This window comes from Heptranchias perlo, chromosome 33 (assembly GCF_035084215.1).
Source record: "Heptranchias perlo isolate sHepPer1 chromosome 33, sHepPer1.hap1, whole genome shotgun sequence".
In the NCBI taxonomy this organism is placed as follows: domain Eukaryota; kingdom Metazoa; phylum Chordata; class Chondrichthyes; order Hexanchiformes; family Hexanchidae; genus Heptranchias; species Heptranchias perlo.
Window position 1 is genome coordinate 24,846,218 of NC_090357.1, and position 61,703 is coordinate 24,907,920.

The 61,703-nt window shown below is 45.7% G+C and overlaps 1 long non-coding RNA gene across 1 annotated transcript; it reads right to left on the reverse strand.

Annotated features, from left to right (window-relative positions):
• Nucleotides 1-35,210: 35,210 nt before the first annotated feature.
• Nucleotides 35,211-51,473, reverse strand: LOC137301533 (uncharacterized). The gene is made up of 3 exons (XR_010958307.1): nucleotides 51,196-51,473; nucleotides 41,413-41,595; nucleotides 35,211-36,017 (listed from the first exon to the last, which is right to left on the reverse strand). It is a non-coding gene; the product is annotated as an uncharacterized lncRNA (long non-coding RNA).
• Between the last annotated feature and the right edge of the window lie 10,230 nt (nucleotides 51,474-61,703).

The following is a 61,703-nucleotide window of genomic DNA, read 5'->3' on the forward strand; positions in this document are numbered from 1 at the left end:
AGGTGGCATGTGGCGCACATCACGCTAGAAATGTGCGTGCGCAGCCAAGACTTCGAGAGGCCACATAGCGCCGAAACAACGGGTACTAGACGGCCCAATTTCTAGCCCTATAACTACTGTTAGGGGACCTGTAAACTACTCCCACCAGTGTTTTCTGCCCCTTGTTATTTCTTAGCTTCACCCATAATGATTCTACTTCCTGATTTTCTGAGCTAAGATCCTTTCTCACCACTGTCTTTACTTCATCATTTATTATCAGGGCTACCCCAGCCCGCCCCGAATCAGAGGGGCCAAGGGAGGCCCGGCATCAAAACCGGAGAGATCTGAAACAGGTGAGTTCCAACCTTTGGCCTAATTACCTACTGAATCTGTGGGCCTTAGTGTCTGCTGGCTGCTGCGCTGCACTTCCCTCCTTCCCTTATTTTCATTCTCGGGATGTGGGCGTCGCAGGCAAGGCCGGCATTTATTGCCCATCCCTAGTCGCCCTGAGAAGGTGGTGGTGGGCCTTCTCCTTGACACAACTGAGTGGCTTGCTGGGCCCACTTCAGAGGGCAGTTCAGAGTCAACCATGTTGGTGTGGGACTGGAGTCACAGATAGACCAGACCAGGTATGGAGGTCAAGTTTTCTTCCCTAAATAACATTAGTGACCTCCTTGGGTTTTTACGACAATCTGACAGCTTCATGGTCACATTTACGGTAACTATTTTTTTTATTTCCAGATTTTCTAAATTGAATTCAAATTCTAAATCATCGAGGTACATCGAGTCTACAGCAAAGAAACAGGTCATTTGGCCCAACTTATCTATGCCAGCGTTTAAGTTCCACACGAGCCTCCTCTCCCTACTTCATCTAACCCTATCAGCATACCCTTCTATTCATTTCTCCCTTTATCTATGCATCTATGCTATTTGCTTCAACTACTCCTTGTGGTAGCGAGTTCCACATTCTTACCACTCTTTAGGTAAAGAAGTTTCTCCTGAATTCCCCATTGAGTTTACTAGTGACTATCTTACATTCATGACATCTAGTTTTGGACTCCCCCACAAGTGGAAACATCTTCTCTATGTCTACCCTATCAAACCCTTTCATTATCTTAAAAACCTGTATCAGACCTTTTTTGGTGTCAGCTGTGGCTCAATGGTAGCACTCTCGCCTCTGAATCAGCACATTATGGGTTCAAGTCCCATTCTAGAGACTTGAGCACAAAATCCGGGCTGACACTCCACTCCAGTACTGAGGGACTGCTACACTGTCGGAGGTGCTGTCTTTTGGATGAGGAGTTAAACCAAGGCCTCGTCTGCTCTCTCAAGTGGATGTAAAAGATCCCATGGCATTATTTCGAAGAAGAGCAGGGGAGTTCTCCCCCGAGTCTTGGCCAACATTTATCCCTCAACCAACATGACTAAAACAGATTATCTGGTCATTATCTCATTGCTGTTTATGGGACCTTGCTGTGCACAAATTGGCTGCTGCGTTTCCCTGCATTACAACAATGACAACACTTCAGAAGTACCCACTAAAAGCAGTATATAAATGCAAGCTCTTTCTTTCTTTCTAAATATTGGTTGAAAGGCTGTTTTTTAGACCAGTCCTCAGCAAATCAAAATCTAAATTTATTTGGTGTTGATTCCTCCTCCCCATCCCCAATACCCCAAGGATGCTTCAGTTCAGGAAAAGAGCAATGTAAGAGAGAAACATACAACAGCCACGGTAAAATCAGCGGACAGTTCTGTTCATAGGACATTTCTCTGCCTGCTGTTTTAATACAAGCCTGCCCTACACCCATGATGTATGGAGCATCACGGCTGGACACTTCCTACCCCCAGCAGCCATGTAATCTCCTGGCAAACAAACAGAAAAAAGAACCCAGGGCCAAAGAGGGGGAAAAAATCTTCAAAATTCCTCTCCAAGCCCTTCAGGGGATCAAAAAGGCATGAAAGTAAGCAGTGAGGAGGACACAAAGAGTCTGCAAAGGGAAATAGAAAGGTTAAGTGAGTGGGCAAGAAGGTGGCAGATGGAGTATAATGTGGGGAAATGTGAGGTTATTCACTTTGGTAGGAAGAATAGAAAAACAGAATATTTTTTAAATGGTGAGAAACTATTAAATGTTGGTGTCGAGAGAGACTTGGGTGTCCTGGTACAAGAAACACAAAAAGTTAGCATGCAGGTACAGCAGGCAATTAGGAAGGCAAATGGCATGTTGGCCTTTATTGCAAGGGGGTTGGAATACAAGAGTAAGGAAGTCTTACTACAATTGTACAGGGCTTTGGTGAGACCTCACCTGGAATACTGCGTACAGTTTTGGTCTCCTTATCTAAGGAAAGATATATTTACCTTAGAGGCGGTGCAACGGAGGTTCACTAGATTAATTCCTGGGATGAGAGGGTTGTCCTATGAGGAGAGGTTGAGCAGAATGGGCCTATACCCTCTGGAGTTTAGAAGAATGAGAAGTGATCTCATGAAACATATAAGATTCTGAGGGGGCTTGACAGGGTTGATGCTGAGAGGTTGTTTCACCTGGCTAGAGAGTCTAGAACTGGAGGGTATAGTCTCAGGATAAGGGGTCGGCCATTTAAGACTGAAATGAGGAGGAATTTTTTCACTCAAAGGGTTGTGAATCTTTGGCATTCTCTACTCCAGTGGGCTGTGGATGCTGAGTCATTGAGTATATTCAAGGCTGAGAGAGAAGATTTTTGGACTCTAGGGGAATCAAGGGATATGGGGATCGGATCGGAAAGTGGAGTTGAGGTCGAAGATCAGCCATGATCTGATTGAATGGCGGAGCAGACTCGCATATGGCCTACTCTGCTCCTATTTCTTATGTTCTTATGAATCAGTCCAGGAGACCACATTGATGTTGCTTATGTCAACTGTTAAATCATTTCCCTTTTATAAGATGCAATCTCTGCCCCAGCCAAGAATCAACCCAGGAAGGCATGCAGTGAATCAGCACTCAGAGCACCATCTGACAATTTATTCCAGAGGCTCACTACTCTCTAGGAGAAGAAGAACCATCTAACATCCAGTCTATACCTACTCTTCCATAGTTTGAACTCATGTCCCCTGGTCCTCACCAACCTGTTAAACTAAAATAATCTATCAATAGGGACACTATCCAGCCTTTTCATCATTGTATATACCTCTCTCAGGTCATCTCTAAGTCCACGTTGCTCTAAAGTAAATAGACCCAGCTCTTTAAGCCTATCTGAGTAACGAAGGTTCTTTAAGCTAGGAATCATTCTCGTAGCTTTCCTCTGAAACATTTCCAAGGCCATTATATCATCCAGCATGTGAGGGGACCAAAACTGGATGCAGTAATCTAGATGCAGTCTAACCAAGGTCACTGCAGACCGTGCACCACACAGACTGCAGTGGTTCAAGAAGGCGGCTCAGCACCACCTTCTCAAGGGCAATTAGGGATGGGCAATAAATGCCGGCCTTGCCAGTGACGCCCACATCCCATAAACGAATCAAAAAAAACAAGGACCTGTATAAGGACAGAATGGTGACCTTTGACTTGTATTGAAAACATTACACGAGGGCACTAAGATCACCTCGAATATTGCAAAAGCCAGTTTCTAGGCTGATGTGGTGGAGGAGCTCATTCAGCGCTCGAAGCTGGAGTTGGAGTTACTGACTGAAGTGAAGTCCAGCAACATCCAGAAGGCCTTCTCTGAATTGGGGACAAATGAATGTGAGGTTGCAGTAGGAAAAATTTTAAAGTGATTGGGTGAGCATGTGAGTATCTGGCTGGCAGTGGGAGGTAAAAGAGATCAGAATATAATTAAAATTCCTTTACCATTGAAACCCAACAGCATAGAAATTCGGGGGTGACCATTTTTTGGGCGCACGGGGCGATAGCTCCCTGTGCCTGAAAGGTGAGGCACGAGGCACTCCCGATATTGGGCCTCGGGCCTCATTACCATCGAGCCGGCCAGCCGCGGACAGTAACAGGCAGCTCGCCGGTGCAGCAAGATTGACGATCTGGCAGCTGCGACGCCATCAGATCGACATCCCGCCCCCCGTGGATTCCATGCATCCTGGGCCTGCCAATGGCGGATTTAGTCTGGCCCAGGAGCAGAGACATAAGGAGGATTCCAAACTGCTCGCCCCCTTACATACTGAGTGACCAAAGATAAGGAACGCTGTTCAGTGAGTCCGGATTCAACACAGTGTGGATGCAGGGTGAGGGAACGGAGAATTTTACTTCTTTGCTATGCCTGGGCAACGCTCTGTAACTTACAGCATCGGGAAGCATTGACCTCATTAACTCTTTAACAATATCAAAAATCACAACACATAAAAAGGCTTTCGTTAATATGCAGTTCTCAAATAATAATCCTCTCACTGGGAATCCTTGTGTTTTGTACATGATGGACTAATTATGAATGTGGGTATTAGTGAGCGTAATTCTGAATTATTTGCAAGTTTATTGGCTAATCTTCTGCCTTTTTTGCCTGGAAGTGGTGATTCATGTAGAGCTGTAAAAAAACAAAGGGTCAGAGCAGGGTTGAGAGGCTTTAGTTAGGGGGAGGCTTTTTCCACTAGAACAGAGAAGGTTAAGTGGAGATCTGATAAACGTGGAAAATTATGAAAGGTTTTGATAAGATGATAGGATATAGCTGGTCAGTGAGTTGGTAACTAAAGGGCATACGTTTAAAATCATCTCCAAAAGAACAAAGGGAAAGGTCAGGAGAATTTTTTTTTGTGAAGAAGACAGTTAGGATAAGGAATACTGTACCACAAACAGTTACTGACAGCTGAACTTTCAAACTTGATATGCCTTTAGCCCTCTATACTAGAAATCTTTTATTAGGAATGGAATGACTGAGAACTTGGACAAATGTGAGCTGATCAGACAGAGCCAGCATAGATTTGAAAAGGGCAAGTTATATCTAATGAACCTAGTTGAATTTTTTGAGCAGTTTACCAATGAGGTAGAAAAGGGAGTGGTCTATGGATGTTATTTATATGGACTTCCAGAAGGCATTTGACAAGGTCCCCCATAACAGACTGTTAACAAAAATGAGAGCACGTGGAATTGGAGGCAACCTATTGGCTTGGATAGGGAATTGGTTTGGAGGTAGGAGACAGGGAGTAGGGATAATATGTATGTACTCAAATTGGCAGGATGTGACTAGTGGTGTCTCCCAGAGATCTGTAGGCGTGCCTCAGCTTTTCACTACATTTATAAATGACTTGGATGAAGGAATAGAGGGCCATATATCTAAGTTTGTTGACGACACTAAGTCCGGTGTAGGTGGGAGCAGAAAGTTGAAAAGGGACATTGATAGATTCAGTGAGTGGGTAAAACTGTGGCAGATGGAGTTCAATGTGGGGAAAGTGTGAGGTCATCCACTTTGGACCTAAGAAAAGTAGATCAGAGTATTTTCCAAATGGTGAGAAGCTCGGAACCGTGGATGAGCAGAGAGAGTTAGGGGCCCGTGTAGAGAAATCAATAAAAGCGGGTGGACAGGTACAAAAAATAATTTAAAAGGCTAATGGAATGTTGGCCTTTATCTCAAGGGGGCTGGAACACAAAAGGGTGGAAGTTACGTTGCAGTTGTACAGAGCTCTGGTTACAGGCCTCGTCCAGGTCCTGACTCGACGCCGTAAATATTACGATGGCCAGGAATGGGCTCGAGCCCGATATTTTAACTCCCCGCTCCCCCGACCCGCTCCTGCCCGTCGGGGAGTGAGGGGTTAAAATTTAGGACATGCAGTTTCCAGGAAAAATAACTGGATTCTGATCAGGAGTAGGAACTCTGACTCATTTTATTTTCCTCTCCTAATCTGGAGATGCTGAAACCAACCTCAGCTCCCTTTTTTTAAATTCGTTCATGGGATGTGGGCGTCGCTGGCGAGGCCGGCATTTATTGCCCATCCCTAATTGCCCTTGAGAAGGTGGTGGTGAGCCTCCTTCTTGAACCGCTGCAGTCCGTTTGGCAAAGGTTCTCCCACAGTGCTGTTAGGAAGGGAGTTCCAGGATTTTGACCCAGCGACGATGAAGGAACTGTGGATGAGCAGAGAGAGTTAGGGGTCCATGTAGAGAAATCAATAAAAGCGAGTGGACAGGTACGGGGAGGTGGTTAGACCCTCTCTTGTTGGAGATGGTCATTGCCTGGCACTTGTCTGGCGCGAATGTTACTTGCCACTTATGAGCCCAAGCCTGGATGTTGTCCAGGTCTTGCTGCATGCGAGCACGGACTGCTTCATTATTTGAGGGGTTGCGAATGGAACTGAACACTGTGCAATCATCAGCGAACATCCCCATTTCTCACCTTATGATGGAGGGAAGGTCGTTGATGAAGCAGCTGAAGATGGTTGGGTCTAGGACACTGCCTTGAGGAACTCCTGCAGCAATGCCCTGGGGCTGAGATGATTGGCCTCCAACAACCACTACCATCTTCCTTTGTGCTAGGTATGACTCAAGCCACTGGAGAGTTTTCCCCCTGATTCCCATTGACTTCAATTTTACTAGGGCTCCTTGGTGCCACACTCGGTCAAATGCTGCCTTGATGTCAAGGGCAGTCACTCTCACCTCACCTCTGGAATTCAGCTCTTTTGTCTATGTTTGGACCAAGGCTGTAATGAGGTCTGGAGCCGAGTGGTCCTGGCGGAACCCAAACTGAGCATCGGTGAGCAGGTTATTGGTGAGTAAGTGCCGCTTGATAGCACTGTTGACAACACCTTCCATCACTTTGCTGATGATTGAGAGTAGACTGATGGGGCGGTAATTGGCCGGATTGGATTTGTCCTGCTTTTTGTGGACAGGACATACCTGGGCAATTTTCCACATTGTCGGGTAGATGCCAGTGTTGTACCTGTACTGGAACAGCTTGGCTAGAGGCGCAGCTAGTTCTGGAGCACAATTCTTCAGCACTACAGCTGGGAATTTGTCGGAGCCCATAGCCTTTGCTGTATCCAATGCACTCAGCCGTTTCTTGATATCACGTGGAGTGAATCGAATTGGCTGAAGACTGGCTTCTGTGATGGTGGGGATATCGGGAGGAGGCCAAGATGGATCATCCACTCGGCACTTCTGGCTGAAGATGGTTGCAAACGCTTCAGCCTTGTCTTTTGCACTCACGTGCTGGATTCCGCCATCATTGAGGATGGGGATGTTTACAGAGCCTCCTCCTCCCGTTAGTTGTTTAATTGTCCACCACCATTCACGACTGGATGTAGCAGGACTGCAGAGCTTTGATCTGATCCGTTGGTTGTGGAATCGCTTAGCTCTGTCTATAGCATGTTGCTTCCGCTGTTTAGCACGCATGTAGTCCTGAGTTGTAGCTTCACCAGGTTGGCACCTCATTTTTAGGTACGCCTGGTGCTGCTCCTGGCATGCTCTTCTACACTCCTCATTGAACCAGGGTTGATCTCCTGGCTTGTTGGTAATGGTAGAGTGAGGAATAAGCCAGGCCATGAGGTTACAGATTGTGCTGGAATACAATTCTGCTGCTGCTGATGGCCCACAATACCTCATGGATGCCCAGTTTTGAGCTGCTAGATCTGTTCTGAATCTATCCCATTTAGCACAGTGGTAATGCCACACAACACGTTGGATGGTGTCCTTAGTGCGAAGACGGGACTTCATCTCCACGAGGACTGTGCGGTGGTCACTCCTACCAATACTGTCATGGACAGATGCATTTGCGACAGGTAGATTGGTGAGGACGAGGTCAAGTAAGTTTTTCCCTTGTGTTGGTTCCCTGTCTGAGACCACTGGACTTGGAGTTTCCTGGTGTAAATAGTTCAGTAACATAACATATGATGCAATAACCAACACAGCCATCATGTGAGTATCTTGTTTTGATAACCTTTCTCCTATTTGGCTCACAGGAGTGAAAGATGAAAGATAAATAAATCAAGGGACGCATAAAAGACAATAGATTCCTTCATAAACAATATTGGCCCAGAAATTACTCATGTCTTTTGATCTCTTCCCCCTTCCACTCAACCATTGACTTTCCAAGCAACCACCTGCAGTTGAACAAAGCCAGTAATTACTCTGACTAATAGACTGGAGGACATTTCTGACATCACAGGCAGATGCTCATTGTTGCCCACTGATGTAAGAACCTCTAATTGATTCAACATACATGTGGCTTCACTAAGGAAGCCCCTCCTATAAAGTTCAAGATAAATTGGAAATGTTAAATGAACAAGCTTAAGAAAGACATCAACACAATTTTCTGTGAGAATTTATTTTTTGAGTGTCTGACATTGCTGTGTTTAAGAGTCTCCCAATAACTTCCTGAGAAGTGCACACAGAGCCCGAAACTGAACTTAATATGAATGTGTTCAGACAATAATATTGCATGGTTCATTTCTGGGCTGCAACCTCTTTTGTACGTGATATAGTTTACAATACAAAACTTCTTCAAATTTATTTAAAATTAAAATAAAACCATATACAATCTTAATTCAAAGTTGCCAAATTAACTGATAATTCACTTTTTTCAGCAGTAAATTCACATTGTGTCGTTTTATTTACATTGCTTCATTCAAATTACTGAATGATCCGTTTTTTTAGCACGAAAACAAACTTTGAATTATCCAGAGCAGACTTCAACCGAAATAAAATGTAAATTTATTTTAGGTGAACAGTTTTTAAAAATTCCCGAATGGTGGATTGGGGATTCCAGCCCTGTTGGGAGCAAGGGCTTTGCTTTAGTTCAGGATAATTTTGGAGACCACCTAGACTCAACAGAGAGCCGAGACATAAGGAGATTGAGGAGATAGAGGGGACGGGGATGTTCAGGAGAAACCAGGGGAAATAGGAACATAGAGGGAAAAAGGAGGAGTGTGCAGGGACAGACCAGGAATTCTTGTAGAAGGATACAGAACAGGGGGAAGTAAAGTGTCAGCTGTGGTTCAGCGGTAACACTCTCGCCTCTGAGTCAGAAGGTCGTGGGTTCAAGCTCCACTCCAGTGACTTGAGCACATAATCCAGGCTGGCACTTCAGTGCAGTACTGAGGGAGTGCTGCACTGTCAGAGATGCCGCCTTTTGGATGAGATGTTAAACCGATGCCCCGTCTGTCTTCGCAGGTGGATTAAAAGATCCCATGACACTATTTCTTATGTTCTTATGTTCTTATTTTGAAGAAGAGCAGGGGAGCTCCCCCCCGTGTTCGGGCCAATATTTATCCCTCAACCAAGATCACTAAAACAGATTATCTGGTCATTATATCATTGTTGTTTGTAGGACCTTGCTGTGCGCAAATTTGCTGTCGTGTTTCCCTACATTACTACAGTGACTACGCTTCAAAAATACTTTATTGGCTGTAAAGCGCTTTGGGACATCCTGAGGTTGTGAAAGGCGCTATATAAATGCATGTCTTTCTTTTCCTGGAAAACAAAAAAAGCACCATTGGGGATTTGAGTGCTGCACAGAACAATGCCAGCCAATAGGTTTTTAAGTCACTTCACGGACTCCCGGGCCGCCTATGATTTTTGCAGCCTGGATAAGTCTGCGTTTCTTATCTACATGGTGTGGGAGAGGTTACAGCCCTCTTGCACTATTGGAAGGGGCTGCTTCTCAACTTCTGGCTGCGTGCTCCTGATCTTTGGCCGCCCGGTGAGGAGGGAGGCGGGCAAGCCGGAGGACCTTCTCGTAGGTCTGCTCCTGGACCTGGCCAAGGTGGCCATACACAGGTCCAGGTTGGACGTGGCCGGTGGGGGTGGTCGCTCTGGCTGTCTGCCTCTCTTCCACGGCCTTGTCGGTGCCCGGGTGGCCCTGGAGAAGGAGCACACGGTGTCCACCTATAAGCTTTAAGGCCTTCCACCACCGGTGGGCACCACGTGGATTGGAGTTCATAGTGGACAATAGCAACAACATTATTGCTTAATTTTGACCTTTTTCATGATTTGGGTTTTATTAGTTGCAAAAACAAAGAAAGGAAAATGCTGAGTATCACACCAGACTGTGTAAAGCTAAAGAGGGCATCAAACAGTCCAACAATACAAATAAAAAGGAAATGCTGGAATTACAACAGAGGAGAAACACGGCAGTCACCACCACCCCCCCTCCCAACAACCGAAGATGTTGAGGAACGACTCACCGACCCGGCAAGCTCTCCCGGGTTAACGGCCGGAGGCCCCCACCCCCCACAGAGCCCACCCACCCCCCACCCCGCAACAAAACCCACCCCCCGAATCAGACGTAGGCCCGTTTAAAATGCAAATAGGGGTCCAATGACGTACATAGAACCGTCTTTGGAGCGTACTGGGCGCAGCGTTTGCTGCTGCGTGCTCCGCCCAGTGTCAGTCCGTGTTAATCTCCGTGGGGCTGGGAGAAGTGGGAGTGAATCTCCCTCCGCGCCCCACAGAAAATACCGCCAGCCGCTGCCCGCCTGGGATCGCGCACCTCGACCCCAAAATACGCGGCCCTTCGTCACCGGAACGGGCGGGCGGCCCAAAGGTGAAAGTCGCCAGTTATGGCTAACTCCAGCCACACACGCCATGGGAGCAGCCGCTGGAGACTCGGGCTCCTGGGGTAAGGGCTGCAGGAGACAGGCGGCGAGCAGCAGTAGAGGGAACGCTTACCCCATGGCGGTCCGTGTGCGCCAGTTCCTCTCACTCACTGACTGTGAAGCTTCCTCCCGCCCACCCGGGTATTTCAGAGCGGGGCACGAGCTGCCGGTGCTGTGATTTCCAAAACCCCGCCCCTTTTTAAAGGGGCCGGCCCGGCCTGCTACTGCGAATGATTTAGTAACTAAGACTAGGGCTCCCGGGGAAAGGGTTGCGAGTGGCGCACTCTGCCTTTCCGTGTCGGTCGGTCGACTGCGGGCGGTGTGCGAAGCAATGGCGGCATTACCCAACGCCGAGGCCGAGGCCCGGCTTGGACTCCATCACGTGCGGTGAGTGCGCCTTGACTTTTTTTACTGCGTTGCGGGGGTGGGCAGGAGCGCGGGGGTGGGCAGGAGCACGGGCTCGGGCCTCACACGGAAGTGATGTCACCCTCTCTCTCTTCTCGGTAGCACAAAGCCCTTTTATGAGTGTGTGGGGGTGTCAGTTTTGCCCTGTTTTTTGCAGGTCGTGGTGCGTATAGTTTTGTCTCTGAGTAAACCAAGCACATCCAAGATATTAAGGGGAACGGATAGGGTGGATAGAGAGAAACTATTTCCGCAGGTTGGGGATTCTAGGAGTAGGGGGCTCAGTCTAAAAATTAAAGCCAGACCTTTCAGGAGTGAGATTAGAAAACATTTCTACACACAAAGGGTGGTAGAAGTTTGGAACTCTCTTCCACAAACTGCAATTGATACTAGCTCAATTGCTAAATTTAAATCTGAGATAGATAGCTTTTTGGCAACCAAAGGTATTAAGGGATATGGGCCAAAGGCAGGTATATGGAGTTAGATCACAGATCAGCCATGATCTTATCAAATGGCGGAGCAGGCACGAGGTGCTGAATGGCCTACTCCTGTTCTTATGTTCCTATAAACCAAAGTATGAAGACGGCATAGCTATGAGAGAGTTTAATCCTGCTTGGGAAGAACAATTTTTGTTCTCACTTACTGCAGGTAAAATGTCGAGGCCAATTTGTTTGATTTGTGATGCCACTGTGGCTGTCCCAAAAAAAATTAATGTGGAAAGGCATTTTGAACAGAAGCATGGAGAATTCAAGTTAAAATATCCAGTTGGTTCAACTGTACGCGCAGATTTTAGTTCCAAGAAAAAGGCATGTCTCGCAGAGCAACTGGGGTTCTTTGTTAGAAAAAGAGAGGAATTGGTGTCTATGGTGAGAGTATCGGATGAGATTTCTCTCCTGCTATGCAGGAAGAAGTGACGTAACATTGAAGGAGAACAGGTTGTTAAAGGGTGTGTGCAAATTTTTGCTGCACGTGCTGGTGATCCCAAAATAAAATCGATGGTAAATTAAATTGCACATTCCTGGAACACCATCATGAGAAGAATTGGTGAAATGTCTGCTGACGTCACAGAACAAATTAAGTTTCATGTTTCTGCTTGTAAATATTTTTCGCGAGCAATGGATGAAAGCTGTGATTCTACTGATGAGTACAGTTTAGTATTTTGGTCAGGTGTATAAATGAGAACTTCGATGTGATTGAAGACCTTCTATCTTTGCGTCCTCTTATTTCCACCACGGGAGAGGACACATTTACAAAACTGAAGAAATGTGGTATAGGAACATAGGAACAGGAGTAGGCCATTCAGCCCCTCGAGCCTGCTCCGCCATTTGGTGATCTGTGATCTAACTCCATATACCTGCCTTTCGCCCATATCCCTTAATACAAAAAGCTATCTATCTCAGATTTAAAATTAGCAATTGAGCTAACATCAATTACCATTTGCGGAAGAGAGTTCCAAACTTCTACCACCAGCATCGACCAAGCTTCCCCTGGTACCACGGTTGCAACCACAGGGAAGTCTATCGTCAATTTGTCCAACCACACCCTTCAACCAGACGAAATCGAAGTTCTCAGTCGAGGGCTCAATTTCTGCCCCACTACCAAAATGGACCCCACTAGTCTCGCGGCGGACACAGAGGAATTCATCAGGAGAATGAGGCTCCGGGAATTCTACCACAAACCCCAAGATTTCAGCAGCGAACCCAATGAGACAATCAACGATCCGGAACAGCAGACAGAGGGATCCGCGGTACAGCAACCGAAGAGGAAAGAGTCTCACTGGACTCCTCCGGAGGGTCGCTGCCCTCAGCTTGACATGTATGCTCAAGCTGTCAGGAAATGCGTCTATGCCAGATTCATCAGCTGCACTCGGAAGACAGTCCAGAATGTCACCCGAGCACAACGCAACGCCATCAAAGCTCTCAAGACCAACCGCAACATCGTCATCAAACCAGCGGACAAAGGAGGAGCCATAGTCATACAGAACAGAACAGACTATTGCAAAGAAGCATACCGACAACTGGACAACCAGGAACACGACAGACGGTTACCCACAGACCCGACCAAAGAACACACCCATCAGCTCAACAAACTGATCAAGACCTTCGATCCAGACCTTCAAAACATCCTATGCACTCTCATCCCACGTACTCCCCGCGTGGGAGACTTCTACTGCCTCCCAAAGATACACAAAGCCAACACACCCGGACGTCCTATCGTATCAGGCAAAGGAACCCTGTGTGAGAACCTCTCTGGATACATCGAGGGCATCCTGAAACCCATCGTACAGGGAACCCCCAGCTTCTGTCGCGACACTACAGATTTTCTACAAAAACTCAGTACCCACGGACCTGTTGAACCAGGAACACTTCTCACCACGATGGACGTCTCGGCACTATACACCAGTATCCCCCACGATGACGGCATCGCTGCGACAGCATCAATACTCAACACCAACAACAGCCAATCTCCAGACGCCATCCTACAACTCATCCGCTTCATCCTGGATCACAATGTCTTCACCTTCAATAACCAGTTCTTTACCCAAACACACGGAACAGCCATAGGGACCAAATTCGCACCCCAATACGCCAACATTTTCATGCACAAGTTCGAGCACGACTTCTTCACTGCACAGGACCTCCAACCAACACTATACACCAGATACATCGACAACATTTTCTTTCTATGGACCCACGGTGAGGAATCACTAAAGGGACTACACGATAACATCAACAAGTTCCATCCCACCATCAAGCTCACCATGGACTACTCCTCAGAATCAGTTTCTTTCTTGGACACACGAATCTCCATCAAAGACGGGCACCTCAGCACCTCACTCTACCGCAAGCCCACGGACAACCTCACGATGCTCCACTTTTCCAGCTTCCACCCTAACCACGTCAAAGAGGCCATCCCCTATGGACAGGCCCTGCGAATACACAGGGTCTGCTCAGACGAGGAGGAACGCGATGGACACCTACAGACGCTGAAAGACGCCCTAGTAAGAACGGGATATGATGCTCGACTCATCGATCGACAGTTCCGACGGGCCACAGCGAAAAATCGCGTAGACCTCCTCAGAAGACAAACACGGGACGCAACCAACAGAGTACCCTTCGTCGTCCAGTACTTCCCCGGAGCGGAGAAACTACGCCATGTTCTCCGCAGCCTTCAACATGTCATCAATGATGACGAACACCTCGCTATGGCCATCCCCACACCTCCACTACTCGCCTTTAAACAGCCACCCAACCTCAAACAAACCATCGTTCGCAGCAAATTACCCAGCTTTCAGGAGAACAGCATCCACGACACCACACAACCCTGCCACGGTAACCTCTGCAAGACATGCCAGATCATCGACACAGATACCACCATCACACGAGAGGACACCACCCACCAGGTGCACGGTTCATACTCCTGTGATTCGGCCAACGTTGTCTACCTCATACGTTGCAGGAAAGGATGCCCCAGAGCATGGTACATTGGCGAGACCATGCAGACGCTGCGACAACGGATGAACGGACACCGCGCAACAATCGCCAAACAGGAGGCTTCTCTCCCTGTCGGGGAACACTTCAGCAGTCATGGACATTCAGCCACCGACCTTCGGGTAAGCGTACTCCAAGGCGGCCTTCGAGACACACGACAACGCAAAATCGTCGAGCAGAAATTGATAGCCAAGTTCCGCACCCATGAGGACGGCCTCAACCGGGATCTTGGGTTCATGTCACACTACACGTAACCCCACCAGCGAATAAATGTTATCTGTTTTTAATATAATGGGTCATTGACTGTCTTCCTTCTCTCTCTCTCTCTTTTTTTTTGGGGGTTTGTATATTCGGTGGCCTTTTAGGTGACACCTTTCTGTCTGCTCACTGTGATTGCCTTGGCAACGGGCAGTAATCACCAGGCATTGTTCTGTGATTTTCAAATGCGAAGGATTCGAAAATTTCATTTCCACACCATTCACCTGAGGAAGGAGGAAGCCTCCGAAAGCTTGTGGAATTTAAAATAAATTTGTTGGACTATAACTTGGTGTTGTAAAATTGTTTACAATTAACATAACTCATCAGCGTGTTAACATAGGGATGGCATCTGCATCTGTGCTTTACTTGTGCGATGTCTGATGTCTCTTCAGGCTCCATGCAGACAGTAGACCGTCATTTTCAGCAAGTAACAGGTACAGGCTACCTTTAAGAGATTTCAAAGAAACTTCTCCCCTTTAAGAGACTGAGCTCCCTCTGGTGGTGGAAAGTGCGAATTGCGTTGATTCCATGTGCAAGACCGATTGCAGGTAAATGCTCCCTTGAGACCAAACTTGCGTATTGCCCGCCCAGGGTCCGTTAGCACATCGCCCAGAACGGACCCTTATTCAATTTTTCCCTCCTCTGTTCCTTCATCCAAGTGATTGATATATAATGTAAATAGTTGAGGCCCCAGCACTGATCCCTGCGGCACCCCACTAGTTACAGATTGCCATTTTGAAAATGACCCTTTTATCCCGACTCTTTGTTTTCTGTTAGTTAGCCAATCCTCTATCCATACCAGTATATTACCCCCAACAGCACGAGCTCTTATCGTGTGCAGTAATCTTTTATGTGGCACCTTATTGAACCTCAAGAAAAGTTTGCAAGGGAAGGACTGCCTTTTCCCCACACTCTGTAATTCTGTGTCAACATTCAAGGCAAAACTGAAACTGTTTGTAAGTGCTTTTGGTCGAAAAAATCTTGATCATTTAAAACGTCTGCTGGAGCTAAACTCTGAGAACAATGACGACAATTTCTACATTAATTTTGAGAGATATAAGAACACTGTTTCTTCTCTAGCAGATTCATTTGAATTACGGTTTCACAGTTTCACTGATGATTAAAAAAAAGTGATACTCTTCACCAATTCATTCACCCTCTCAGATATCGAGATAGAAAGTTATCCACCAGGCCTGCAGATGGAAATTTTACAAACGAAAAATCATTCCGGGCTGCATGCCAAATTCAAAGAATTGTGCGATTCACCAATACATCGAGACTTGAAGTCACTTTGGAAGTTAGTACCACAGAATAACTTTCCCAGTTTGCATGAATTTGCTCTGTGTAATATATGTAGATTCACCGCAACCTAGATTTGTGAGCAGATTTTATCTACCGTGAGTTATTTCAAAAATAACTACCGCTCCAGACTGACAGATGACACCTCAATAATCTTCTGCAGCTAGCATGTTCAAAACTGAATCCAAATATCGACAATATTGTCAGAAGCAAGCAGCTCCAGAAGTCACAGTAAATATGTAAGATTGCCATGTTTAATTTGTAAGCCTAGTGACCATTACATAATTAGGCCAATATTGGCCCTATAACAATTGTTGGAATTATTATTATTTGTTTTATTCAGCTAAGGTTGCCAAGTTTAAAAAATTAGTATTGTTCATGACAATATTGCAAGTGGCACGCCTGTACATTCTAGTTTCATAATGTGGCACTCCCTTTCAAAAGGTTAGCGATCACTATTCAATGACCCAAACTGTTAGCCTGCCTGTTTTCTTTGCAGATATTGACTGACTTCTTGTATATTTGCACTATACTCTGGGGTGAAATACAACTTTACCAGAATCGCATTGGCCGCCCGTTATACTCCCCGCCTGATATTCCGTTCCACGGCAGTCATAAGAAAATAAGAAATAGGAGCAGGAGTAGGCCACACGGCCCTCGAGCCTGCTCCGCCATTCAATAAGATCATGGCTGATCTTCGACCCCAACTCCACTTTCCCCCCTGATCCCCATATCCCTTCATTCCCTTAGTGTCCAAAAATCTATCAATCTCAGCCTTGAATATACTCAACGACTGAACACCCACAGCCCTCTGGGGTAGAGAATTCCAAAGATTCACAACCCTCTGAGTGAAGAAATTCCTCCTCATCTCAGTCTTAAATGGCCGACCCCTTATCCTGAGACTATGCCCTCTAGTTCTAGACTCTCCAGCCAGGGGAAACAGCCTCTCTGCATCTACCCTGCCAAGCCCTCTCAGAATCTTATATGTTTCAATGAGATCACCTCTCATTTTTCTAAGCTCCTGAGAGTATGGGCCCATTCTACTCAATCTCTCCTCATAGGATAACCCTCTCATCCCAGGAATCAATCCAGTCAACGGAATTCAGTATCGGGCGGGGAGTATAACTGGCGATGCAATTCCACCCAAGTCGAATTTCACCTCCTCTGTGTTTATTTCAATATCCCAACTGCGAGCCACGCAGAAACGATCTCATTTTTCCCCCACTTTTCCAGACTTTTTCTGTTGGATTTTGACACAGCCCCAGACATTAATGGCTATTTTTTATTGTATTTCTCAACCCAGTGGGTTTTCTCATTATCGCCAATCTTCTCACTGTACAGATGTTGACAGCAACTGAACGGACTTCCACTTCACACAAGAGAAAGGTATTGCAGTATTTGAGAAAAAGTACCGACCAGGGTGGCAATGGGAGTGTTACAACTGGTCTCAGTTCCTTGGGTTGGGAAGGGGAAAATCCGCCAGCGTTCCCCTTGCTGGTGACTAACCTGCTGTAAAGTGTGAGTGTGAGAATGTTGGACGACTGACAGGTTTAGCTAGTCTGTCTGGGCTCACGCATGATTAATGTAGCAAAGATCGCCCGACAGCTTTGCAATCCAGCATGAGTTGGCAGTCGTAGGAAAGGAGAAGTTAGTGTAGAAAATAAAAATAGAGAGAAATGCTGTTAAAAGGGACTCGCAATGGCACAGGGTATTTGTGCATCAATGGACTGTGCCGGGAAATGCCAGAACACGGATTTCCTATCCCGAATCCCCGGCACAATGAATTCCTGATCAGCTCAGAGGGAAGCAGGGAAGATGGAAGGGATTAGACAGTCACTCACCTCCAGCAGCTAGGTCCAGGGTACTGCCTGAAAGCAAGTTACCTGCCTGACCTCCCAGTAATGAATGGTAGATGGGACGGGAAGAACACAAGGGAGCAGATGGTGATAAGAGATTTTTTTTAAAAGAGTCTCGCAAACAAAGAAAATAATAGAAGAAAGAATTTCCATTTCTGTAGCACCTTATCACACCTTCTGCGAGTGGCAAAGTGCTTTATTTTTGAAGTGCAGGTGCAGCAGCCAATTTGTACAGAGCAAGATCCCACAAACAGCAAATGAATGAATGAATGAATGACCAGATAATCTGTGCTTTGGTGATGTTGGTTAAAAGAGAAATGTTAGCCAGGGCACCAGGAGAATTCCCTACTCTTTTCCCCATAGTGCTATGGGATCTTATGTCTACTTGATCAGGCAAAACCTTATCTGAAAAACAGCACCCCTGACAGTGCAGCACTCCCTCAGTACTGTACTGAAGTGTCAGCCGAGATTATATGCTCAGGTTTCTAGAGTAGGGCTACTTTAGAGGTGAGAATGCGACCAATGCGACCAATGGAGCTAAATTGACATTCACAAAGGATTTTTTTTCAAAGACAGGGAGGATTTGGGTGACCGCCAGGCAGAGTAAAAGGACTAGGCAGTTAGAGCAGGAGTCCCCTGGGGCCATCTCCCTCTCAAACAGATATACCGCTTTGCATACTGTTGGGGGAGATGGCTTATCAGGGGAAAGCAGCAAGAGCCAGGTTTGGGACACCACGGGTGGCTCTGCTGCACAGGAGGGGAGGAAGAAGAGTGGCAGGGCCATAGTGATAGGGGATTCAATTGTAAGGGGAACAGATAGGCGTTTCTGCGGCCGCAAACGTGACCCCAGGATGGTATGTTGCCTCCCTGGTGCTAGGGTCAAGGATGTCACGGAGCAGCTGCAGGGCATTCTGGAGGGGGAGGGTGAACAGCCAGTAGTCGTGGTCCATATTGGTACCAACGACATAGGTAAAAAAAGGGATGGGGTCCTGCAAGGTGAATTTAAGGAGTTAGGAGATAAATTAAAAAGCAGGACTTCAAAGGTAGTGATCTCAGGATTACTACCAGTGCCACGTGCTAGTGAGTATACGAACAGGAGAATAGACAGGATGAATGCGTGGCTGCAGGGATGGTGTAGGAGGGAGGGATTTAGATTCCTGGGACATTGGGACCGGTTCTGGGGAAGGTGGGACCTGTACAAGTGTGACGGGTTACACCCGAGCAGGACCGGGACCAATGTCCTCGCGGGGGTGTTTGCTAGTGCTGTTGGGGAAGGTTTAAACTAGAGTGGCAGGGAGATGGGAACCTGAGCGGGGAGTCAGAAGGGAATCAATTTGAGAGCAGCAAGAGAGGGGAAGACCCAGGGGAAATCTACAATACAAATAGTACAAACAGTTGTTCAAGAACAAGTGAAAGGGAAAAGTGTAGAGCAGCAGAAAGAAAGTGTACTTTAGGCACGATAGATAAAATAAAAACTAGAAGGTGTAAGGCGATTAATCCAGCATCAAAGCTGTGGCAGGGGGTTGGGAACCTGAGCAGGGAGACAGAGGAAAGCGTGTCAGGAAGGGACAGAAGGTATGGAGTAAAAGGTAAAGTGTAAAAAAGGAAAAAGCAGGAACTAAGTGTCACAAAACATATTTGAAAGTTCTTTATCTGAATGCACGTAGCATTCGTAACAAAATGGACGAGTTAACGGCACAAATAACTACGTATGGGTATGATCTTGTGGCCATTACAGAAACATGGCTGCAGGGTGACAACGACTGGGAATTAAATATGCCAGGGTATTTAACAATCAGGAAGGACACGCAGGAAGGAAGGGGAGGTGGGGTGGTTATGTTAATAAGGGAAGGAATCACTGTAATACAGAAAAAAGATATTGGGACAAAGGATCAGGATAATGAAACAGTTTGGGTAGAGATAAGGAATAATAAGGGGAAAAAAACACTCGTGGGCGTAGTATATAGGCCTCCTAATAGTTGCAACTCTGCTGGAAGAAGTATTAATCAGGAAATAGTCGGGGCATGTAATAAGGGAACAGCTATAATTATGGGGGATTTTAACTATCATATTAACTGGACAAATCAAATTGGGCAGGGCAGCCTTGAGGAAGAGTTTATTGAGTGTATTAGGGATGGATTTCTTGAGCAGTATGTAACTGATCCTACAAGGGGGCAAGCAACTTTGGACCTGGTCCTGGGTAATGAGCCAGGATTAATTAATAATGTCCTAGTTAAGGATCCCCTTGGAATGAGTGACCATAACATGGTTACATTCCATATCCAATTAGAGGGTGAGAAGGTTGGTTCTCAAACAAGCGTACTGAGCTTGAATAAAGGAGACTATAATGGTATGAGAGCGGAATTAATTAAAGTGGACTGGGAAAATAGATTGAAGGGTAAGACGGTACATGAACAGTGGTGTTCATTTAAGGAGTTATTTTACAACTTTCAAAAAAAATATATTCCACTGAGGAAAAAAGGGTGTAAAAGAAATGACAGCCATCTGTGGCTAAGTAAAGAAATTAAGGATAGTATCCGACTAAAAACAAGGACATATAAGGTAGCCAAACTTAGTGGGAGGATAGAAGATTGGGAAGTCTTCAAAAGACAGCAAAAAGTAACTAAAGGATTGATTAAGAAAGGGAAGATAGATTATGAAAATAAATTAGCAAAAAATATAAAAACAGATAGCAAGAGTTTCTAGTTATATAAAAAGAAAAAGGGTGGCTAAGGCAAACGTAGGTCCCTTAGAGGATGAGACCGGGAAATTAATGGTGGAAAACATGGAGATGGCAAAAATGCTGAACAAATATTTTGTTTCAGTCTTTACGGTAGAGAACACTAAGAATATCCCAACACTGGACAAACAGGGGGCTCTAGGGGGGAGGAGCTAAATGCGATTAAAATCACTAAGGAATTGGTATTCAGTAAATTAATGGGACTCAAGGCAGATAAATCCCCTGGACCTGATGGCTTACATCCTAGGGTCTTGAGGGAAGTGGCAGTAGGGATTGTGGATGCTTTGGTAATAGTTTTCCAAAATTCTCTGGACTCGGCAAAGGTCCCGGCAGATTGGAAAACTGCTAATGTAACACCCTTATTTAAAAAGGGTAGTAGGCAGAAGGCTGGAAATTATAGACCAGTAAGCCTAACATCTGTGGTGGGTAAAATTTTGGAGTCTATTATTAAGGAGACAGTAGCGGAACATTTGGATAAACATAATTTAATAGGACAAAGTCAGCATGGCTTTATGAAGGGGAAGTCATGTCTGACAAATTTGCTTGAGTTCTTTGAGGACATAACGTACAGGGTGGATAAAGGGGAACCAGTGGACGTAGTGTATTTAGACTTCCAGAAGGCATTCGACAAGGTGCCATATAAAAGATTATTGCTCAAGATAAAGAATCACTGGATTGGGGGTAATATTCTGGCATGGGTGGAGGATTGGTTATCTAACAGGAAGCAGAGAGTTGGGATAAATGGTTCATTCTCGGACTGGAAACCAGTAGCCAGTCGTGTTCCACAGGGGTCGGTGCTGGGTCCCCAACTCTTTACAATCTATATTAACAATTTGGAGGAGGGGACCGAATGTAACATATCAAAGTTTGTAGATGATACAAAGATGGGAGGGAAAGTAGAGAGTGAGGAGGACATAAAAAACCTACAAGGGGATATAGACAGGCTGGGTGAGTGGGCGGAGATTTGGCAGATGCAATACAATATTGGAAAATGTGAGGTTATGCACTTTGGCAGGAAAAATCAGAGAGCCAGTTATTATCTTAATGGCGAGAAACTGGAAAGTACTGCAGTACAAAGGGATCTGGGGATCCTAGTGCAAGAAAATCAAAAGGTTAGTATGCAGGTGCAGCAGGTGATCAAGAAGGCCAACGGAATGTTGGCTTTTATTGCTCAGGGGATAGAATATAAAAACAGGGAGGTATTGCTGCAGTTATATAAGGTATTGGTGAGACCGCACCTGGAATACTGCATACAGTTTTGGTCTCCATACTTAAGAAAAGACATACTTGCTCTCGAGGCAGTACAAAGAAGGTTCACTCGGTTAATCCCGGGGATGAGGGGGCGGACATATGAGGAGAGGTTGAGCAGATTGGGACTCTACTCATTGGAGTTCAGAAGAATGAGAGGCGATCTTATTGAAACATATAAGATTGTGAAGGGGCTTGATCGGGTGGATGCGGTAAGGATGTTCCCAAGGATGGGTGAAACTAGAACTAGGGGGCATAATCTTAGAATAAGGGGCTGCTCTTTCAAAACTGAGATGAGGAGAAACTTCTTCACTCAGAGGGTAGTAGGTCTGTGGAATTTGCTGCCCCAGGAAGCTGTGGAAGCTACATCATTAAATAAATTTAAAACAGAAATAGACAGTTTCCTAGAAGTAAAGGGAATTAGGGGTTACGGGGAGAGGGCAGGAAATTGGACATGAATTTAGATTTGAGGTTAGGATCAGATCAGCCATGATCTTATTGAATGGCGGAGCAGGCTCGAGGGGCCGATTGGCCTACTTCTGCTCCTATTTCTTATGTTCTTATGTTCTTATGATTTCCTCTGTACACTACTCAGTAAATTGTAAACTTGTTTTTTTTTGCACACCAGCTGACAGAATCTTGTAGAAATACAAACATTCAACAGAGACAGGGATAGTTCCCTTAGATTGGAAGCTAGCTCATGTGGTTCCTATTTTCAAAAGAGGGGACAAATCAGAGCCTATCAGCCTGACCTCCGTTATTGGGAAGATGCTAGAAGGGATCGTAAAAGATGCTCTTTATGATCACTGGGAAAGGGAAGGGGCCATTAGAAACTCACAACATGACTTCTGGAAAAATAGGTTGTGCTTTACAAATTTGATAGAGTTTTTTGAGGAAGTTGCTTGGACTGTGGATGAGGGTAGTCCGGTTGACATTGTCTATCTGGACTTTCAGAAAGCCTTTGACAAGATACCTCACACTAGGTTACTTCACAAGATAGAATCTTGTGGTATCAGTAGGACTTTGAAACACTGGAATTGGCTCCAATCTCACAGCCAAAAAGTTGCAGTCAATGGTTGTGTTTCAGCCTGAAGACATGTTACTAGTGGTTTCGCCCAGGGATCGGTCCTGGGCCCGCTACTCTTCACAGTCTTTATTAATGACCTGGACAGTGGTGTTGGGAGTATGGTAAGTTTGCAAAATCTGTGCAAGGATTAAGACAGTAGAAGAGTGCAATCAAATGCAAAAAGATTTAGATGTACTGGGGAGTGGGCCACACAATGTCAAATGGCATTTAATTTAGATAAATATAGTGTAATGCATGTTGGTAGGGCCAACACAGAATACACGTAGCATTTGCAGGGAACAATACTGAAAGAGGTTGAGAGAGACAAAGATCTTGGTGTTATTGTGCACAGATCACTAAAGGTTTGTGACCAATGCAGAGAAACTATAGCTAAAGCTAACAAGATATTGTGTTGTATTAACAGTACTATTCAGTATAAATCAAAGGACACATTTTGTCACTGTATAGGTCGCTAATCAGACCGCATCTAGAATACTGTGCCCAGTTTTGGTCCCCCCACTTGGTGGGTGATACAGTGGCCTTGGAAAAGATCCAGAGGAGAGCTACAAGAATGATTCCCAGCTTAAAGAACCTCAGCTACTCAGATAGGCTCAAGGACCTCGGTCTGTTTACATCTAAATTCGCACCCCAATACGCCAACATTTTCATGCACAAGTTCGAGCAGGACTTCTTCACTGCACAGGACCTCCAACCAACGCTATACACCAGATACATCGACAACATTTTCTTCCTATGGACCCACGGCGAAGAATCACTGAAGAGACTACACGATAACATCAACAAGTTCCATCCCACCATCAAACTCACCATTGACTGCTCCTCAGAATCGGTTTCTTTCTTGGACACACAAATCTCCATCAAAGACGGGCACCTCAGCACCTCACTCTACCGCAAGCCCACGGACAACCTCATGATGCTCCACTTTTCCAGCTTCCACCCCAACCACGTCAAAGAGGCCATCCCCTATGGACAGGCCCTATGAATACACAGGATCTGCTCAGACGAGGAGGAACGCGATGGACACCTACAGACGCTGAAAGACGCCCTCGTAAGAACGGGATATGACGCTCGACTTGTCGATCGACAGTTCCGACGGGCCACAGCGAAAAATCGCATAGACCTCCTCAGAAGACAAACACGGGACGCAACCAACAGAGTACCCTTCGTCGTCCAGTACTTCCCCGGAGCGGAGAAACTGCACCATGTTCTCCGCAGCCTTCAACATGTCATCGATGACGACGAACACCTCGCTAAGGCCATCCCCACGCCTCCACTACTCGCCTTTAAACAGCCACCCAACCTCAAACAGAACATCGTTCGCAGCAAGTTACCCAGTTTTCAGGAGAACAGCGTCCACGACACCACACAACCCTGCCACAGCAACCTCTGCAAGACATGCCAGATCATCGACACAGATACCACCATCACACGAGAGGACACCACCCACCAGGTACATGGTTCATACTCCTGTGACTCGGCCAACGTTGTCTACCTCATACGTTGCAGGAAAGGATGCCCCGGAGCATGGTACATTGGCGAGGCCATGCAGACACTGCGACAACGGATGAACGGACACCACGCAACAATCACCAGACAGGAGGGTTCCCTCCCAGTCGGGGAACACTTTAGCAGTCAAGGACATTCAGCCACCGATCTTCGGGTAAGCGTTCTCCAAGGCGGCCTTCGAGACACACGACAACGCAAAATCATCGAGCAGAAGTTGATAGCCAAGTTCCGCACCCATGAGGACGGCCTCAACCGGGATCTTGGGTTCATGTCATGCTACACGTAACCCCACCAGCAAAATGGGGGAAAAAAATTATGTTTTTAATATTCTCTCTCTCTCTCTCTCTCTCTGCCATTTGGGTTTCTTTCTGTCTGTCTGTGTAATTGACACAATGTATATCCAGTGTACTGGGACGTGCTGTTCTCCGTGACTGGCCTGTTTGAATAACAACGACACCTTTTGATTGGTGTGATGCTGTCCCAGCCTAGTATAAGATATGCGATTTGAGAACCTTTTCACTCATTCACCTGACGAAGGGGATAATCTCCGAAAGCTTGCGATTTTAAAATAAATTTGTTGGACTATAACCTGGTGTTGTAAGATTCCTTACATTTATTTACATTAGAGTAGCGTAGACTTAGGTCACCTGGTAAAGGTCTGTAAAATAATTAAAGGGCTGATAGTGTCCCTATTGATAGATTATTCCAGTTTGACTGATTGGGGAGGACCAGAGGACACAAGTTTAAACTATGGAAGAGTAGGAATAGACTGGATGTTGGGCAGTTCTTCTTTTCCCAGAGAGTAGTGACCTCTGGAATGTGTTGCCGGCTGGTGTGGTGGGTGCTGACTCTCTGCCTTCAAGAGGGAGCTGGACCGGTTCCTGACTGGGGCAGAGATCACATCGTATAGAAGCTGAGTGTCTTTATAGATAACACTTGATCTATTTAAACTCCTGGACTGGTTTCGATCGCCTGAGGGGGTCGGAGAAGAATTTTCTAGAGTATTTTTTCCCTTATTGGCCCTGGGTTTTTTCCCTGATTTTTTGCATCTTGCAGGAGGGTAGGAAGTACCTCGTTATGATGGTCTGGCCATCATGGTGTGGGGCAGGCTTGATGGACCAGCTGGTCTTTTCCTGCCCGTCAACTTTGTATGTTCATATGGTCACTGATTGCACAACAGTAAGGAGGCACCAGTACAAACCAGCACACTGGTTAATATTCTGGTGAAGGTGAAGGTGCTTACCTGGGTAAAAGCCTGCAGTTTAAGTTGCAGCACCCATGTGACAGCTGGATCTCAACAGATATCACATCGAACGCAGCACCTGTAGTCAGAGGTAACGCGGCAATGTTAACACAGGGTTTACGGAGCAAGCTGAAATTCTCCATTCAGCTGCTGTGCCTACTTTTAAAGTGTGGAGATGCCGGTGATGGACTGGGGTTGACAAATGTAAGGAATCTTACAACACCAGGTTATAGTCCAACAGTTTTATTTGAAAATCACAAGCTTTCGGAGGCTTTCTACTTCGTCAGGTGAGTGTCGAGATTCATTGAAAATTACCGCATATATAGTCATAGAACAATGCCTGGTGATTACAGATAATTTTTCCAACTGCCCGTTATCAAGGCCATCAAATTAATTGAATAGTGTTCAGACAGAGAAACCTTAGATACCCCAGACAACTGAATATACAAACGGCCAGAACCAAAGAAAGAGAGGGAGAGAGAGAGAAACATCCGAAAGGAAGAGAGAGAGAATGACCAGTTGTATTAAAAACAGATAACTTTTTTTTTCCCCCTGGTGGGGTTACGTGTAGCGCGACATGAACCCAAGATCCCGGTTGAGGCCGTCCTCATGGGTGCGGAACTTGGCTATCAATTTCTGCTCGACGATTTTGCGTTGTCGTGTGTCTCGAAGGCCGCCTTGGAGAACGCTTACCTGAAGATCGGTGGCTGAATGTCCTTGACTGCTGAAGTGTTCCCCGACTGGGAGGGAACCCTCCTGTCTGGCAATTGTTGCGCGGTGTCCGTTCATCCGTTGTCGCAGTGTCTGCATGGTCTCGCCAATGTACCATGCTCTGGGGCATCCTTTCCTGCAACGTATGAGGTAGACAACGTTGGCCGAGTCACAGGAGTATGAACCATGTACCTGGTGGGTGGTGTCCTCTCGTGTGATGGTGGTATCTGTGTCGATGATCTGGCATGTCTTGCAGAGGTTGCCATGGCAGGGTTGTGTGGTGTCGTGGACACTGTTCTCCTGAAAGCTGGGTAATTTGCTGCGAACGATGGTCTGTTTGAGGTTGGGTGGCTGTTTGAAGGCGAGTAGTGGAGGCGTGGGGATGGCCTTAGCGAGGTGTTCGTCGTCATCGATGATATGTTGAAGGCTGCGGAGAACATGGCGCAGTTTCTCCGCTCCAGGGAAGTACTGGACGACGAAGGGTACTCTGTTGGTTGCGTCCCGTGTTTGTCTTCTGAGGAGGTCTATGTGATTTTTCGCTGTGGCCCGTCGGAACTGTCGATTGACGAGTCGAGCGTCATATCCCGTTCTTAAGAGGGTGTCTTTCAGCGTCTGTAGGTGTCCATCGCGTTCCTCCTCCTCTGAGCAGACTGGTCATTATCTCTCTCTTTCTCTTCCTTTCGGATGTTTCTCTCTCTCTCTCTCTCTCTTTCTTTGGTTCCGGCCGTTTGTTTATTCAGTTGTCTGGGGTATCTAAGGTTTCTCTGTCTGAACACTATTCAATTAATTTGATGGCCTTGATAACGGGCAGTTGGAAAGATTATCTGTAATCACCAGGCATTGTTCTATGACTATATATGCGGTAATTTTCAATGAATCTCGACACTCACCTGATGAAGGAGAAAGCCTCCGAAAGCTTGTGATTTTCAAATAAAACTGTTGGACTATAACCTGGTGTTGTAAGATTCCTTACATTACTTTTAAAGTGACAGCCATGGCTCAGTGGTAGCACTCTTGCCTCTAAATCAGAAGGTTGTGGATACAAGCCCCACTCCAGAAATTTGAGCATATAATCTAAACTGACACTCCAGTGCAGTACTGAGGGAGGACTGCGCTGTCAGAGGTGCGGTCTTTTGGATGAGATGTTAAACTGAGGCCCCGTCTGGTGTCTCAGATATCCATGGCACGATTTGAAAAAGAGATGGGGAATTCCCCTGATGTTCTGGTCAATGTTTATCCCTCAACAAACACCACTCAAAACAGATTATATGCTCACTTACCATATTGTTATCTGTGGGACCTTGCTATGCGCAAATTGGTTGCAGCGTTTCCTTACAAAACAACACTGACTACATTTCAAAAAGTAATTCATTGCCTGTGAAGCACCTTTGAGATGTCCTGAGCTTGTAAAGTGTGATATATAAATGCAAATTCTTTCTTACAAACAGCACAGAGGTCAAGTTCCCCAAGATTACTTGTGCAGCTTTTCAGTCATTTTGAAGAGGCGCTATCTTTGTGACAAAGAGTTTATCAAACTTTTCTTTGTTTACAGCACCATAACTTAAATGATGTCAAAAAATATCACCATATCTTTTATGTTTGATATCATTCTAGTAAAAAGAGCACAAGGCTCTTCTTCCTGCTCTGGTCACTTTGTGTAACAACATTCATGAGGATTTCCTCTGGCCAGTAATTTAGTGAAATGGTACATATATTGGCCCAGAATTTGCTGTAGCCAGTCAACGATTGGCACCCACTGTTAGTTAGACCTGTCCTTGCCCGTTTAATCACCATGAGATCTTGCACTGCAAGTTGCTGGAAGTGGGAGATGGAAACAGCGGGTGCCCCCTACAGGGTATCTGGGATCTGTGTGAACAGGGCAAGCAACTGTGCATCTCCTTAACATTCAATGCATTTCAATGGTGAAGCAGACAGCGAGATGCCATTTTCACAAAGCTAACGGCCGAGTGGCACATCTCAGACAGCAACTTTTGGATTTCTGTGTTTAACTGCGCATCAGCTCTCACCTGAAGTTGCTGTACAATTTGTGCACAAATAATGGTGAGGGTCATTCGTCTCACCGTTAATTTGACAGCAAATTCTGGGCCATTATTTTTCAACACATTTAAAGAAAGAACTTGCAGTTAAACAGTGCCTTCATGACCTCAGGTTGCCCCAAAAGCTCTTTACAGCTAATGCAGTACATTTGAAGTGTAGTCACCGTTGTAATGTAGGAAACACGGCAGCCAATTTACACACAGCAAGATCCCACAAACAGCACTGTGATAAATGGCTAGATAATCTGTTTTTGGTTATGTTGGATGAGGGATAAATATTAGCCAAGGCACCGGGGAGAACTCCCCTGCTCTTCTTTGAAATAGTGCTGTGGGATCTTTTACGTCCGCCTGTGAGGGTAGACGGGGCCTCAGTTTAACGTCTCATCTGAAAGACGGTACCTCCAACAGTGCAGCACTCCCTCAGTACTGCACTGGAATACAATTTCATTATCTTGACGAGAGTAATTCTTCCCCCCAAATTTGGCAAACAATTTTTCCTGAAGACAACCCCCACTTTTAACTGTGGCACACAAGAGCTGATTGCTCGATCGAGTGAGCCCACCAAGGGATGTGGGCATCACTGGCAAGGCCAGCATTTATTGCCCATCCCTAATTGCCCTTGAGATGGTACACACTGCAGCCACAGTGCGCCAGTGGTGAAGAGATTGAATGCTTAGGGTGGTTAGTGGGGTGCCAATCAAGCGGGCTGCTTTGTCCTGGATGGTGTCGAGCTTCTTGAATGTTGTTGGAGCTTCACTCATCCAGGCAAGTGGAGAGTATTCCATCACACTCCTGACTTGTGCCTTGTAGAGGCTTTGGGGAGTCAGGAGGTGAGTCACTTGCCACAGAATACCCAGCCTCTGACCTGCTCTTGTAGCCACAGTATTTATATGGCTGGTCCAGTTAAGGTTCTGGTCAATGGTGACCCCCCAGGATGTTGATGGTGGGGGATTCGGTGATGATAATGCCGTTGAATGTCAAGGGGAGGTGGTTAGATGCTCTCTTATTGGAGATGGTCATTGCCTGGCACTTGTCTGGCGCGAATGTTACTTGCCACTGATCAGCCCAAGTCTGGACGTTGTCTAGGGCATGCACTGCTTCATCATCAGAGGGCTCGCTAGGCCATTTCAGAGAGCAGTTAAGAATCAACCACATTGCTGTGGGTCTGGAGGTTTCCTTCCCTAAAGGACATTAGTGAACCAGATGGTTTTTACAAAATCTGGTGGTTTCATGATCACCATTACTGATACTAGCTTTTTATTCCAGATTTTTATTTTAATTAACTGAATTTAAATTCCCCAGCTGCTGTGGCAGGATTTGAACTCATGTCTCCGAATTATTAATCCAGGCCACTGAATTACTAGTCCAGTGACATAACCGCTATTCAACCGTACCCTACTATTTAGGGGAATAAGGAATTATGGGGAATATTTTGGAAACTACCTTATTGGATGTATTTTGCTGCAGTTCCGCTTTTTGGGGTATAACTGGGGGAGCCTGAGCCTTTGTTAAGTGTAGACGGCAAAAAGAAAGTACCTGGCAGGTAAACAAGAACAAGAGTACGTGCATGAAGGAACGGGGAACGAGGTTGCAACTTCTACCCAAAGGACAATGGGGTAATATAATTCTCAACTGTGTTTAGTAAGCTACTGCTTAAATACTGCAATGTATTGATTCTTGCATGTGCTAAATAAAGTCATATGGCTTTTAACCATTATGGTGTCAGTCTCGAACAATTGAACAGAGTCAAAATTGACTACAAATTGAGGCAGAGACTGAAACAATAGCCATTGGCATATTTGGTGTAAGCGAGATCCTAGGACTGACGTGAACTGATATCGCCTAGTCAGTTAAGGAAGGGAACCTTTGGGAAGTGTAGAACATTGTGACCTACCAGCAGTATATTAACACTTTAGTGTCGGAAGAATGGCTAGCTCAACCAATGTTGAGAGAGCCCGAGTTAAAGAAGTTTGTGAAAATATGTGTAACAGATTTATTGTCATTTTTAACTAGCCCTGAAGGGCACTTATGTCAAAAGGCGACAAAATGAATTCAAAGTTAAGTAACTGAGGGTAAGATTGTGCAGGAGGACGAGGAGTTGAAATAGGAACTTGTCAGACTTTGTGTGAGGTGGAGACTAAGATGGAGAAACTGGTAAGGGAGAAGGAAATTAAAGAGGATTGGAAAGCAGGAGTTCTGTTGTTTCAGCCACAGGAGCTAGGGAGGTTGAGAGAGGAAGTTGAAATTAGGGTAAGTTGAAAGATGAGGAAGAAAGAAGAACAAAAAGAAAGATGGATAGACCTTCACCACACCGGGCTTGGGTGAGGACACAGACTGTGAGCTTGAGATTTTGAGTCAGTACAGAATGGGGTTCTATGATGGAATCAAAAAGGAGAATGGGAGAGGATCACAAGATACGGAATGTGTTCTTTTGTTTTCAGTGTCTCTTTAAAAAAACCTGTCCTCATTGTGAGTGCTTTCTTTTTGCTGTTGTGGGCTACACCCCCTTTTTAATGCTTGTCATGTGTTTTCCTCTTTTGTGTAATGTAACAAAGATTTTGTTTAGTTGTGAAAGCAGTTATTTCCAGTATTTTCACAGTTTTTGGAAAGGCACGCCTGAAGAAAGAACAAAACGAATGATGATGTAATTTATTGGGTTTTAGTAAGGATGTGTTATAGGGATAACTTTATCTGTTTTGACTCGTGTTTAATTTTGATATTGCTGAATTAAAATTAGAGTTATTGAGGTTAACTAACCTATTAAATTGTGAAAAACCAGACTTTTATTGTGGCCACGTAAAATTCTGGTTCTTATAAAAAAAATGAGAGTCTCAAATTCCAAACATGAGATCGTCACATAAAAATTGGCATTTTGAATTTCTTAAACGCTTAATGATTTGAAGTAAATGTCATGTGATTGGAAGTTTAAGTTGTGCTGAGTATTGGTGAGTGTGGATTGATGTGTTAAAATATTGGGACACTTTGAAGTAACTCTATTTGTTTAATCATGTTTTATAGTATACTGAAATGTGATAGCTGTTAGCAAACTGACCCTTTAATTGATGGTGCTTAAACCAAAGTGTTCATAAAGAAGAAAAAAAATGGTTAAGGGATCTCGGCTACCTCTCTGATAATGATCTGGAGTAGTTGGATTGTACTGCAGAATTGTTTCATAGAATGTTTTAAGCTAATAGAAGGAAATGCTATTGATTCCTGCTGTTTTTAATGGATTTTCGATTACTACGGATGGATAAAAATTGGTAAATCTTTTGTGCCTTCATGACGCATAGAATCATAGAATGGTTACAGCACAGAAGGAGGCCATTTGGCCCATCAAGCCCATGCTGGCTCTTTGTAAGAGCAATCCAGTTAGTCCATTTCCCCGCTCTTTCCCCGTAGCCCTGCAATTTTTATCCAATTTATATTTATCCAATTCCTTTTTGAAAGCCACGATTGAATCTGCTTCCACCACCCTTTCAGGCAGCGTATTCCAGTTCGTAACTACTCGCTGCGTAAAAAAGTTTTTCCTTATGTCTCCTTTGGTTCTTTTGCCAATCACCTTCAATCTGTGTCCACTGGTTCTCGACCCTTCCGCCAATGGGAACAGTTTCTCTTTATTTACTTTATCTAGACCCTTCATGATTTTGAACACTTCTATCAAATCTCCCATCAACCTTCTCTGCTCTAAGGAGAACAACCCGAGCTTCTCCAGTCTATCCACGTAACTGAAGTCCCTCATCACTGGAACCAATCTGGAAAATCTTCCCAGGCACATGGGAACAACACCACCTGCACGTTCCCCTCCAAGTCACACACCATCCCGACTTGGAAATATATTGCCGTTCCTTCATCATTATGGATCAAAATCCTGGAACTCCCTACCTAACAGCACTGTGGGAGAACCTTCACCGCACGGACTGCAGCGGTTCAAGAAGGCGGCACACCACCACCTTCTCAAGGGCAATTAGTGATGGGCAATAAATGCTGGCCTTGCCAGCGACGCCCACATCCCATGAACGAATAAAAAAAAGGTAAGTAATAAGATTGAGTGAGGAGTCAGGAGGTGGCTCCTCCTTCTCAAGGTGGGGAATGTAAGGAAATATAGATTGAGGTATTTAAGGAAACCAGGCTCAAAAGGGTTAATTAGTCAAGGCTTTAGCTGAAACTACTGTACAATAACATAGACTGCTTTTAAATTAACTTACTGCAGCTGCAGGCACTAACAGCCATGAAAATCATGCTGCTGAAAACTAAGGGAAGAACATAACAGTACCTCCCACTCCTTCACACATACTGGAATGCTGAAACTAGCCAGTACCCCTGTCACCTTCAAGGCCTATAGGGTGATTTATCAGCTGCAGGGACTGAGGAACATTGCGCTAAGGATAAGGAGAGGTCAGGGGGGGCCATAAGGCACTGTCTCTTCTGAACAAATGTGTGTCGTCTATATTGGATAAATTAAAGGGACTATTTTGGAAAATACATGATTGGATGTAATTTTGCTGCAGTTTGGTTTTTTGGGGTATAACTGGGGGAGTCTGAGTCTTTGTTAAATGTAGAGGACAAAAGAGAAACTATCAGGCAGGCAAACGAGAACGAGAGTACGCGCATGAAGGAACGAGGAACGAGGTTGTGGCTTCTACCCAAAGGACAACAGGGTAATATAATTCTCAATTGTGCTTTGTAAACTACTGCTTGATTACTGTAATGTATTGATTCTTGCTTGTGCTAAATAATATCATATGGCTATTAACTATTATGGTATCAGTCTCGAACAATTGAACTGAGAGTCAAATTGACACACGGGGCCTATTTAATGTGCAAAAGTCATGTCCCAATGACGTCATCGGCACTGTCCACAGCCCAGCAGCGAAACCACAGTGGGAGGAGATGACCGGCCAGAATAGGCCGAGGTAAGTCTTTAAACATTACCTACACAAAACTCCTTGAGGCTTCCCCTAGGCCGCACAGGAAGTCCCTGGGCCTCCCCAGCCCCCTGATCTGCATGGAACCCCCTCCCCCTCCCATCACTTCCTGCCTCTGCTTCTATTGACTGCCGGGGACCGTTCCCACCGGTCCCTGGCTGCGGCCTCCTGCTACCAAATTCCCGCTCCCGCCCGGCGGCCAGGTAGTGGATCCGGACGAGTGTCGGGCAGGACTTCAGGAACTTGTATTTAAATGAGGTCCAGCCGTTAAGTTGGGCAGGGCCTCCACGTCCCCGGACTCTCTGGGTGCGCCGCCCACTTTGGGGCTCGCGCACACCGTTCCCGCCCCACCTTTAAAATCAGGGCTCGTATCTCAACGCGTGGCACATTTCATTAAGCAGAGACCAGAGTAATTCTTTCACCAAATTTGGCAATTTACTCACTAACTTCTCAGGGGTGCTCTGCAAATGTTGGTTTCGAAGTTATATCCACATGTTTATTTCATATTCGCCAATTTCCTTTGGGTTACCACGTGCCGCCAGCCATTCTTTAGCAAGCGGACACGTGGGCATAGTTGCCAGCCGTTCACGTTCAGCGCAGGCTGGTCAGGATTTCTGGCTCCCACCCGCGCGTGCTGCTCGCTCGGTGCTCCAAACTGTTCACGCATTTTAGGACTTTACAAATCACTGTCGGATACTTTGCGAGTTGCCTCTTCTGCAAAAGTGCTGGAACATCATATACACATGCAGAAGAGCCGAGTCTCTGTGCTTTACGGGGCAGGTCAGAAACACTTGTTTAGAAGGGGCAGTTGGCAAGTATACCAATCAGCCTTGGCTCAGTGGTAACACTCTCACCTCTGAATCAGAAGGTTGGGGGTTCATAGTCCCACTCCAGAGACTTGAGCACAAAAGCCAGGCTGATACTCCAGTGCAGTACTGAGGGAGAGCTACGCTGTCAGAGGTTCTGTCTTTTGGATGAGACATTAAACTGAGGCCCCATCTGCTCCTCTCAAATGGACGTAAAGGATCCCATGACACTATTTTGAAGACGAGCAGGTGAGTTCTCCCCGATATCCTGGCCAATATTTATCCCTCAACCAGCATCACTAAAACAGATAATCTGGTCATTAGCACATTGCTATTTGTGGGATCTTGCTGTGTGCAAATTGGCTGCTACGTTTCCTACATTACAACTGTGTCTATATCTCAAAAGTCCTTCATTGGCTGTAAAGCACTTTGGCATGTCCTGAAGTCGTGAAAGGCACTATACAAATGCAAGTTCTTTCTTCTTTCTTTTCAACCTCTCCTCTACAATTCAAGAGTCCGTGGGATGAACGAGTTAGGTAGGCCCACCATCTCACTTAGTTTGATTTTTCTGTGAAATGTTGAGTCAATCTGTACATTATTGACACCACGTATCACATATCACTGTGAGTTCCTCCTCAGATAGAACAATTGATCAATTTACGGCAATGTTTCAAAGTTTCAGCACAATTGTATTGGGAGGAGGAGTATTGAGAAACTAACACTAGCTGAAACAGCGATCACTGTTTTGGACAGGCTTCAGCTGGGCCTGCAGTATCTGAGGAAGTGAGACCAGGAGGCAGCAAGACGTTGAGATTGAGGCTGTGGGAAATTCAAGCAGAATATGAGTCATGAGTTCCAAGAACTAATGCTGAAAACTGTCTAAATAGGAGGGGGGGGGGTGGGGGGACAGTGACGTGAGACTGAGAAGTGAAGCAGCAGCAGCAAGATGCAATAAACAGGAGGGAAAGCAATGATACCAGCACTGAGAGTCCAGGGCAGTGAAAACAATTTGAGCCTTTTATTACTCAGTGAAGGCCCAGCAGATGGTATGTGGATGTTCCAATGTGCTGCCAGCAACAAAAAAAACAACACAAATCAGCCACTGGTATTTAGCGAACAGAGTGACAGAAAGTCATCCAAACCACTCACTTTTACTTGAATATGTCATCAAATCCATGCAAAGACATGCGCTCAGCCGTGGATATCTAAGCTCATTTAGTATTGTCAATATTTCACAAGTCTAACAGTGTTAAGTAAGGCCAGTTAGTTAACACGTTTTAATCCCACTGCTAAACACCTAGGCCCTGAAATTCCATTGTAAACAATTTTACAACACCAAGTTATAGTCCAACGATTTTATTTTTAATCCCACAAGCTTTCGGGGGCTTTCCCCTTCCTCAGGTGGTGTGGAAAAGACAATTTTGAATCCTTTGCATTTTAAGATCACAGAACAAAGCCTGGTGATTACTGCCCGTTGCCAAGGCAATCACAGTGAGCAGACAGAAAGGTGTCATCTAAAAGGCCACTGAATATACAACCCCCCAAAAAAAAAGAGAGAGAGAGATAAGGAAGACAGTCAATGACCCGTTATATTAAAAACAGATAACATTTGTTCGCTGGTGGGGTTACGTGTAGTGTGACATGAACCCAAGATCCCGGTTGAGGCCGTCCTCATGGGTGCGGAACTTGGCTATTAATTTCTGCTCGACGATTTTGCGTTGTCGTGTGTCTCGAAGGCCGCCTTGGAGTACGCTTACCCGAAGGTCGGTGGCTGAATGTCCATGACTGCTGAAGTGTTCCCCGACAGGGAGAGAACCCTCCTGTTTGGCGATTGTTGCGCGGTGTCCGTTCATCCGTTGTCGCAGCGTCTGCATGGTCTCGCCAATGTACCATGCTCTGGGGCATCCTTTCCTGCAACGTATGAGGTAGACAACGTTGGCCGAGTCACAGGAGTATGAACCGTGCACCTGGTGGGTGGTGTCCTCTCGTGTGATGGTGGTATCTGTGTCGATGATCTGGCATGTCTTGCAGAGGTTACCATGACAATTCCATGACAGTTCTCCTGTCACAATGCTGCAGGAGATCGGCAGAACCCGCAGCCTTTCAGGGTCCTTAACTTACAGAGGGCCGAGACCAAATCCAGCGAAGCGGCCTCAACTGCAACCACTTCCTTACTATGCCTTATGCAAGTCCCGCTGCTTGCATTGTAATGCTTGCCTGGAATGCACAGACCACTCCCTAATCCAAAGCAAGTCAAAGGCCAGCTGGACTGCAGGACTGAATGTTCGGATATAAATGTTATCAAATATCTATTCGGACTTCCCTATTCAAACCTTTGTGAAAATTAATGTAGGATTATCAATGTGTAAAGTTATCCAAAGCTGAATGGCAATCGCTCTGTTGTGGAATCTAGGGTTGCCAATCCTCCAGGATTGGCCTGGAGACTCCGAGAATTACAGGTTAATCTCCAGGACACTGCTGCACGCAACACCGGGAGAAAAATCATCGGGGTATTAAAAAGAATTGTATGTTGTTTCCATTTTCTTCGAGCACTTTCATTTATTAATTGTAAAAATATTGGAGATGGGAAAATTGGCTGTTTGAACTAATAGTCAAGAATCATCCAATCGTGTAACAAAGAGTCTGTTCACTTTACACTTGGTATGGGAAGGTGTTGGCTTGCAAGGATGGACATGTTGGACAACCAATGATGGGAGTGTGGGGGCAGGGGGTTGGAGACTAGAGATCATGTGATGAAACCTCCAGGTATACGTCCAACCAGAGTTGGCCACTCGAGTGGAATCATTTATGGCAGTGTACTGATTATGGTACCAGACTAGCAACCAAGTGGTTGTAAATTAAAATCTTACTGACGTAAATTATAATTTAGCCATTTAATAAATCTGGTCATTTGTGAACTGGCACCGGGGGTAAAATTGGCCATAAAAGTTGTGGTATTGTTGTAAAAACCCAAATGGTTCACTAATCGTCCTTCGGGAAAGGAAAACTACTATCTTTACCTGGCCTAGTCTACACGTGACTCCATATTATGTGGTTGATAAACCACAATCAAAATACTGCTTAGGAGCAGGAGTAGGCTATTCAAACCCTCAAGCCTGCTCCGCCATTCAGATAGATCACGGCTGATCTACACCTCAACTCCATTTACCCATTTTTGCTCCATATCCTTTACCTAACAAAAATCTATCGATCTCAGTCTTGAAAGCTCCAATTTCCTAGCATCCACAGCCTTTTGGGGGAGAGAATTCCAGATTTCTACTACCCTTTGTGTGAAGAAGATCCCAATATTACCGCGGAGGTTGGGAGGGTGCGGGGGAGCCTGGTAGCGGGCGAAGAACCCGGCAAGGCCGGGGACGTGGAAGCCCTGCCGATCTTAATGGCAAGGCCTCAATTGGATAATTGTGGGCCGACAGCCGGCCAGATTGACTGCCAGGCCGGCAGGCGGGTGAGGTAAAGCGGGGACCCGTGGAGACAAACCCCAGCAGTCAGTAGGGAGGCAGAAGCTCCGGGCCACGATCAGGGCTGGGGATTGTGGGGGGGGGGGCGGGGGATCAGGGCCATCATCGGGGCTGGGAGAGGCCGAAGGCTTCCTTGTGAGGCCTGGGGAGAGTGACCTAGCTCTAAGTTTAAGATTGTGCCCCCTTGTTCTGGATTCCCCCACCAGAGGAAATAATTCCCCCATATTTACCCTAGCCAATCCTTTTAACATTTTAAACATCTCGATCGGATCACCCCTCAATCTCCAATCCTCAAAGCAAGTTTATGCAGAGGCTGGAAATCTGAAACAAAAACAGAAAATGCTGGAGGCACTCGGTACCTGTGGAGAGAAGTGACAAGTTAAAGCTTCAGACGTAATCCTTCCAGAAGAACAAGTGTTCTGCCCGAAACATTAACCTATGCAGTCTGTGGTTGACTGTTGCTGCGCTCTGATAAACAATTACAAATAACAATTCCATAAGAACATAAGAACATAAGAAATAGGAGCAGGAATAGGCCAATCGGCCCCTCGAGCCTGCTCCGCCATTCAACAAGATCATGGCTGATCTGATCCTAACCTCAAATCTAAATTCATGTCCAATTTCCTGCCCGCTCCCCGTAACCCCTAATTCCCTTTACTTCTAGGAAACTGTCTATTTCTGTTTTAAATTTATTTAATGATGTAGCTTCCACAGCTTCCTGGGGCAGCAAATTCCACAGACCTACTACCCTCTGAGTGAAGAAGTTTCTCCTCATCTCAGTTTTGAAAGAGCAGCCCCTTATTCTAAGATTATGCCCCCTAGTTCTAGTTTCACCCATCCTTGGGAACATCCTTACCGCATCCACCCGATCAAGCCCCTTCACAATCTTATATGTTTCAATAAGATCGCCTCTCATTCTTCTGAACTCCAATGAGTAGAGTCCCAATCTACTCAACCTCTCCTCATATGTCCACCCCCATAAGGCAGCTGTTCCCAGAGTAACTAGGGCCAGGCTGTAAATGTGGCTTTACCAGTGCCACTCACATCCTGAGAACAAACTTAAAAACCCAGTACGCCAGATCTGAGAATAAATGTTCATCTTTAGCTCTCCTGGAGCAGAGATTCGTGAATTAGGAGCTCATGTTGGGCGTTTAGGCGTGTACCCGATTCAAATATTAAATTATATAGACAGATACACCCAGAATATTACTTCAAAATAAGTGTTAGCTTGGCTGAATGATAGCCTGCTCCTTTCTAAGGTCATGGGTTAAAGCCTCAGTCCAGCAACCAGAGAATAAAATCTAGGCTGACACATCAGTGCAGTACTGAGGGAGTGCTGTATTATAGGATGTGCTGTCTTTCAGATGAGGTGTTAAACTGTCTACCTGTTCTGCTCAATGTAAAAGGTCCCATGGCACTATTTGAAGGAGTGCAACAGAATTCTTCCAGTGTCCTGGCCAACATTTATCCCTCATCCAACGCTACCAAAAATAGATTAATTGCTTATCTATCTCATTTGCGGTTTGTGGAACCTTGCTGTGCACAAATTGGCTGCTACACTTGCTGACATAACAACAGTGACTGCACTTCAAAATAATTGATTGGCTGTGAAGGGTTTTGGGATGTCCCGAGGACACTGGAATTGCTAGACAAAAAAAGACCAAGGTCCACCTAGTCGCATGATACAATGATAATGGAGTTGTTGACTAATAATGGCAATAAATCTCTATCAATTAGTTTACAACAGACACAGGCATGACATGAGTAAGTACCCAGTGGTAGAATTACAGTTTTCTCCCAAGAGGGTACGTCATCTCTCAAATTACTCATATACTGCAGCCCAAAATATTATTTTCTGAAAGAAATCGATCAAATTTGCATTTGAATGAATTAAAAACTGCTTTCACCACCTCCCTAGGGAGCTTGTTCCATAGATTGACCACTCGCTCATTGAAATAATCACCGCAATATTTATAGGGAGGCGGGGAGGGGACGGAGAAACCCGACAAGACTGGGGATGCAGAGGTCCTGCCAAATTTAACAGCATGACCTCATCATCATTTTTTTGTTCCATTTTCCCCTGGCAGCCAGGAGAGAAAACCAGTGGCAGGAGGCCGCAGCCAGGGACCCTTGGTGGACAGTCCACAGCAATTGGGATCGCGGGGCAGGCTGCAAATCAGGGGGCAATGGGGGGGGGGGGGTGTGGGGGTGGGGGTTCAGACGATCGTAGCAGGGACTAGAGAGAGGCCTCAATCGGCAGAACGTGGGCCGAAGGTTTGCCCGAGGGGCCGGGGTCAGCACTCCTGCTCCTCCTGGCCCACAAGGAATGCTATAAAAGGCACTTACCTTCTGGAGCTGACAGTTCCAGCCTCCCTTTCGCTGCTGGATTTCCCGAGCCCTGGGAAACCCGTCCGGGAACTGATAAATTTAAATCAGGCTCCCAATTGCGCTCCCATATGATAATGAAGTATCCTGCCTCTACAAGACAGGACACTCGCCTGAAACCCACCACTGTAAAAATGGCAACGGGCACGGACATGTCGGGTTGGAGACACATTCTCCGACTTTTAGAGTTTAACCCCCTCCCCACCGCCCTCCTCCTGCCCATCGTAGTGGGGTTAATATCAAGGCCAATGTTCCCGCAAATTAGTTTTGAATTCGCCCCCTTTCAAATGCAGGCAATGTCCTTTGATTTCCACTGCTCTGGATAAAGTGTAAACAATTTTACAACACCAAGTTATAGTCCAACAATTTTATTTTAAAATTCACAAGCTTTCAGAGGCTTCCTCCTTCCTCAGGTGAATGAGGAAGGAGGAAGCCTCCGAAAGCTTGTGAATTTTAAAATAAAATTGTTGGACTATAACTTGGTGTTGTAAAATTGTTTACAATTGTCAACCCCAGTCCATCACCGGCATCTCCACATCCTGGATAAAGTGAACTAGCTTGTCATGGTCTATATTATCTGGTCCCTTTAGAACCCTAAAAACAGCACAAAAGGCACTATATAAATGCAAATTCTTTCTTTAAGAGAGGGAAGCAGGCTTAATTTGAATTGGTGAAAAGCAAATTTAAAGGAGGTATATTAGGAGAGAATTCTCTACTCAGAGAGTGAGGAATGTTTGGAACAATCTGCCAAGTGGGATAGAACGTAAACATTACAACATGTTTGGGGGGGGGGGGGGGGGGGGCGTGAAATTGGGCCACGCCAGGAGCGGGAAACAGGCTCGAAGTGAATCGAGAGCCCCGTCGACTTCAACGGAAAAGAAATCTGGGCGCAACAACAACTTACAATCGGGCGCGGTGTGAAACAGGCTGCCGATTCGCTACGAGCCTGTTTCCCGCTACTGGCATCGACCAATTTCACCCACCACCCCCCCCCACCCCCGGGTCTTAAAGTCCTGGTGAAACACGGAAAAGTATCAGGGAGCAACTGGGGCATGGATGATACCAAAACCCGCACTGCAGCTTGAATCAGAGGAGGAGGAGAGGAGAGAGCCAGCGACTGTCCTCAGCCGATGAAAGTATACCAGCACTCTCCAGCAGTGGGTCACTGGGTGATGCTCAGGAGCTGGCCTCCTGACCGACTTTGTCCTAAGCACAGGGGGCACTGAGACCAAATGCCCTTTTTTTTTTGGAGAAGGGAACAGACTGTCTCGTTTCATTTTTCCTCAGCAGCTGGCCCTGTTGTCCAATTCAATGATTCTATTTCTCAAAGGCAATTCAGGCCTTCAACCATGGGGAACATTGCCCCAGTATAGAGCTCCCAGCATTCAATCATTTTTAGGGTCATCGTCTACCCATTTTTCTAAGTCAGGGTACTCACTAACTTTTTGTTGAGGTCCAGAATCCAGAGCAAGGACTTGCTCGAGGGCCACTCTCACACATCGATTATGAAGCCAACCCATCTGATTATTTTCTCTCTTTTGACAATGGTTTTCTTTTTCCTCCCACATCAGTCACCTGGTTTTTGAATCAGCCAATCCAGATTTCAAAGGCCTCTCCGCAAACGTCTAAAGGGTAAAAGTAGACAACAAAACAAAAATATTTTAAAATAAAGGTTCATTTGTTCCACATTACGCTGCGTTTCGTGATGGGGAAGCAAAGCACATCAAACAGCCGGCCTACTGTGGGCACAAGTGAAATCCGGGTTCAAGTTCCACGTCAGAGACTTGAGCACAAAATCTACCGAGGGAGTGCTGCACTGTCAGAGGTACCGTCCTTCGGATGAGACGTTAAACCGAGACAGGTGGATGTAAAAGATCACATGGCACTATTTCGAAGAAGAGCAGGGGAGTTCTCCCTGGTGTCCTGGACAATATTTATCCCCCAACCAACATCACTAAAACAGATTGTGGGGCCTTGCTGTGAACAAATTGGCTGCCACGTTTCCTACATTACAACAGTCACTACACTTCAAAAAGTACTTAATTGGCTGTAAAATGCTTTGGGACATCCTGAGGTCATGAAAAGCGCTATATAAATGCAAGTCTTTCTTTTCTTTCAAGTAAAGAAAGGTAGGTCATTAGCAGGCCCCAGGCCTTATTATGACTTGTACAGGTCTAAGTTTTACCACTTGCTGACAGCAGCCTTAAGATTATCCTGCAACTATTTGGCACTAAGTGATGTTTATTATTAAAACAAAAGTGTAAATACCAGGGCAACAAGGGTTCTTAAATTACAAAAAGAGTGCGATTAATGAAGGGAGGAGCTCCCGGTGTTAAAAGGACACCCGTATTTGGTTGTCTTTGGTGGCTACACTATACAATAAATGAGGTGTTGTTTCCACCTCCAGCTATACACAATACCATCACAAGAGCCCCTCCCATTCCCCCCCACCACCCCACCCGCAATAGTACAATAACATTAAACAGTAAGAATAGTCTGTACCTGATTAATGTGTGAACATTTGGATTTTATATTTAATTCAAAGTGCGTCTTTTAGCAAAAAATCTCTCCTCATCGATCTCAGTTGGAAAGCAGAAGACTGACAACAGTAGAGACATAACAATCTTAGCCAAATGATTGTATCTTGGCTATATTTGACAAAGAATACCAATGGATAAAGGCTGAAGAATTCATTTTCATCTGACTTGGTTATTTAGACTTGGTTAACCTGCTTGCAGCGTTCAGGGTAGCCCATTTTTGGGAATGGGTCCCGAAACAGGCATTAGGCCCCATCTGCACATATAGAGTCTAATGCCTGGATCAGGCCCGGACCCTGGACGCCTATACTTTAGCCATTACCAATATGGCAGGCACGGACTTCCGGCACAGAATGTGCAAGCATTCACCACCCGCTATATTGGATGTATAGGTGCTCATTTTACGCCTCAAAAACGGGCGCAGCATCAACAAATATCTAGGCCACTGCGTGTGTATCTGCATGTACGAAAATGCCATGAGTATGAATAAAAAAGACTAGAAATATGACTGTCCTGATCACAGGTCTGTTGAAGCTTTTATTTATGTTTGAATTGCATACAAATTTCTCAGTGGAAAATTCAAAGTGTGTTTCTGCTCACAACATTACTTCTGCTTATATATTTTTTAAAAAGTGATGATTACAAACCAGACAATGAATTAGAATAGAATTTCAACTGAAGATTGAAATCAGTCATTGCAATAGCGGAGGTGGACTCCCCAGCCTTCACAGGGGGAGTCGGGCTAGGGTAAGGGTGGAGTTTTGCCACAGAGGCCTACTCCAGTGTAGGGATGGTGGCACCTCTGTGCTGTCTGTAAATTAGCCCAACATTTGGAAAGGTTTTTAGCAACCTATAGCAACGTTGGATGCCAAGAATGTCTGTTTGTCTCTGGCGGTGTAAGGGGATTGAGGTTTAAATACTGAGAAGCTTATGCATTCAATCTCTGAATGATCAACTGCACAGGCTATAGAGGCAAAACTTAAAATGTAAAAACAAATTAAGTTAGAATCATAGAATTGTTACAGCACAGAAGGAGGCCATTCGGCCCATTAAGCCCGTGCCGGCTCTTGGTAAGAGCAGCCCAGTTAGTCCCATTCCTCTGCTCTTCCCCGTTTTCTCGGCAGCTCCTGGGCGACTACCACTACTATGCCTGCCACATCCGATCTCTGGCCCCAGGACTAACAAACTCAGCCTGTCAAAGATACATAAATGACCCTGAGGCTAGATGATTGGCCGGGTTCAGGGTGCAATCTGCATGGCACCAGGTCTGCCCCACTTCCACAAAAGCGGAAGATCTGGGCCATAAAATCTTTCATCTACCCCACGACCATCACACTCCAGACATCACACTTCAGTACAGATGCAAAAAAAAATGTTAAAAGAGAAAGCAAACAAAAATCAGTTATTTAAGGCTGGATTGCTCTTATCTGGAGCTTAAAAATTGCTAAGGAGCTACAACCGTCTTCTAATTGGCCTCAGGTCAATTACCTGTATTCCCACACGGAATTATTAGGCAGCGGCCTTAAAGGTTAATCTCCATCTGAAAAGGTAAAAATTATAACTATGGTTCAGATCACAGACTACCCATGAGCAACACCACAAGAGATCAGCTAGCATATTATATATGCACCAGTTTTATCTTTATATGTGCTGCATCCAATAAATATTTATTCATATTATAGTACACACCCTGCTTTGGAGGGTTGTTGGTGTTAATGCACAGATGTTTCCTTCAATGACTATGAAAAAGCAGGAAGTTCAGCCAAAGTGACTGACTACAAGATTACTATGTACAACAAAAATTATGTTAATGTGCTCAAATGCAAAGGGTATTGGTGTATTTTATCCTTTCAATTATGTGACCGCAAACATTGGACGGGAACTGCTGTAAAATTCCATGATTCTATCTGAACGCACCTTTCTAATTTAGCTTCTTTAGTCCATTGTGTTTTTTCTATAGGAGTTGTTGTCCACTGACATTTAGTGGCAGTGATGATGGAGATGGACATTAAAACTGGCAGAAACCAAGAAATAATATGAAACCAGCGGTTTTGTCAGATTCTCTGCTTCTCAAAGTTTTCCAACCTTTAATTAAACGTTTAGGAAAACTTCTTCCAGAAACCAGCTTCAAGTTTGGTTTGGCAAATTAAGGACTTGTTAGTTGAAACACAGTAGGAAACTGTGATGTTTTCACGATCAGGGCACATTGAACTCAGCTGAAAAGCTGGAGTTATTTAAATAACTGATCAGCTGAAGCATCAGTGAGGTGCCCTGAAGCACCATCTCTATTGCAGAATAACCACCCACCTGACAAACTGCCCCAGAGAGAGGGTGTACTGGCCTTGCGGAAGGCATCTCAGGCTCAGACCAATGCTGAATCAGATCAAGACTGCCCCAGGAAGCGGCGACTGAGTTGTGCTAATCTCCAGTGACCAAGAGCGAGCACCGTACTCCCTGTGGAAGTGACAGTGACTGTCATCCTGAATTTTTATGTCACAGGGAGTTTCCAGGCAAGCACTAGATGTTATAAGCTGGATAGCCCAGGTGGTGAGGGATAGAATACTAGAGCCTGATCTTCAGTTGCTTCCAAGCCTTTAGTCACAGAGCTCCACATTACACCCACCACACCCTAGATAAGCTCTCTTATGTAAGGATACAAGAGACCCCAATTGATACACACTACCTGAATACAATTAACACTAATTGATATAAAACAGAGATCTCCATACTGCAGGTGACTGAAGCAGTGTTTCGAAACCCTCAGCACGTTATCACATCCCCTACAGACCAGCAACATCAGGATGTGAGGCAGCAGTGGTCCTTTCAGCACATATTATCCTTGGCCCAATGGAAGCACTCTTACCTCTGAGTCAGAAGGTCGTGGGTTCAAGCTTGAGCACTGAGGGGGTGCTACACTCTCGGAGGTGCTGCTTTTTGTATGAGACGTTAAACCAAAGGCCCATCTGCCCTCTCAGGCGGATGTAAAAGATCCCTTGCCATTTTTTGAAGAATATCATTTATCCCTCAACCAACATCATTAATCTCATTGCTGTTTACGGGACCTTGCTGTGTACAAATTAGCTGCTGCATTTGCCTGCATTACAACAGTGACTACAATTCAAAATTGGCTATGAAGTGCTTTGGGACATCCTGCAATTTCGAAAGGCGCTATATAAATGCAAGTTCTTTCTCCTTTCTAAAAAGGATGGTCAGAGGCCATTACCCGGTGAAGGGTGAGCAGTGAGATGAGCCACACCAGACCATTCACAAAAGCCAGTGACTGACTTGAGACCCAACATTCTCGGGGCACAGGATTGTTAGCAAGCTGCCCTTCCTGCTGTTGCAGATGGAGAATTGTGTGGGACACAACTCATTATGTTTAAAATGAAACAAAAACATAGGTTAAACAATTGCTTCCTGGAATGATATTTCTTTTAATCAAATCTCAGGAGTGCTTGTAAATCATACAACAAAACATTTAAGCTCGCAAGACTCCCACATGATGAGCCAATCCATCATCCTGCATCCAATTGGGGGGGGGGAACAAAGGTTTGATGGCTGGCTGCTGGGAAACAAGGGCTACACAGTACAAGAATGGCTTGTGGCACCTCTCTACAGCTTCCTACGAGAACACAGATGGAATACAGGGAGGCTCTGATGTGCGTTAATGATCGGAAGGATTTGCTTCCACAAATCACCTCTTTATCTGTCACTCTGGCAAGATCCTTTGTACAGTAATCATAGAGTATTTAAAACTAATGCAACTTTCCAAGGAACAGGTTTTCAGCCTGGAAAAGGGCAACTAGTGAACATGCAGAATGATGCTTGAATGTTCTGGGTCAACCAGAGGTTGAATCAGAGCTGTCAACATTGGCCATCTTAGATGTGACATTCTTGGTTGCTGTCAGTGATGTACTAGAGATACCTAATGTATCGACATACTCTTTGCATCTGATCAAACACCCAGCCGACCACAACCAGAACCGGAGAAATTTAAGAAGAAACATTTATGAAATATTTTTATAAGCGATATAATGAAAACAGATTCAACAAAATCAATGACTCCCATTCCTGATGAGTGACACGTACTGGCTCTAGGCACTTCAAATGATCACTAATGGGAATAGTATTAATAACCTATTAGGGAAGGGCACCTCTCAATGACCTTGTGGATAGAGGCACTGCCCAGTACAAGACTGAGCCATATAGGGTTGGCTCCCAGTCTGTGCCGAGTTGGCTTATATCAGCTAAGCCACTTGCCACACAGGCTTAAACAAGACACAAACCCTTTCATATCCCAATGCTAATAACCCCTACACCAGTCTCAAACCATATCAGAGCATCACAAAATGGCCCCACCTCCACTCTCTTCACTTGCCAGCTCCCCGAGAAGTCAGCTTGAGTTAAATTGTGGGAGACTTGGGGCCCGATATTAGCAGGGCGGCGGGTTCGCAGTGGGGGGGGTCGACTGGGCGCGTGGGTAACGCGCCCGGTGAAATCGGGGTGCTCCGCACGGAATCGCAGGCTAATTGGAGCCACTTACCTGATCTTCCGGGTTCCCCGCTGCTGATCTGCGCGTCGGGCGGGCTGCGCATGCGCAGTAAGGTCTGTCAGCTGGAGGAACTCTATTTAAAGGGGCAGTCCTCCACTGACTGATGCTGCAAGAAATAGGAAAAATTACAGCATGGAGCAGCCCAGGGGGATGGCTGCTCCCAGGTTTAATGATGCCTCACTCCAGGTATCATTGGATGGGGTGAGGAGGAGGGGGAGGACAGAGATCTTCACCCCAGCGGGCGGGAGGAAACGGCCTGCCTCTGCCACCAAGAAGGCCTGGCTCGAGGTGGCAGAGGAGGTCACCTGCACCACCAATATAACACCCACCTGCATACAGTGCAGGAGGCGCTCCAATGACCTCAGTAGGTCAGCCAAAGTGAGTACACTTACTCATTCCCCTACACTCCATCTGACACATCACCGCCCCCAACCCACATCTCCTTTTGCACTGCCAACACTACCCTGTCACATCACCCCTCACACCCACTCAAACCTCATCCTCATCTTACCTGCTCTTACTCACCTCGCCAGTACTCATCCCGCCACTACCACTCAACCCAATCCTCATACAATTTCATGGATCTGTCTCATACTCACCCTCTCATGCATCTCTTTCACGGTCAGCCTCACTCAACCTGCCACTACCTGTGCTGCAGCCACAGGGCATGCATCACATATGTGCAGTAGGCAGCGTAAGGCAAACGTGTCGTGAGCATGAAGGGGATGCACAAGAGTGTTTGAGGGTTTGTCATGGTTTTTACTTATATTGAATTTCTGAGCAACTCACATCAAATATTATATTGGCACCACAACTGCCACGTCTTTGCGGATCTTGTCTGGTTTGTGCAATAATGCCCTTTCCTGAGGATCACAATGAAGACCCACACCTGATGCCACCCATTGTGTCACTGCAGAGTGGGTGTAGGTGTATTTGCAGGGCTCTTTTGTGCAGATGACTGAGAGACGTCGGCGATGTCCTCGGTGGCACCCTGCAAGGATGCGGAGGAGAAGTTGTTGAGGGCAGTGGTGACTTTGACAGCGACAGGTAAGAAGATGGTGCTCGGGCCAACCGGGAGCAGCTCGGCATGTCCACGACTACATGTCGAGTGACTCTGAGCCTCCGTGTGCACTGCTGCTCAGAGAGGTCCAGGAAGCTGAGCCTTGGTCTGTGGACCCTGTGGCGAGGGTAGTGCCCTCTGCGACGCATCTCTCTCTGCGGTTGCCCTCCCTCCTGCTGTGCAGGTGGATGTGTCACAGCACTGTGTTGTGGAGCTCCACGTGTCAGAGGTGGACGGCGTGGCCAGCAAGGCTGGTGATGCTGTTCGCCCTCCGAGGAGGTCATGACTGCAGCTACGGCGGCCCCCATCCGGAAGATGTACATCTGAGGGGGTCCGCAAGGTAGGTACATGTCTCTGGACCCCGGGATAAGTGTGCAAGTTGGTGAACTTCATTGTTAGGAGGAGGGTGGTGGAGGCCAAACTTTGTCCAATGTGACAGAGTGGCCTCCTGCAATGAGTGAGGGTCTCCCCGCCCCCCCGCCACCTGTCAAATGTACCTTTGCAGCTGCCACAGGCTGATGGCTGCAACACGTCCATTTGAACTGGGAGTGTTACCCCCATTACGGGAAACAGTCCCAGTTGTTTGCAAAATCCCACCACATGTAAAATATCTCCTTAATCAGGTCTCTAAATGACCTGAAATACCTAAATAAATAGCTTAAGTGGCACCCCGCCGGCTTTAATTGCCGGCGGGAGTCCCACATGCGGGGGCTGCGTGCACACGTCAGCGCGTCTGTGGGAAACCCGTAAGTGGGCGGGTTGGAGCCGGGCTCCCGACCCACCCGGGAATCCCCGATTTTCGGAGCCCCCCCCCCCCGGCCAGGAATGCACCTGATGGCGGGTGCTAACATCGACCCCGTGGTCTCACCAAAACCCTGTACAACTGTAGCAAGACTTTCTTAAGGTCAATAGAGACCTGACCTTCACAGAGCTATGTGCACTTAGAGCACATATACCTCAGTATGAAGGGATAGGGGACCCAACCCAAGTGCTAAATAAGGTCCGGGCACTGCAGCGGTCCCATGCCTTGACTAGTAAGGATGCATGCCGGTTTTGCAGTGCTCACACCAAAGAGCACACTGAATCTGTTCAAACTGTAATCAAAAAGCAAGAACCAGTGCTTCTATCAATGGAAACTAAACCACGTGAAAGTGGGCTTGTCAAAAGAAAAACTGCGCCAAACAAACAAAGAATAGAACCAGTTTCAGATTCAGTGGAGAATCTCCCAATGAAGCCCACAGTCTACATCCTTTTGGATAATGCTGAGGCCAGTGGTCAGTAGCGGTATGCAGAAAACCATTGCTAAGAAGCAGAGGAATGAATATGGTAAAGAAAATGCTGATATACAATTTACAGACTTTCTCTCTTTGAAAACTATGACCTTCACTGAGGAGGAGGTTAACTGGGAAGGTCCATACGAGATTATGGATAAATTTGGAGGAACCAATGTGAAATTGTCAATTAAGGACAGATATAACGTTTGATCTTTCTTTGTTGCATGTACACCATGGAGGCGGTTGTCATCCTCATCTTGGCAACGCAATGCGGACCGTAACGAGGAAGGAATAGGCTGTCTGACAACAGCAAAAGTGCGGCTTTGGTGCAACATCTCACAATTTCGATTGAGGAAAAAGATGCAACTAAACAGAATGTGATTGTTCGGGATATGGGAACGACCTGCCCGGGAATAGAGAGTAAAAATTGACTGGAAGTCATTAACTCAGACACTATATTGTATAATGATGTATTATATTCTTGATCTATACATTTACCCAATGGTTTTCTTTTACCAACGGAAGCTTTCTGTAATGGTTAAACAGTTTTTAAAAAGGAACAACTGTTCTCAAAGGCAATTGTGTATGAAGATTTTCCGTTTACTTAAATCTGATTCAAAAAGGGGTTAAATGGTACTAGTAAATAATTGGATCCCAAATTTTATTAAAGTAAATCTGGAAATTAGATGGGAATATGGTGCAAAGACTCTGATTGATGCGTTATGCCGGGAAGACACAAGTGAAATGACATTATTTTAAGGATGATTCCTGTAACAGTGACAATGCTATCGCTATCTGTTGATGAAAGACTGATGAAAATATTCAAAGTGAACTTGATAGACTTTTTGGAAGAGGATATACAATGTTATAAGTTTGTGAACTAAACAAGGACATTGGTTAGTGGGAATGAGGGCGTCTGGAAAGCCCCAGATACCTTTTGCTGTTCCAGGAATGGCTATTCAGCTGTGGTGTGCTGTAGAGCTCATCACTAACAGGTGGCTTCACCCTGGACGAAGAATCCCCTAACTGCTCTCTAAAGGTCGATTGATAGAACTCGGAGAACGGACATAGCGTATTCGAAAAGAGGAAGATAGTGCATTACATCATATATCTGGTTTGTCAATCAACATGACATTGTGCCTCACACTAACTGGGGATGACCAAAATTGGGCCCCACAATGTTTCAAAAAGAAACTTTCAGACAGAAGCCTTAAATGCAGTTGTGGGTTTTACCCATCCAATTTCACATGTTTTTAAATAATTGTATTAATTATTTTGTTTGTTGTGTTAAGTATTTAAAAGAAGAAAGGGAGCAATATAATTTTAAAAAATGAAGTATGTTGAGACATGGATGAGGGTACAGGAAAGTGTGAAGACTGATAGGGTTGAATAACCACCCTATCAAAGGGAAGTCAATACTGATATAAAATCATAGAAAGTTCCTGAGAACGAACAAGTCGAGACATGTCCTTGCCCAGCAATTGACTTCCTACTGTGTAAAGAGACCACATCTAATCTCATTAACTGTTAAAATACGGTAAGTGCCTTTGAATTTACTACTTGGTGAAAGACAATCAGATCCATCAACTCAAGGGGGCGGGGTAATCTGTGTGTCCCAACGTCGGTACCTTCAGGAGAGGAGGGGAGAAAGTGGGATGGTGACACATCATTTAATTTAGATCTTGAAACATTTACCTGAGGAAGGAGAAAATCTCCGAAAGCTTGTGAATTTAAAATAAAATTGCTGGACTATAACTTGGTGTTGTAAAATTGTTTACAATCATTTAATAAGTGAAACATACCTTGGACACGGATTGTGCTTGATGGAAAAGTGAAGACGATCTGCAGATGTTGGTTCTAAAATCTCATCTGCTGCTACTGTGGACCTCGTGTATTTTTCAGATGAGGGAAGTTTGGTGTTTTTAAAAAAAAACACTGGTGCAGTTGCTTTCACACGGTGTCTTCATTTAGTAAAGAGGGGTTATAACCGCGCCTCTTAATTTAAAAAAAACAGGAAGTGTCCAGGACGAGGAAGGGATCGAGCGGTAGCGATTGAGAGAGGTAAGGGACCCCTTCTCCCTTCTTGGATACATTTTAAAGGTAGTTGTAACTTTCTCGTGTGTTAATTTTGAAGCGTTCCGGTGTGTTCATTGGGCTGTGAGACGCAATGCAACCCGTCGAATAAGAAATGAGATTTAATTAAATAATTTATCGCAAAGTCTGGTGGAGGTTGGGACGTTTTTTAATTAGTATTTTCTGATCGGCTTGTTATTGAATTGATACTTTGCTAGTTTTGTGCCATGTGTTGGTTGGCACCGTGTTCTTCTTTAAAATTAGTTTTCCGATGCGGCTCGGCATCTCGTTTAGCGTTTTTTAAAAAAATATTTAATCAAATTGTTTATTAGAAAATTTTCAGCCACAGTGCACTTCATTCACACGGTAAATAAGAAAATCGTGTTGAATTGATTGTAAATGTGAGTATTGTTTTTAAAGTGCATCGGATTTCTGTCCAGTGAATCTTCATTCGTTTCCCTGCTACACTTTTCCCGGTGTGAAATTACAAACATTCCTGGGGAGCTTAACCAGACAAAATGTGACACGGAGGGAATGAAGGAGATACCAAGGCAGGTGACAGGACAAAAGCTTGGTCAAGGAGGGTTTTAAAGGTGGAAAGATTGCAGGGTTTTCCAGAGTTTAGGGCTTAGAGAGCTGCAGGCATGGCTGCCAACGGGTGAACAGAACTTGCTGCAATTAAGGAAGGTGCAGCAGAGTTTTGGATGTGCTTATGTTAATAGGGGAGGGGGGTGGAAGATGGGAGACCGGCCGGCCAGGAGAGCATTGGAATAGTCGAGTGTGGAGGTGATAAAAGAATGGATAAGGGTTTCAGCAACAGATGGGCTGAGGTAGAGCTGGCCGATATTGCAGAGGTGGAAATAGGCGGTCTGGGTGATGGCAAGGATAGGGGGTTCCCAGTAGCTCAGCGCAGGGTCAAGTAGGACGCTGAGGTTGAAAATTCTTTGGTTCAGCCTGAGACACTGGTCAGGGAGCGGGTGTGAGACCAAAGGCAGTGGCCTCAAAGGTGCTGTTTCGGGACTATCTAATTAAAACGGGGTGCTTTTTAAAAATTTGTTCATGGGATGTGGCCGTCACTGGTGAGGCCAGCATTTATTGCCCTTGAGAAGGTGGTGGTGAGCCGCCGCTGGGAACCGTTGCAGTCCATGTGGTAACGGTTCTTCCACAGTGCTGTTAGGAAGGGAGTTCCAGGATTTTGACCCAGCGACGATGAAGGAACGGCGATATATTTCCAAGTCGGGATGGTGTGCGACTTGGAGGGGAACGTGCAGGTGGTGTTGTTCCCATGTGCCTGCTGCCCTTGTCCTTCTAGGTGGTAGAGGTCGTGGGTTTGGGAGGTGCTGTCGAAGAAGCCTTGGCGAGTTGCTGCAGTGCATCCTGTTAATGGTACACACGGCAGCCACGGTGCGCCGGTGGTGGATGGGGTACCAATCAAGCGGGCTGCCTTGTCTTGGATGGTGTCGAGCTTCTTGAGTGTTATTGGAGCTGCACTCATCCAGGCAAGTGGAGAGTATTCCACTTGAGAAGTACATAGAGGGGCAAAAAGATACTCTCCCTGCCCCCTTAAATAATTACATTTATTTTAACTCTTTACCTTTTGTACTATTTCTGTTTTATCAATTCACAGCTTATCTTGACTGCCCCTATTTAATCGGGGAGGGGTCCTAATTTCCAGGGCCTCTGTCAATCCTTTCCCGCCGCCTTGATTTCAGAGCACCATGCCACCCCAATATCCTCCAAGCCACCCTCACAAATTCCCCACATCTCCCATCTCCTGATTGATTTTGCTTTGTGTTGTTCCTTGATATTTCTTGTACTGAGTCCTTGGTAAAGGGGGAGTCTGGAGATCAGGACTTGGGGGGTGGGGGGGGGTGGGGGGAGTTGGGAGATTGGAGCTCGAGTGAAGGGGACAAGGGGGTGGGATGTGATGGTGACGGGAACAAGGGGGTGGGGCGACAGGGATGAGGGGAGCGAGAGGGGGTGGCGGGGACTGGGGGGGAGAACTAGAGAATGGTATCGTGAGATTAGGGCTAGGGTGGGGGGTATAGGGGGATTGGGGTGCGTTGGGCATGGGTCCAAGCATTTCCTGCAGAGCCGGGAGCAGCAGCAACAATATGGCATGTGGGAGCAGTGGCGAGAGAGGAGCAGTCAGTAAAGGTGCGTGAAACCTAGGGACCTTACTCTGTGTAAATAACACGCCCTGATTTTACATTGTGAGCTCCAACCACCCCCGTTCATGTCGGGCTAGGAGAGAAAGGGGTGTAGCGAGGCGCACAGCTGCATTCCCGCTCTCCCAGCACACCTCTCGGCAATGAAACCTCAACAACAACCTCTGACCTTACACCCCCATTTCACCTGTTGGCTCCTCGCATGGGATTTCAGAGTTTGTAACTGGAGCTCGAGCTTGAGCTTCAAATCCGCAGCAAGGGGAACAAGTGAACAATGGGATTCAAGGGGGGAGACCAGCCGTCCTGGTAGTAGGGTTGCCAACCCTCCAGGATTGCCCTGGAGTCTCCAGGAATTGAAACTTAATCTTCAAGTTACTGCTGGGAGCAACTCCAGGAGAAAAATCATACGGGCAATAAAAAGTGTTTTGTCATTTTTTTTATTAGTTATAAAAATATCGGAGATGGAGAAAAAGGCTGTTTGGCGGGGCGGTTGGAGGTGGGAGGTTATGTGATGAAACCTCCAGATATAGGTCAAACCCGAGTTGGCAACTCTACCCGGTAGCGAGGATTATTTTTCTAAATTATTTTTGAGTAACTTATTTGTTTTGTTTTGAGTAACAGGTTCTTCAAAACAAATATGTCATTCCTCCATGTATTCTTCTGTTTTTAAATGTTTGGAACAATGGTGAGATGGATTTGATATTTTTTTTTCAAAAATGTAATGTGGTGAATGGATTAGGTTTTTATTTCTTGTGTACGTCAATCCTGCACAGCCTGCTTAGATAGTCAAATTAGTCTTGGTTTTGGGTTGTTGTCTTGTTCAGTCCAGGTGTAAATTGTTTTTGGACTAGGTGATTAAATCTGGATTCCACAATATAGTAAAGTAACAAGGTGTTGTGCAGTGTACGTAAGTAAAGGCACACTGCACCCCCAGGCACTTCCCTTTTTTGTTTGATGTGGAGGAGCAAGACAATGAAAAGGTGAGTTTATAAAGTATTCCAATCCTGAACAGGCTGAGCTAAGGTAACTTGGGCCTAGTAGCCCGATTGGGGTTGCCAACCCTCTAGGATTGTCCTGGAGTCTCCAGGAATTAAAGATTAATCTCCAAGACACTGCTGCGAACAAGAAGAAAAATCATCGGGGCATTAAAAAAATTGTTTTTTTTTAATTTTCTTTGAACACTTTTGTTTTAGTTATGAAATTATTGGAGATGGGGGGGAAAAAAGGCTGTTTGACTAGTGGTCAAGATTCATCCAGTTGGGTAATGAAGAGTCTTTTCGCTTTCCGATTGGCCATGGGAAGGCGGGTCACCGCGAGGATGGACATGTTGAGCCACCAATGGCGGGAGTGTGGGGACGGGGCGTTTGGGGGCAGGAGGCCAGTTGATGAAACTTCCAGGAATAGGTCCCAAACCAGAGTTGGCAACCCCTAGGCCCACTCTTTTGAATTGGAATCCAGAGAGTGAGAGAAGCAGAGACCTCAACAAATAATGAATATGCAGAATGCTGGCGTTGCACTCTGCAAAGAAAAATGATCATTTATGGGTGCTTTTGTTGCAACTACACAATTATTATGACTTCAGGGCGGTGGTGTAGGGTCTGACAAAGGGGAACAGCTGAAAGATGGGATTGGAGAGGGAGACTGACCTGGTGGCTGGGATTTTAATGATATAAATCTTGGAGAGGCAGATGTGTCCATTGCTTTGCTTTTATTTCCACCATTTAGTTTCCTAATGGTGATGATGAATCTAACTATTCAATGATTTAATTTAAAAATAATGTACAGCTGAACCTATGCTACCGACTCACTAGAGAAAACCAATTACTACTGGTGTCAGCGCCTTTGTTACAAAAAGGAAAATCTAGCTTTTATCAAAAGCAAAAATAATTTGTTTTTTTAAGTTCTGACAATAGTTTTCACTGTAACTTTTGTACTTCCCTTTCTGAGCCTGTGTGGTTTGTATCCCAGAATACATTAGGCACCATTTAAGTAAATTACCAGAACATTCACGTGAATTATGAAATTAATTTTGTATTTCCTTGTGGACATGAATTGAAAGCCCACGTGTTTGATTTGTAAGCAACAGGGAGCTGTGGTGAAAGAATACAACGTTCAAAGACATATGATGAGTACACAGGAAACTTCACGTCAAGAGACATTTTCTGAGCATTAGCACCATTGTTTAAAAAGCAGCAATCAATGTTTGCTAATGCTTGCCAAGTAAGTGATGCTGCTGCTTAGACACTGTGTGATTGCCCAGCAAGACCTTCTGAGGAAGAATTCTTTGAAGAACTGCTCGCTAAAACCTGCAGAAATAGCGGGGGTGGAGATTCAAGCGCGTGGGCCAGAAGCTGGGACTTGAGGCTCATCCGAAATGGGGCCTCGGGCCTCATTTTAATGATAGAGGCGAGCTGCCAAACCTGTTACCCCGCCAGAGGCAGTTCGCCCAATGGTGGGGATCAAACTCGGGCCTGCTGCATCGCCGGTAAGTCCTGCGAGGTGGGGTGGTGGGAAATGCAGGAGGGCTGAGTGTGGGCGGTGGAGCTGAGGGAGGGGGTAGGGGCAATAAGAAAAACTTTCCCTGCCATTTCTGCAGTGGCCACCAACGGTCCCTTTAAGGAACGTCTCCACCTAGTTTTCCACGCACCGGATCCTTCTTTGAATCATAGAATGGTTACAGCACCGAAGGAGGCCACTCGGCCCGTCAAGCCCGTGCCGGCTCTCTGCAAGAGCAATCCAGCTAGTCCCACTCCCCCGCCCTATCCCCGTAGTCCTGCAAATTTTTTCCCTTCAAGTATTTATCCAATTTCCTTTTGAGAGCCGTGATTGAATCTGCCTCCACCACCCCCTCGGGCAGTGCATTCCAGATCATAATCACTCCCTGTGTGTAAAAAAAAAGATTTTCCTCATGTCGCCTTTGGTTCTTTTGCTAATTACCTTAAATCTATGTCCGCTGGTCTTGACTCTTCTGCCAATGGGAACAGTTTCTCTCTATCTATTCTGTCTGGACCCTTCATGATTTTGTACACCCCTATCAAATCTCCTCTCAACCTTATCTGCTCTAAGGAGAACAACCCCAGCTTCTCCAGTCTATCCACATAACTGAAGTCCCTCATCCCTGGAATCATTCTAGTAAATCTCTTCTGCACCCTCTCTAAGGCCTTCGCATCCTTCCTAAAGTGCGGTGCCCAGATCTGGACACAATACTCCAGTTGTGGCCGAACCAGTATTTCATAAAGGTTCATCGCCTTGCTTTTTGCATATTTAAATTGATCCAGGTAAAAACAGTGAGGACCAATATCGCGGCGGCTAACCGCTGGCGCAGATTAGGTGCAGGACCTCGCGCCCACAAATTGGTGTACTTTGCACCTGTTTTACGCCCAAAAAATGGGCGAGACGCGTATCAGTTTCAATCCTACTACGACCAAATAACTTGTGCTGAATGTGGCCCAAGTGCCAGGATGTCAGATCAGGCCCACCATATAAATGAGTTTGACACCCCTGTATTAGGTCATAACTGCTCTGTACTTCAGCTCCATTTACCTGCCTTTGATCCATATCCCTTGGTACCCTTGACTAATAAAAGTCTATTGATCTCAGTCTTAAATTTCAATTGACCCCCTGAATCCACAGCCTTCTGGGGGAGAGAGTTACAGATTTCCACTACCCCTTTATGTGAAAATGTGCTTCCTGATTTCACTCCTGAAATTCCGCTCTAATTTTAAGAATGTGTCTCCTTGTTCTGGATTCCCCCACCAGAAGAAATTGCTTCTCTTAATTCCATTAGCCTTTTTGATTACTTCTTGTACCTGTGCACTAGCCTTTAGTGATGTGTGTCTGGACACCCAAATCCCTTTGCTCCTCCACAACAGCTAGGTCCCGATATTTGCTTGGGGGGGGGGGGGGGGGGGGGGGGGAGTGGGTTTTTGTAGTAGCTGGGGAACCCGGAAATCCTGGGAACGTGGAGGTCCTGCCGAATTTAACGGCCGGACATCGTTTAAAATTATTTGTTTTCATTTCCCGGCTGGCAGCTGGCCAGATTGAGAGGCAGCACAGTGTCTTCGATCCCGAAACTCAGACTTCTCCAATGCCATCTGCGTCAGTGAGGGAAGAGAACACAGTTTACCACATTACTGTGTTTTCAAATGTCTTTGTTTAAAAGGGCTACAGATAACCCTTTCCTTCAAACGTCTTAAAGGGGTTTTGAACCCCACAGCCTGCTAAAGTTTGAGGCATGTAGCCTCATTAAAATATTTAAATGACGGACCCGCTTCTGGAGAGCAGGTTAATCTCCCGCCCGCCCCCGATAAAACCGGAAGTGGGCATGTTGGGGTCGGGTTTCCCATTTTTGAATTTTCAACCTGCCCCTCACCTGTCCTCGGGGTTAAAATACCCCCCCCCCCCCCAGTCTCTCGCTGTTTAGAAAATATTCCAATTTGTCTTCCTTGGATCCTGAAGTTAAATTTGTGGACACTATAACTAATGCATTAAACTCACTGGGGGAAGAAGTGATCTGTGGCTGGGAGATCAGCAAAGTCCCCAGAGAAATGACGTAAATGTGTCAAAATGGCTGCTTCCGCCATTTTACCCAGGGTTTCCACTGCTGAAGATAGGTGGGAGATCAGGAGAATCCGTTGGAAATTCAGGGCAACAATCTCTGTGCAGCAGAATCATACCGTCCAAAAGATAAACTCGGGTTATTTGTATCTTTACAGTTGTCCTGACAGTTAACTGAAATTGACCCTGATTTGTCATAATTTGCAGATGTAACTGAGTAATGCCTGAGTCATCCTGTTGTTTTTTTATTTTTACCTGCGCAATATGGTTAGACCTCACGTCACACATCTACAGCTGTAAAATCTTCATAGCCCCTTTTGGCATCTCTCACGATTTTTTATTTCCATTGAGGTTACTGGGAATTCAACTGCTGTTCTTGGAATTGTGCCATGGAATCGTTTACATCTAGAGAAAGCTGACAGGGTCTCGGTTTAACGTCCCAGCCGAAAGTCGGCACCTCCGACAGTGCAGCATTCCCTCAGTACTGCACTGGAGTGTCAGCCTGGATCATGTGCTCAAGTCTTTGGAGTGGGGCTTAAACCCACGAGTGCTAGAACTCAGCCAAGGTTGACCCCATCAACAGTTCCATGGTCGGGAGCTGTATATCACTATAGAAAAGCCTGGGTGTGTCCTTGCCCAATCTCCTGATCTAATTATAGTAATATGTAGGAGGCAAGAATGCGAAGGGCTGTGGAGCACGTCACCCTGCAGATTCTACCACTTTCCCGCATGTTGTGCGGTTTGTAATTGAAAACCAGCAGTGACACATGAAAATCAGCTGATTCAGACTTGCAGCTGGTTGCAGGGTGGGCCTCTTCCTATTCCCAATCTACCTGCATAAGATAAACTGTGCTGAAATGGTTTTCTCGACCCTTGGAAGTAACAAGTTTATATTTCTGACATCAAACATAATCAGTACTCTGTTAAATAGCATTGGAGTCTCAGATCCAGTTCCAGTACTGGATAAGGTTGCAATTCTCTTGAGCGGTGTTTTATAATCCTCTTGATTGCTTAATTGTTTTGTTGTATAATTTACAAGCAGTCCTAAGAACTAATTATAAAGTAACATCATACTGGGAAGCAATTACTTAATCTATGTTTATGTTTCATTTTAAACATACCCCACACAATTCTCCATCTGCAACAGCAGGAAGGGCAGCTTACTAACAATCCTGTGCCCCGAGAATGTTGGGTCTCAAGCCAGTCACTGGCTTTTGTGAATGGTCTGGTGTGGCTCATCTCACTGCTCACCCTTCACCGGGTGATGGCCTCTGACCATCCTTTTTAGGAGAAAAGCTTGCATTTATATAATGCCTTTCCTGACCTCAGAACCTCCCAAAGAGCTTTACAGCCAATAAAGTACTTTTGAAGTAGTCACCGTTGTAATGCAGAAAACGCAGCAGCCAATTTATCCACAGCAAGGTCCCATAAACAGCAATGTGACAATAACCAGAAAATCTGATTTAGATGTTGGTCAGGACACCGGGGAGAACTCCCCTGCCCTTCTTTGAAATAGTGCCATGGGATCTTTTACACCCACCTGAGAGGGTAGACAGGGCCTCGGTTTAACATCTCATCCGAAAGACTGTACTGACAAAGCAGGGAGGTGGAAGGTGTTATCGGCCACTACCCACCCAGCACAGAGTGTCTATTGATGCCACTGTCAGCCAGTGAGTTGGAGGAGGGGTGGGACTTATGGCAGGACTCACAGCAAACGACGTCTATTTACGCAGCAAAACAGAGTCTATTTAAACAGCGCACTACAACAGTCTAAAGAGTCTCTACGAACTACTGCAAACAGAACTCATGACCAAAACTACAGTAACATCTGCCGATAAAAGCAGGGTGATTTCTCCAGTAAAATGCAGTGAGTGGTGGATAGTTACATCTAAACTGTGTGTAAAATCAATCCCAGTCTCCTATAGCAGTGTGGTCTCCAGGCATCATTGAGTAATTCCCCCATCAATCATCTCCATTCTGGCTGCGAATAGTGGTGTCACTGTATGCAGCCGGGTGATGGACATTTCTGTACAATTGCCAGCAGCCTAAGTGTTGAAGTCTAGAAAGTATTGTGGTGCAATCGAGCAAACCCTTAACAGATTTCCATCACGTTCGTTTGTCACTAAACCATAAAATAGAAAATGGTCAATGTTTCATGAGATATGGCATATCAGTGAGATAACAATCATCTTTTGGTATCATTTCGCCACTATATTTATCTTATCAAATGTTATGCTGCTTTGTATACATTTAATACAGTGTGCATGTCAGAACATACTGTTGCATTAAATCTATTATAAATACTGGAGTAGTGATTCACGCCTCATGACTAAGGCCTTTTGTTCTGGCAAAGGGAGTTGGGCTGGATCCAAAAATGATGACAAAAAATTCTGAATAATTCATTGGGAACAGGTCATTAGCGAGTAAAATATCGGGAGAACCAGGTGTACGAAACTGTAACTGGCTTGGCTTTCCTTTCTTGTGCTTAATTGGCTGATCTCAGCCTGACTTGGGTTGGTTTGCTGCACTGGTCTCATTATAATCGCCCAGAGTTCCCAACGAGCAGCCGCTAATGGAAATGTGTTTGGACATCAGGTAAGGACAGGGTTGGGCTTAACTGAGATGCACCATATCGTTGAATAGCCTGGAGGCGATCACAGTTTAGGCTCTCTCAAAAGATGGGAGCTCGGGAAAAGCACTGGAGAGTGGTTGCCACCCACAGAGGATTATCCCAGTGCAAGTCAACACTTTCAAGCAAAGAAGGCAGAAGAGGGAAAAGAAACTTAATGAAAGGAAGTCAACTCGCTCCTCTTCCTACTAATATCTTTCAGTGACTTAGCAACTCACCAAGGTCTCTGACAGCACTTCCCTCCCCTTTGACTTCTATCTCCCTGGTAAGACAAGAGCAGTAATATTATGGGAACACCATCAGCTCCAAGCTCCCCCATCAAGTCACACACCATTCTGACTTGAGTGGTGTTGGAGCTGCACTCATCCAGGCAAGTGGAGAGCATTCCATCACACTCCTGACTTATGCCTTGTAGATGGTGGAAAGGCTTTGGGGATTCAGGAGTTGAGTCACTTGCTGCAGAATACCCAGCCTCTGACCTGTTCTGTAGCCACAGTATTTATGTGGCTGGTCCAGTTAAGTTTCTGGTCAATGGTGACCCCCAGGATGTTGATGGTGGGGGATTCAGCGATGGTAATGCCGTTGAATGTCATGGGGAGGTGGTTAAATTCTCTCTTGTTGGAGATGGTCATTGCCTGGCACAAATGTTATTTGCCTCTTATCAGCCCAAGCCTGGATGTTGTCCAGGTCTTGCTGCATGCGGGCGCGGACTGCTTCATTATCTGAGGGGTTGCGAATGGAACTGAACACTGTGCGATCATCAGTGAACATCCCCATTTCTGACCTTATGATGGAGGGAAGGTCATTGATGAAGCAGCTGAAGATGGTTGGACCTAGGATACTGCCCTGAGGAACTCCTGCAGCAATGTCCTGGGGCTGAGAT